The sequence below is a fragment of the Dermacentor andersoni genome, chromosome 4, assembly GCF_023375885.2.
Source record: "Dermacentor andersoni chromosome 4, qqDerAnde1_hic_scaffold, whole genome shotgun sequence".
Lineage (NCBI taxonomy): Eukaryota > Metazoa > Arthropoda > Arachnida > Ixodida > Ixodidae > Dermacentor > Dermacentor andersoni.
In genome coordinates, this window is record NC_092817.1 from 132,354,351 (window position 1) to 132,426,439 (window position 72,089).

General features: G+C 47.5%; 1 protein-coding gene across 1 annotated transcript; it reads right to left on the reverse strand.

Annotated features, from left to right (window-relative positions):
- Window positions 1-7,095: 7,095 nt before the first annotated feature.
- On the reverse strand, window positions 7,096-59,495 carry LOC129386533 (uncharacterized). Its single transcript, XM_055074605.2, has 7 exons — window positions 59,414-59,495; window positions 56,637-56,696; window positions 47,975-48,036; window positions 41,838-41,855; window positions 35,349-35,465; window positions 14,496-14,588; window positions 7,096-7,333 (listed from the first exon to the last, which is right to left on the reverse strand). Exons 2-7 carry the CDS (start codon window positions 56,683-56,685, stop codon window positions 7,232-7,234), a joined length of 441 nt encoding a protein of 146 aa, XP_054930580.1. The 5' UTR covers window positions 56,686-56,696; window positions 59,414-59,495; the 3' UTR covers window positions 7,096-7,231.
- Between the last annotated feature and the right edge of the window lie 12,594 nt (window positions 59,496-72,089).

A 72,089-nucleotide genomic window follows, 5' to 3' on the forward strand; every position in this document is an offset into this window, starting at 1 on the left:
CTCCCTTTTCTGAGGACGATCAGGAAGAGCGTGAGCATTTGCCATAGCAGTCTAGCTTTGTTCGGCAGCGATGGTAGCAGCCTACCACGCAGCCGACTGAGGTGATGCTAAAAGATGAAGATAACCTCCAGATTCCAGCTATGCATCGCCGCTATAACCTAACATAGATACCCAAAATTGGACATGATACACACGGTTAACCCTAGCAACCTGTAAATTCGGAACCGAGGCGAATAGTAGACAGAAAAGATATAAAAGTAAGAGAGATAGGAAAATGTTAGAAAGGGGAACAGGAAAAGGTCCAGGGGTGCCGTCTACGTGAAGGCCAAAGACGTGAAGGCCAAAGGCGTCTGCGTGAAGACCAAAGAGGTGTGTTGCCTCCACTGAGGTCCATAAAACTCCACACTCCATAAACGTCCAAGCACCTGACATTGCCTCAACATCAAGCATCCGCTTTTCCTCGGACACGGCTAAGCCACGCGCGGCTAAAAGCGGGAATGTACGACACTCATGTGCTCGGGTCTGTCGTGTCGCAACAGACCAAACGCCTGCTGACAAAGACGCCCCTGTGGGCATCGCCACTATTTTACGCATTTGTGCAGTGAGTTTTCGACGCCCCGCACCCGCTGAAGCGTAAACAATGTCATCGTTTTGCATAGAAGCCCCCATAGTTTTTCACCGTTCCACCTTACGTGCAGCGCGATACCAGGGCCCGCGTGTAAGTGCGCCGCTTCATTCTTGTTAACCGCGTGCCGCGAATCAGATTCTAGCTGCTGCAGCTCCTCGGTTACGTCCCAGTGACGGAGAATGGTGTGCCAAAAGTAAAGGCGTTTCAAGAATGTCGCACACAGCGGCCGACTTTTCGCTTTTTCAAAGCAGATGCAGTTGTTTTTACTTTTACTTTTCGATCAAGTATGGAATGCATCGACGAATTCGCCCCAAAACGTATTTAAAAGTTAAGCCACCACGGCATATAAATATTATATTCGGCGTACCGAGTATAATATTTCGACCTAACATATTGGTGTAGGCGTGAGGAACTCCCCAACGAAAGTACTCTGCAGCCGACACCATCTCAGAAGCATCACCATAAGAGAATCTCTTATGCTAAGTGGAGGGCATTATTGGCCCGTATACGTGCTCCCGGAGCTCTTCTTCGGTATTGGACGTTGACTTACCCGATCGTTTTCTACTAGCTGCATCTGGAAACATGTGGGTTGTCATCGCTGCTCTTTTGGTACGTGCAACGAAATAATAAATACCAGCTTTTGCAACCAGCTGCGCCCCAGATGTTGTAGACTTTTTCTTCGTCACATAATGTTAGCGCACAGCGCTGTGCGGCATTTATTGATTGACCGTGGTGGTAAATCTAATCATCCACCACATCCTGCTTCACCCGATACAGACCAACACCAACTAGATAGCACCAGGCCTTTTTACTCTGATCTATTATGTCATGCTACCTGGCGCGACTGCCATAGAATCTAATGCGGATGCTCCCGAGTAAGCAGTGGTGATTTTGACGACACCGTCCGGTAGCATAACGTCATGGATCGGAGTGCACAGGCCTTGTGCTATCTAGGTGGTCTTTTACAAGCTCACCACGTTGTACTACTCCCAGACCTACAGGCTCACCATGCGCCTAAAGCTAACCCTGGTGCACATGCTTTCAAATTATGCGTCGGTCGTTCACCTTGATTGGGACATTGTATTACCACATGTGACATTCGCCTAAAATTCTTCCCAACACGATGGTGCTATATAGTTCCACTTTTACCTTTTGTTCGGCCCCTTGCAATCTTTATCGCTGCATACCTCCCTTCCGTCCGGTGCGTCCTCAAGCAGTCACTGTGCACGTGATGCCGCTGCTCTGTTTGATCACGCGCGGAAGCTTGCTCGTAGTTGGCTGGCTGCTTCCCTAAGACAACCAAAATCACATTTACGACTGGATTTGCCGATACGCACTTTTTACCTCAGGTTTCTTTGTGCTTCCTTGTTTCCCGTCTCGTTGCGGGAGGATTTCATGAGTGCTCCTTCCTTCTTACACTTATCTATGTCCTGTAAATCCCGAGCGACTGACATCGCGTATGAGATTGTGCAGCAATGACCTACTGCAACTTTTACTCTATTGTTCCTTGACGTCGATGTCTTCAGACTAAAGGTTTGCCACCCTTCTTCTGCTGCTACACCAATATAGCGTGTTCTGAAGCAATCACTGACATTGGCATAAACGATGAAGACATTCTTAAACTCGTATAAACTTGGATACCACGAAATTCACTGGTCCAGACGGTATACACAATACATTCTTGATTCGCTATTCCTTGTGGCATCAAGATATCTAACGGTCATATACAACAAATCTTTATCATCAGCCACTATTGCCCAGTCTTTATCATCTCCCTCATGGAAGTTAGCAAAAGTGCTTCCTCTTTATAAATCTGGTGATAAGCAGTCTTTATCGAGTTACAGACCGATTTCAATAACATCAGAGTCATGCAAAGCCTAAGAACATAAAAAATTATGGGATTTTGCGTGCCCAAAACCACGATGTGGTTATGAGGCACGCATTTAGAACATACCATTCATAAACACATAGTGCTTTTCCTGGAATCACATAATCTGCTAACATACAGCATTGGTTTAGGCGCGGTTTTAGTACGATGACGCAATTGGTTGAGTTTGCGCATGACATTTTCCTTAACCTTAACGTTGGAAACCATGTTGAAGCTATATTTATAGACTTCTCTAAAGCATTGAATGCATTACCATATTCTAAATTCATTGCTAAACTTAACGCTGTACTAAATAATCATCAACTAATTAAATGAATTTCAAACTTTCTCTCACGTCATAGCCAGTTTATCCGTTACAGCTCGACCGTCTCTACTGCTATTGATGTGACATCTGGAGTGCCCCAAGGCTCCTGTTCTTGGGCTAGTGCTTCTTTAATTTACCTAAATAACATGCGTGTTAGCATCTCTTGTAACATTCGTGTTTATGCCGATGATTGTCTTTTATACGAAGGTATTAACAGTTCTAATGATCATTACCGCCTCCAAATGTCCTTTGCTAGGTTTTGCACTTGGTCCAACGCCTGGCGAATGAACATTAACTTTGATAAAACTGTCCTTATGTCATTCTGTAAAAAGTGTTCTCCTTCTCTTTTTCATTACTCCTTCAATAACCGCGCTTGTCTACGGTATCTGAGTATAAGTACTCGGTGTTATTTTTACGTGTAACATGTCATGGTCTAATGACATTGATGACAACTGTAACAAAGCCCTAATAAATCTGGTTACCTACATCGTAACACTGTCCAACTCTCTAAAATATACTAAGCTATGGTTACATAAATCGCTAATCCGTCCGGTTGTTCACTACGTATCTGTCGTTAGGAACCCTTATAAGCAGTGCGAGAATAACAAGCTAGAAGAAATTCAGAAAGAAGCTGTAAGACTCATGTCACCTTTATGATCGTAAATTTCCACCCTTTTCTGCACTTCATTCCTTGAATTTACCTTCCCTTTAATCACGCCACCGCATAGCATCGTTAGATTTCTTGTGTAGCATCGTCAATTCTTCCGTCTACAGACTTAAAAAACAACTATACTAACCTCGGGCCACGGTCATCGACGAGACGACATCACAACTTGAACTTGATGCCCTACTTTGCGCACCACTAATATGCTTAAATTCAGCTTTTTCCTACGTTGCATAGAAAACTGGAATTCCTTATCTGGGTACATTCGCTCATGCTCACCCCGAAGTTTTTTATTTGTATTCAAGATGAATGTTCCCAGCACAGCGTATCATATATTTATTTGTGTAATTTCCCTCTGTTAACCTCACTGCTGTTATAGCGCTTATTGCGCTGCAGTATGTACAAATAAATAAATGACGATGGCAAGACCAGAGTCGGGTTACGAAGCTGGAGTGATGACGATAGAATTACCGCGACGTATCATGTTGGTAGTGTGGCAACAATGCAGTACGACTGTATGGCGATGATGGCGTGACGGTGATGGTATGAGAAGTGTCTGATGACACAGTTGTAATGAGGACGATGCCGCGACCCCGATGGCGCCATGATCACCAACTAAAACATAATTGCATAAGCTGTTATACCTTTTATACCCCTGGGTCGGCTAAAGGCATGGCGACGACGCCATGACAGCAGCGAGATCACGAAGCGGGAATGACGACAATGGAACGACCGCGATGGTATTACGACTACGAGCACACACCTAGTGTCCAGAGCAGATCTAACTTGAGCCGCTGAGATAGATAGATAGATAGATAGATAGATAGATAGATAGATAGATAGATAGATAGATAGATAGATAGATAGATAGATAGATAGATAGATAGATAGATAGATAGATAGATAGATAGATAGATAGATAGATAGATAGATAGATAGATAGATAGATAGATAGATAGATAGATAGATAGATAGATAGATAGATAGATAGATAGATAGATAGATAGATAGATAGATAGATAGATAGATAGATAGATAGATAGATAGATAGATAGATAGATAGATAGATAGATAGATAGATAGATAGATAGATAGATAGATAGATAGATAGATAGATAGATAGATAGATAGATAGATAGATAGATAGATAGATAGATAGATGTTACAGTGAAAGACGAGGCATCGCTGAACAATGCAATATACACTTTAGCAACGTCTTTTCTGCTGCGACGTCAAATGCGTACTGCTTCTCCTGATGGTGATCCATATGTGAATTTTATTAGCTATCCAGAAGGGCTCTCTATGCTACGCAACCTGAAAACTCAAACTTCCTTACATAATAAAATACCAAATGTTTCCCTAGGACGATACGCCGTGGCACTTGCCAGATACCTGGTTGCCATATTTTGTGCTTCTCTTTCGTGCTCAAAATTGCCGGGTGACGAATACAACCCGTGTGGTGCCCATCTTTAAAATGGGCGATGGAAAATTAGCGTCGAATCTCACTAATCTCAACTCAGCTGTAAGCTAACTGAGCACACTATTGCAAAAAGCATGGACGAGTTTCTTGAACCGAACAAAATACTAACGAACCTACAACATGGTTTTAGAAATGAATGCTGCGTAGCTACGCAAATAGCCGCTGTACTATCGTGAGCAATATGAGCGGGAACACTGGAGCGCGCGTCAGATAGCCTTGAACCCTACTATATGGTGCGATATGCGGCGGCCGCCGTCGGAAACAAAACGGAAAGGAGGACGCTGTTCTAGTAACTGTTGGCACTCCCACCATGCGTCTTTTATACAAAGTGCAGAACTTCGCATCGTTAGTGCACATTGATAAAGCTCTTCGATATTGCGATTACCGATAGCTTTGTGCACCGAAGCGTGGCCAATAGCAGCACTGCTTTGAAGCGCAAGCATTTGAGAGCTACTTCCCTGGTGAATTTGTCCGTCTGTTTGGAAAGCGTGACAATATGCGCTCCATAATATATACAGTAAGTCCTATGGGGGTATAGATGAAAATACCTTACGCCAAACGCAGAAACGGGCGCTTAGGACCTGGGCTCTATAGAGAAAAAAAAAAAGCATGATTGGAAAAAAAATGAGTCGCTGGAAATAACTGCGCACGTAACCGTCTTATCGGCTATCGGCTGCCAGTGAAATGTCGTAAGCTGCTCTTTTCGACAAACGCAGGCGCGATGGGAGTGCCAACAGTCAGCGGAAGAGCGCCGGCCTTTCCCTTCTGTTTTCAACAGCGCCATCCGCGTATCGCTCTAACTCGGTTACGAGGCTATTTGCCACGCGTTCGCGTGTTCCCGCTCATATTGCTCACGATAGTACTTCACACTTTCGCATCTTGCAAGTCGAGTAACAGCCAAATTGATTCAACTTTTTCTACATTTAGTAAAGCTTTCCGTGAGATACCTTACCGATACACTAATACTTAGGCCCAGAAAGGGCGGCATTGCAGAATTTATTTGATTTCAGAATACTTAACCAATTTCGAAAAGTTTGCGGATGTGGGCAAGCAGCATACGGCCTGCCTTGTAATCGCATCTCAGGTACCGCAATGCACTGTATCTGGGCTTTTATTGTTTAGTGTGTATGTCATTGACATTGTCTATGTTGTCATGCCAAATGCTTAAAATACGAATATTTGCCGACGATGGCACTTTGTTTAATGAGATCACTTGTAGTAGAGACCAAAATAGCCTGAATGACAGCCTGTAAAACATTTTTGATTAGTGCAAGCAATGCAGGATGACCATAAATGTAGAAAAAATTCTTTTTCTTCGCTTTTCTCGTAAGGAAACGTCGCTCTTTTATACTTAGACGTGAGGCTCTTCTCTACCTAAATAAGTTACGAACTGCACATATTTAGGTGTCGCCTTTTCTAGCACCCTGTCCTCCAACCTTCTAGTTAACAATACAGCTGCCTTTGAGTTTCATAAACTACCCTTTTAAAATGAAAATTTAAGAAGCTTTATCATTTGTCCAACTACTACCTTATTATCGTATAATTCGGCTGAAGATCAAGGCCGCCTGTACTTCCTGCGACACCAACATTTAGTGCAGCCCAAATTGCCTTGAACGATTACAAAGGCAGCCAGTCGGGCTTGTGTACAACAAATTTTCGATTTTCGGCTGTGCCACTGAACTAACGAGACATATTGAAATTCCGTTACTTGAATTCTTTAGGAAATAATTACGGCTTGAATTTATTTCTCAACTGCTCAATAACAAACTCGCACTCAAGCATACAATGTACATAAGTCCACTAAAGACGAGAGCAACTCGCCACAATAATTGCAGTGATTGAATCCCCTATTTTCTCCGAACTAACATAGTTGAATACTAATTTTTTCTCTCGCCGTTGATGACTGCAATTACTTGGTTTTATGAAATTGTACTTACATTTTTGTACTTCTGGGTTCACATGTTTCGTTAATTGTTCCATTTTGCTTATTTTTCCCCTTCCTGCATGGATATTGTGTCATCAGCATGTATTGAATAATCAAGAAATATGCATTTATAGATAAATTTAGCTTATATTATTGTGGAAATTTTCGTCGAAATATCTTGATTGGGTGGGCTCAGTAAGGCATGAGTTCATTACGAAGTTGTATCTTTATTTCGAACAAAAGAGTCTTAATATTAAGGCTTCTAGTTAAGAACGCAAGGCGTTTACTCCCAGAAGATCTCTGCAATGGTGGTTTCCGATTGATGTAATTCTCTTCGTCATCTTCAGCAAGCCAGTGGAGGTGGGATTTCCTTGCAATGGACTTTACCACTCGGCTCTTCCTTGAAACATGTACCATCCACATATTTTCCTGGCGCGATAGCATGCTGTAAATGAAAAATATGCTGTCTTTGAAAGAAATTGCGAAGATCAGAGTGTCCCGGCCATAAAGCTTTCTTCATAATATCACCGGTGAAACTGCTAGACGAATCCCAGGTTCTCTAAGTGGTATTAGAAGTCCGTGCCATGTGTGAGCGCATCCAGCCACTGCAAATGGAACCTATTTGACAGGGTAATATTTGGTTGAGTGCGGCATTGTAACGAATTGGTTCGTGTCTTATTTAAAAGGCCGAGGTGTTGCTTCGGTTCCAGCAATGAACGAAGCCAGCTGCAACTAAAGACACGCAGAAAACACACTTTATAAAAGAGAAATCAAAGCAGTGGCAAAAAGCGTTATGGCATTGAGTCTACAAAATCTTAACATCGATTGACACAAACGGGATCACAATAAGAAAGTGCAAACAGAGGGAATGCAAGCAATTAAACAAGGTGAAAACATAGATTCGTGGCTTAACGTCGCCCTGGAAGAACGTACAGTTAACCAAAGTGTCCGAGTTCATCTCATCAAAACTGTGGAAAGAAAAAGTGCGGCGGTTGTTTCTTTATCCTGATGAGAAGTCCGGCCGGTGTAGGCAGCACAGTGACACCCTCAGACACTCGAGAACGGCCGAGCCAATCAGCTGTCTCGTCGAATTGCCGCCCGTTTCCGCAACACCGGGAGAGACGCCACCGGTCGTCAGGAAAGCATAATGCGTCTGGGCGGAGGCGCCTACGAGCCTGGGTCCAGGAGCCTGTCAAGCCCGTGCCTCCGCCCCCCAGCAGCCTTCTTCGAACGATCCCTGCTTACGTCGGGCCCAGTAGACACCAGGCCATCGAGGAAGCTTCAATGTGGCTGGGTGAAGGCCTTGTACGCTCGACTCCTCGCGGCCCAACGAGCGTAAGCCTCTTTCTCTTTCGCCTGTTTCAGCATCAATTGCAGTGATGACGGCATTTATTGGGTTGCAGAGGTTTACTCTCGTTGGGCCACAAGGACGCCAGCGTTTAAGACCTCCACCCAGCCGCATCGAAACTTCCCCGAAGGCCTAGTGTCTACCGAGCACGACGTAAGCAGGGACCGTTCGAGGAAGGGTGTTGGCGTGCGCAGGCACGCGCTTGACGAGTTCCTGAACCCAGGTTCGCAGGGGCCTCCACCCGGACGCAGTATGCTTTCCTGACGACTCGTGGCGTCTCTCCCGGTGTTGTAATGACTGGTCAGCACTGTGACGACCAAACTGCTGAAGGGCTCGGCCGTCCTCAAGCGTCTGCGAGCGGCATTGCACCTGAACTTCTCATCAGGGTAAAGAAGCAACCAGTGCCCTTTTTTTCAGCAGCTTTGATGAAATAAATTCGGGCTCTATGGTTAACTCTGTACATTTGCCAGGACGGCGTTAAACCACAAGTCTCCTTTTTTTTTTTACCTTGTGCGATTTCTTGCATATAATTCATTCTGCACTAAATAATCTTGTGTATCACATTTACATTCTATGCTCCTCATCAAAATCATTTATATTCCAAACAGAAGCGTTGGTTCAACACTATGATTGTGAGAGGCTCGACTAAAGAGCCACGTCGAGCGTTATTTTTGATTTGGTTGAGTACAATGTGAATAACTTGGTATGTAGGCTCACAATCCAACGCCCACAGTGACACGTCTTTCGCGCTCAGTTTTAATTGATGTGCATCAGAAAAAAACGTGCGTAGCTTGCACTCTTGGTGCAAGGTTGGAGTCAATGGCGGAGCTTGTGATCACTTAGCTTTCACATGGCTTGCCTGAATTATTTGTAGGTTTCGTGAGGTTGCGTTAAGTTTTCTTAAGTTTTTGGTAGGTTTGGCTAAGTGGTTTCTAGGTTCTGCGGCGTTATGGTAAGCATGCGTAAGTTGTTTCTAGGTATTGCGAGGTTATGCTAGGCTTTGCTAAGTTGTATTGGCGGGCTTGACGGTGGACGTTTTCGAGCAGTCGCAGGCCGGGATCGCTTTCTCGGCGACGTCAACCGTTCAGGCGCCGACTCTCGCCTTCTTTGGACTTAAAACTAGGGTTCCTCGACTCGGCATCGCCTTTTCTCAACCGCACCTTGGGCGCGATGTTCCAGATTAGCTCTGCGGCAACGCATCGCTTCTCGCTTGGCAGTACGGTGCTCTTCCTGATAATCCACTTATTCTTTGGGCGTCCGGACTTTCTTCAGTGTTCCCATGGCAGCAGCACGCGCGAAGTACAAGAGGCGATACGTGTGTCGCCGCGCCTGCTGTTCCGTGCTTTTACTCGCCTGTGACGTCACGACTGCGCCCTACGCGCGTCGGATGCGCGGATGTTACGTGGCTCGGTGCACTCACAGGTGGTTGTTAGGCAATGCGAGGCGGCGCACAGCTGGTCTGTATCTTCTGGTAGCCCTCCACGGCAGAACTAAAGCCTAAACAGCTCCACTGTTAAAGTATTGCAGTGCCCTTACCTATCTATATAATTTTTAAAAAATGTTATTTTTGCTTCATTTCCAGTTCCAGCTCTCCGATTCATAAATACTTTTTAAAGAAATATAACATCATGATTTTTTTAAAGAATGCAGTAACTAACAAACGACATATTGTCACGCTGTAGCGACGATGACTAAAACAGTCGCAAAACTAACTTTTAATTAGGCGAACCTGTGCCCCCAAAAGCAGCTTGCACCCAAAGCCCAATAGTGGCGAACACAATCGGCGATCGTGGAAATCTAACCTCGGGGGCAAGAGCGTCGACTTTAATAGCTGAGTCATCGAAGAAGTGCACGGGCTTTTGGACGGCTGGACGATATCGTCGCGCAGCATTTCACCGATTTGTTGAGTTAAAGCTTCATGTTCTCGCGTCGAAACTCGGTAAGGGCTCTGGCGGAGTGGTCGAGCGCACTCTTCGGTTGTTATGCGATGCTTTGGAAGTGGCATTTGTCGAATCCTGGATGCCGTCGAAATGCAGTCTTTGTACCGTCGGAGAAGACATTTGAGCTGTTGCTGCTTACTCATGGGGATACATGGATTTATTTCGAAGTCTGGTACCATGGTCGTCAAGGTATAGCGGCATATTATGGCAGGATAAACGCATTGATGGTTTCCACAATGTCCTCAATATATGCGATTGTCGGGCCCATGCCGATATGCTTGAACTCCTGGCTGAAGTTTGTCAGCATAACTTTCTCTTTTTCTTCTTGCAGTCGAACGATCCCTGTTGCGAGGCAAATTTCGCGGTCGAGCAGTAGACGTTCGTCGACCTCGATGACGCCTTCTACGTCTGCGGTTGTTTCGATGCCGACGGAAATGAGAATTCTTGCGCGAGGCAAGATACTAACTTGGTTTTTATGTACTCTCAAGACATGCTGACTGGAAGTTGTCTCGGGCGGTATCGCTTAGTTTGTGGACAGCTTGATCGACTTTGACTTTATGTCAATGACTGCGCTATGCTGATTCGGAAACTCCATGCCGAGAAAAACGTTGCGTGTGCACTCTTGAAGGATAACGAAGGTCGCAGTGTAAGTCTAATTCTGCACTATAACTCTTGCTGTTCAGGCGCCATTCGGCGTTATAAGGGGTCCTCAAGTTGTCCGAAAGTGAGGGCGGTGAAGCGTACACTGATAACATAGTTGTCGGCTCCTGTGTCTATTAGAGCGATTACTTTGTGGCCGTCGAGAAGCACATCGAGGTCAGTGGTTCTTTGTCATGCATTGAAAATGGGTTGTGGCGTCGCATCACGGCTGCATCGCGCTGTTCTCAGCTAGTACGTCTCTTCGTCAGGTCATCTTATGTCGGCGTATCCCTTGCTTCGAGACTTCGTCGGGACGGCGCCACGCCTTTACTACGTCGTCGAGATATAAATTGAAACGTTGTCGTCGGCGGCGGAGCATCTTCGGTACTTAGATGCACAGAAACCGCGCCTTCATCGGTTGCTGCTTTTAGTTTTCCGGACATGGGCTTACAGACTGGCCATGGGCTGGTTTTCTCTACGATCGGCGCTGCGGCGACAGGTAGCGTCATGGTGACGGCGAATGCGAAGAAGGTCGGAGTCCCCACTGTGTTTGCGGCGATGTAGTCGGCGATATCACGAGGCCGTTCGCCAAGCTGTGGACGCCGCGCATAACGGCGAAGCTTCGCAGACCCATGTCACTGTTTGGGCACCGGCGGTAGACGTGGCCCGCTTCTCCGTAGCGGTAGCAGAACGGGCGGTAGTCTGCAGCGTGCGGCACCTCTGTCTTCCTTGTGTAGCTGCGCTAGGCGACGGGAGGGCGATCTGGTGGCTGCGTCGGTGAACGACGGAACTGTAGCGTTACTGGGCCCTGGCACGGGCGTGGAGGGGGAGCGTGACGGCGGCATAGGTCATCGCTTCCGGCTGAGGCCGCGGTGATACGGGGACTCCAAGTGACAGCTTAATCTCCTCTCGGACAACGTCAGCAGCGGATGCTACTTCAGGCGGCGTCAAAGGGAACATCCTTCGCAGTTCTTCGCGTACGACAGTTATAATCATCTCTCGAAGCTCGTCTGAGCCTAGTGCTTGAATTTCGCTCTTTGTCGAAAGCAATTGGCGGCTGTATTGGTGGATGCGCATTTTTAACATCTGCTCAAGCGTCGTGGCCTCTGTTAAAAACTCAGCTACGTTATTCGGGAGGTTGCGGATCACTCCGGCGAAAGATTCTTGTTTTACGCCCAGGATGAGTAAGAGCACTCTTTTCTCCTCAGACATTTCTGGGTCGGCGTGTCGGAAACGGCGGGTCGTGTCTTCCGTGAAAGTGGCGGTAGTCTCTATGGGCAGTTGAAGAAATGGGGTTTTATGTGCCATAACCACGACCTGATTATGAGGCACGCCTTACTGGAGGACTCCAAAAATTTAGCCCACCTGCGGTTCATTAACGGGCACGTAAATCTAAGTACACGGGTATTTTAACATTTCGCCCTCATCGAAATACGGCCGCCGTGGCAGAGCTGTCACTCGCTCTTTGCGCTCGACGCTCGTGATCGTCCGTACGTAGTCGCGGCGAAATAGGTTTCACTTTGTTAAGTTGATTTCTCGACTGTCGAACCACGTCCCTGTGGCGTCTTTCAGTGAGAAGAAGACATGGCCCAGCTTGTCGCTGTTCTAGTTATTAAATGTGGCGGCCCTTTCATACATTTCAAGCAAGTTTTCCGGGTCTTCAAACAATGATCCGGGAAATCTCAGTAGCTCTCTGGGCTGTTGCAGCACGAAGGGCGAAGCTGGAGCTGCCATTGTGGTTGTGACTTGGCCGCTGTCCTTGCGGTCGTCTCAGTAGAAGTCCGTGCTCCGGGGGCAGATTTTGTAGCCTGCGGCTTGCTCCGTGGTTCGAGTCAACGCTGGGGTTGTCTTCGTTGTGTGGGGTTTATGGGGGCGTCTGGTACATAAACGCAAACGCACCTCCACCAAATGTCACCTTGTAGGGACGATGAAGAAAAGAGTCTCAAAACTCTGAACGACGAAACTAACTATTTATTGGACGAACCTGAGTCCGCAATAGCAAGTTACACTCAAAGTACAACGAAAGCGGCGAACGCAGTCGGCTATCTTCGAAATCTGATCTGCGGGGCAAGCGCGTCGGGCTTTATACCTGAGCCATCGAAGGTTCCAGAATAATCTTTAGTGCCTATGTGTCTTCCAGAACGTTCTACACTATTCGCGTCGTGTATACATCCAACCATATTACACAAGTTTCGGTGACAGCAGACAGCGGATAGAACCATCGATAACATTCCAGAAACTTCCGATACACGCAGGTGCGTTCTGCCCTAAGCGATAACATTTGTTAGACGAGGAAACGTGGTCCCGAGAAAGATAAACAGGTACACGTGCCAATATTCATAAAGGCTAGTTACTTAATGAAAAAAAATTTGCCTATAGATGCGTGGTACTTAATCCGCTTTGAGGGTAGCTCACCAAATGCATTTTACCGATTTAGCAGAATTTTTTAGTTTTCATGGCTTTAGTCGTGACAACCTCTAGGGAACACGATGCTGCCGGCGACAATAGAATTTATTTGCCTTATTTTGCCTACAAGGTACTGCTGCCCCTCCTTAAAGCACTACTCGTCAGATTTTCCGGCAAATGGTTTCCATAGGGTTGGATGGCATAGTAGCAGCCAAGCAGAAATTTTAAATTGTATGGGTTGGTATTCCTCACTTTAAAAGCACATTGTCGTTTCTTCTGGCTGGAACTTTAAATGCAGGCAAATCTAGGAATGGTACGTCATATAAGCAATTTCGCAAGCTGACAAGCGGTCCGTGAATTTTTATGCGGAAGAGCAGGCCCGAACATAAACGTTTTAGCAATGCTTAAGAAGGAACGACCGCTCACGGTAACTGCATAAAACCAAGCAGTCCGCAAAGTATGTACAAACGCCAAGTTTTTACTGCAAGTTAAAGCAATTTTGGTGTTTCCATCTGAATAATATTAACGTGAAGAAAAGAAGATGAGTGCTGCACTCCGGCTAGAAGGCAAGGATACTTGCTTACTGCAGACGTAGTGGCAACTGGTTTCGTTGTTTTCATAAATTTATGCAAGAAAAAACTGCTCAGCGATCAAGCGCCATGAACCTCTGCTAAATATGACACATCGCGAGTATATTGACCAACAAGAGCCATGAAACTTTAACCTAGCATCTAGCTGTTATGTACATAGCATAAAAACAAATAGGTTCCAGTCAACATTGAAAGCCTGTGCTACATGGGCCGGGGTGCGCATCCCCCTGACTCTTCGGTCCAAGACAAATCAGCGGAAAGAAACCACTGTTTTATTTGATGTACGAGCTGCATTTCGGGCTCACTTTCAAACGGATAAACAGAGTCTAAGTTTCTAGCGCGACATTGCGCCGGGAACATCGCGAGTTCAATTGTATAAATTATAAAAGCTATCGCTATAAGTTCCAAGCGCAAGGTAGAAATTTCACATGTAACAGCAGAGCGACAATCGAGACAAGAGAGAGGACACAGACGTTGGGACGTCCGTGTTCCTCTCAACTTACAGAAGTTAAATCGCAACAGAAATAGTGCTGTTCTCTAGGAAATCGCTTAGGTGGCGCTTTATTGCGCTGGCTACGCTAAAACAAACTTCTGAAGGGACTGTATGTACTATACGTCAATGCTTAAAACAGTCTACGACATAGTGTGCTAGTATTTGTCTAACAAAGTGGCAAGATATCTTACCCGACACTTTGTGCCTGGGGGAAAATAATTAAACTTCGTCTGTCCATCTTCGTAACATGTAAACGCACAACCAACTTGTTTACCGGAGGGACTCTGAAAGAAGAAAATTGATGATTGTCAATATTGGCTTTCCGAATCTCATTTTCCATAGACATGTAATTGACGCGACGGTTTCGCCTAACGCAGCAATATTATGAATGTATATTTTGTTTCTTTTGTGCAAGCTTTTTGATTCAAGAATACAATTTTAATTAATTATTCACGGATGCAGCAGAAATGCTTGGACACACAAGCTAGCATGTTTTGTCGCGAGAAAGGTAAACGAAACGTGTGCGTGCGTTTGTGTGCGTGCGTGTGTGTGTGTGCGTGTGCGTGTGTGTGTGTGTGTGCGTGTGTGCGTGTGGGTGTGCGTGTGTGTGTGTGCGTGTGCGTGTGTGCGTGTTTGTGTGCGTGTGTGTGTGCGTGTGTGTGCGTGTGCGTGCGTGTGCGTGTGTGCGTGTGCGTGTGCGTGTGTGTGTGTGTGTGTGTGTGTGTGTGTGTGTGTGTGTGTGTGTGTGTGTGTGTGTGTGTGTGTGTGTGTGTGTGCGTGCGTGTGTGTGTGTGTGTGTGAAAATTTCAACCACGAAATGTCACTCCTTAAAAATTGTCGTAGCCTTTACACTCAAACCTTAAAAACGAAAAGAATAAATGCGCAGCTGCATGAAAATTATGAAATATAATTCGTTGAAGAAATTAAAATATGAAGATTTACGCGCCAGAACCACGATCTCATTACGAAGCACGCCGTAGTGGGGGACTCCGGATTCATTTTGACTACCTGTGGTTCTTTAACATGTATCTGAATCTAAAACACAGGTGTTCTTTTTTTTTTTATTTCCGCCCCATCAAAATCCGGCGCCGGGATTTGATCCCGTGACCTCGTGCTTAGCAGGCGCATCATCAAAGCCACTAAGCAAATACGGCGGGTTTTCGTCGTTCATTAAACGTAGCCAAACTGCATAAGGTAATTCGCTCACTTTCCGGAAGTGATTTTGGCTCGGTTTTTCTTCGATAGAAATATCCTCAATTTTTTGCAAACGGTTGACTGTATTCAATGACATGCCTTTTCTATACGTACTTTCATGCCGTTCATTATAATATCCATGCTTAGTACCCACATATACATATTAGTTTGGGCACTAGAGTAAAAAAGCTTACGTAACTCAATACACAAGTTACAATTTCTTCCGCATCGCAAACTTAAATGCCAAACTTATATTGCAGCTTGTAGGGTAACTAACCGAGTAACTGAGCCATAAGAGAGCAGCCACCAAATTTCTGGAAAAAAATGCAGACTTATAAGCGTTACAACTCTCGATAATCTTTATGAATTATACCTACTGTGAGTGGGCGGGCTCTCTCAAACGCGGCCACTCCCGCACAGATCGACAAAAGTAATGCCGAGCTACGCCTCTCATAATGTCAAGCAAGAAGCTAAACCTACTTGGCTGCGTATTCGGAGCGCGACAACAGCACCATCTGAGCATGCGACGCAAGCATGGTACAATACTTCCTTCCCCTCCACGAATAACCCAGTGTAACACGCATGGGTATTATGGTTCACAAGATTAAGCGATATTACTATTACAAGTTTTGAGTACATTTTGTTGCTTACAGGTAACGCAACATGCGGTTTTGGCAAACGACCCTCTATGATGATTGCAATTAAACACCTCGCGTCAAATATTCACGTCAAATAAATCATTGTCTAAATCACGGATCAATCTTAGTATCGTATGCCCTGATTTATGCAGTTATAAGAATTACAATTTCATGCTTTGATTGAAGCAGTTCTCCTTTTTAAGGCATCACATTGCAATTATTGCAAAGCAGTTCTCTTTTCGTTCTTCTTCTTTTTCTTATAAAAAAAAAGAAGAGTCGATTCGGTCACCCTACCACATCGCCTGTTAGTTTTAAAGGAACCGTACGTTGCGAACAGTTCCTGCACTCTTCCGGCCGTAGCTGCTGGGTGTTGCTGCTGTCTTGGCGAATACCTCGCACTTAAAAAATAAATTGCATCCCTGATGGTTCGATGTAATCCCGTCTTCACAGCACCACAGTCCGACGGTGCCATCATTAGGTAAGAATTGCAGGTATATATGGTGCCAGCGCCAACTACGGATCTTTGAGGTGATCGCGACGTTTTTCACGTTGCGTAGCACTGGTGCGCGAGAAAGCATGGGCGGACGCCAGTTTCATTTACGCCAAAGATGCAGGAATGAAAAAGGGCAAGCTTGTTGAATTTCTTTTAACCGCGTCATGAAAGCTTCGCCTCACATAGATTCCAAGACGTACATTTGATCTGCAGAATTTTCTTTTATCGCATCTTTCTACGTTTTGATAGCTGTTATCATCCGAGGCTTCCGACGACTCTCGAAGAGGACTTGTATGTCGGAGGTCGGCGTGGGCTTTCGCCACCCACCACTTCGAAGAAACCAGGCTAAAGCATGTTGTGAACAATGTTTCCGCACGGGCACCGAAACGTAAATTTGGTCATCTTATCGGTGAGTGATAAAACCTACAATTGCTGTATTATGAGTTTACTTAGCCACACGGTTTTCTGTAAAACCGTTGGCTGCGCAGTCGAAGATATTACTCTTATGGCAGAGGAAGCCGATTGCAACTCTAAGAGAGGGGTTGAACATTGTAGGAATTTTTCCCAGCAAGAGCTGTACGAGGTAGTCGTCTAAAGAAAGTGGAAGTGAAGGAAGAGTTGCAGAATTCTAGGTGATGAACCCACCTCACGGTTAATCCAATACAAGCTTTGAACACTGAGTAAGGCTCTACCTGAACAAAAAATAGCTTGATAGTTCTTTTACGGAAATTGGTCGCAACATGAAACTGACACGTGTAATATAAGACGCAATGGCAGCTTGCTTGCACATTCACAATTAGCGAGTCCATTAATGTGCACAGTCTTTTATTAGTTACCCTTTCGCCCGAATCATAGCGATAGCAAGCATGCGGGCTTGGTCTGCGGTGGAACACGGTGGCTACCAGGCATGACAGATATATATATCTGACGCGACAGGGAGTGCACAGGATGCGAAATTTATTTGTTAGAGTTGAAGCGGCAATACGCCTAAATAGCAGAAGTTTTGTAGCCTCGTAGCACGAGTGTAAGCCGCGTCTGGTGACAGCTGCAGGGACTGCATAAAACGGGAGAAAATGGGCTCACTTCGGTTGCGTATTTGCATGTTGAGTTTTTAGGCAGCTCCTGCCGCCTATGATGAGCTGTTTGCATTAGAAGTGTTCATACTGCATATTTTCAGTGCGATGTACAAATGTTAATTGCCTAGGCAGCACTGTTACGTCGGTGGCTGCACCAACAACCAGCGAATGAGGAAGCTGTTCATGCAAGAACCCTGTAATTGACGTTCACGGAGATGCAAGTTTGTGCTTGTGTGGAGTGCACTGGCTGCCCACAGAAGGTTCCTGCAGCACCTAAGAAACGTTACATCATCACGGTGGCTTTAAACAGAAAGGACTTCGTGACCGGAAATCTTGCTCGGGTTGGTATTCGTTTTCTATCGTGAACTACGCGATAGTATATGTCTTGCCTTCCCACGCTGCGGGCCTCCGATAACGGCATAACATTGCTGTTTACGAGGTTTCAACATCTTTACTTTGAGCCTGCTCGTTTTACTTTGCGGATAGAAAGCGCATGGAGATAAACCAGTACCCAGAACTGCATTTGTATATGAAAGAAATGTAAGCAGTAAGCGCTCCAAGTTCACGTGTCGACTTCGTAGTTTGCGAAGCGACTGAATAAAGGGAAAATCAGACGTCCACCCGTTCGTAGCACTTGCTACAAGAGAAACCCATACTTTCTTTGCATATCTTTGCTTCGTGTTGTCGACAAATTCGACTTCGCCCTGCCATCTGCTAGCCGCCTGGTTAGCTCAGATGGTAGAGCGGCTGCCCCGGAAAGGCGGTGGTCCCGGGTTCGAGTCCCGGACCAGGACGAATTTTTCTTCAACTATGAAGCTTTTCTTCCGAGGAACCCGTATGGGTTTCCCTTGTAGCAATTGCTACGAACGGGTGATTTTCCCTTTATTCATTACTTCTCTCCTCCTTGCGGGTTTCCGCAGAACTACTATGTCAAACTTTTGCGAAGCGACTGTTCCGTTACGGCAAGCAAAGGAGACTGCACGGAACTTGATGGTTTTCGTGTCCCGGGTTTTTTATGCACATCAATGAGCCGCATTGAAGTACTCGTGGCCGCGAAGAAAGAAAGCAGCATATGACTAGCGTGCACAGAAACAGGACTACGCACACGTCAATACCTCACTCAATGTGTTATTGCGATTAGCAATTTTTCGCTACTTCAGCTGTTCTGAATCTATCTATCTATCTATCTATCTATCTATCTATCTGTCTGTCTATATCTATCTGTCTGTCTGTCTGTCTATATCTATCTATCTATCACCCATTGGCGTAGCCAGGGAGGGGGTCAAACGCCCCCCCCCCAAAAAAATTTTCTGACGGCACCCCCCTCCTTCCCCACGGAACAGAAAGTTTCAGGAGGCGGGCTCCAAAAGAGCGACATGGGTGAAAGGGAAAGCTTGAATCTGAAAGCGAGGTGAAGGCTAATGGCAACACCCTCTATGCTTGAAGGCCGAAGCGCTCCTGATGATCACGTGACGCGCGTCATCATCTAAAGAAGGCCACGGGAGGCCGGGAGGTTAGGGGCCAAGGGAGTGGTAGCTGACATGTCTAGCAGGTTTTGCAGTAGGGAAGGCAAGTGAAACGAGACTCGGGCTACCGAGAAAGCCGCGTTCGCAGGATATTCATCTGCGCCCGAGCCACATGGCGATCTAGAGCTCTCATTTCGAAAATAATATTAGCTAAATGCCAGGATAGTTCAAGACAGCGATTTTTTTACTAAATGAAAACTGGCAGTTGCAAATAAAACTTTTTCGTGCGTTCTGGTCACTACTTTGTCACGCGGATGAGTTCTGCGTGGCTTCGTCCACCGAACTTTTTTTGTCGTCATTTTTCGGTTTTTCATGTCATAACAAGGTACTGTATGCCCGCGTGCTGCTCTTGTGCTTCACCTGTTGCGGTGTTTTGTGCGCTTGCGGTGACAATGAGTCCTTAAAACGGGTCGGTGCAGTCGTGGAATGCTTGGGACGGCGTTATGCCAAACAAGTGTTGTGTGCGACACTGCCGCAGAAACTACACGACACAGTGCAAAGCCCACGTGTTCAGGTTCCTGCAAGGTGACGAATTGCGCAAGAAATGGATTCGCGCTAAACCGGGACAGAAGTTCTTCCCTACGCAGAACTCTAGGGTAAGTAATCTCCATATTCCTCAGTAATATGCCATTGTGGGAAGTAAGCGTCGTGGTTAACTGTTTACTTAATAATATAAATCCGCTAATTTCTTGACGTGTGGAGCAGGCTTTTATTTTGGAAAATGGCATCGGTGCCATCGTGTCTAGCATGGTGTCTTCGTTCCGCGCCGGCTCCATATGCATTTGAAGAACGGCGGTTAACTCGTGATTCTGTTTTGTCTAGGGATCACGACTATCCATTAAGTAACGTCCTGGCATCCTTCTTTTGTGCGCCAAGTAGATGTGTACATTAATGAGCTCTAATAAACAAACATTGTATTTCATTTATTGTTAAATTTCAAGTTATATTTTATATTGTATTTACTCTTATGCCCATAATCAAGCTCTTGTGTGTGATAAGGAAAGGTAAAGGAAAGGGGCTCTTTTGTGGAAACCTCCGCTTAACAAATTTGCATTTATGGTGCATCAGAGAGAGCAATTACAGATGAGAGGTGATATTCTCTCTTAGGTATGCGATGCACATTTCTGCTCACATGATATCCTGAAGGAAACTTTATACCTGGATGATGCCTCAGGGAGAACAGTTACGGCTTCTTTTCCATATCCGCGTCTTCGTCAAGTCGCAGTTCCATCGAAATTACTGGATTGTCCGACGTATTTGTCGACTGAGAACGCCAGAAAGGAGTGCCAAGAAGCCAAGTGGATTTGTCTGGACGCTTCAGCAAAACAGAAGGCTCTTGCAGAATCTATTGAGATATTTCGTCAAGAGAAAGATGCAGACAGAATTTTAAGAATTGAGGAATAGTTGCCCGCATATGACTAAAGAAATACCCATGCTGCCATACTGTTGAGAGCATTGAGCGGATCGTTGAAGATGAGGCCCTATGAATGAAGTATTCTGTGACCATCAAACCAGGCTCGGCAATTACGTTCCACTTCATGAAGTGCTTGACCGCAAAGCTTGGATCTTGCTTACTCGTTCCATCGACCGCAAAGAGCAAGAGGGAAGTAGAATTCCTCAATAGCGTCCAAGCATGGGACATCAAACTGGGCTCAACTTCCGAGAAATCCGCAGGAAAAATCTTCCCAGCCATCCTTTTCCTGCTCGATAAGCTGAGCGAAACAGAAACAGTGGACAGAGTGTTGTGTCGGCAGCGGCAGGCAAGCGGGGGGCCCCGACCGGCGAACGCGCGGCTAGCGCCGGCGCAGTAAAGGAGACTCGGAGCTAACTGCTCCCGATGAAAACCGGAACGAAGACCCAGCCGACCCGCGGCCGTTTACTATTAAAAAGGACTCACACGCCAGATGACACCTCCCGATTGGTCCAAGCTCGTCACATGACAGAAGGGGGGTGCGCCATCTAGCTAAACAACTACAAAACATACATGTACGATGACACAGAGATCTGACAGGGGGCGACACTATACTACATCATCCCCCCCCTGGAAACAAAGCAAGCATACAGTGAAACGCGCACACAAGACGCGCACTTAAGTCCAAAGGCAATTTCAGTTCGTTCCCCCCCACGTTCACACACGCGCACCAGTCGCACACAAAGCACGCACTTAAGTCCACAACAAATTCAATCCATCCCCGCCCAAGTTCACATACACGCGCACCAGTCTTGGGCACCAAAATACGGGCAGTCACTCAAACAAAGTCTGACAAGGAACACAGCACAAAACTCACTGCACCGCAACAAGGAGCACATTTTATACCTGTGTTAATGAAACAAGTGGACTGTCTGCTAAATGTCACAACGAGGCCCTTAGCCGTGGCATTTCGAAGACGGAAATACACTCTACACTAGAGAAACAAAATCATCGAGCCACGGAGGCCGTTTTCTGTCACGATGAGGACGCGTGCGTACCTCCGAAGAACTTTGGGGGTTGCGACGCGTATCGGTCGACTTTAAAGACCCAGTCATCCCACTATTATTTACCTCCCCCTGGTTGGAAAACTGAATCTGGTTGTCGCTCAAAGCTGGAGAGGGTTGCCCAGGAAGCTCCTCTCGACGTCCCAACAAGTCCTGGGAGGCTACCAATTCCCCAACGGAATCAGACTACTGCTGACTGTGTAGACTCTGAAGTGATACAGTCAGACGCACAACTTAACTGAAGCTTATGACTATGAGAAGACGCTGTCACTACAGACAAGTCATCGGAATGACTATCCAAGTTTGAATACGAGTACGAAAAGTCTCAATCACTTGTACACAGTGTACTACCTGCTGGATCCTTCATCACTACGATTAACTTAGACACATGCCACGTTTGCCCATCACCGAGTAGAAAAGTAGATGGTCCTATCTGGGCCTTGACTTTACAAGGTTTACTGTACTTAAAGAATCCTTTCCTGTTAAATCTTATTCTGACGGTGTCTCCCACCTTGACACGAGTTGCCTGAGCACCTCTACGTTTGTCTACGTACTGTTTAGTCTGCGACTGTTTCTGCAAGACCCTTTCTTGCACTTGAGAGACAAGACTGTCCTGTTCCCGTAGATCTACACAGAGCCGCATGGTTCCATCCTTCTTGCGCACCACCACGAGTGGAGACACCCACTCAGTAGCCTCGACGCGCTCGATGACGTCGCAGTCCTCGAGACGTCGCAATTCATGCGTGACCTGGTCACGGAGGGCCAGGGGTAGTCGGCGCAACATTGAAGATACTGGTTTCGCATCTTGCTGCCGATTAATTCGGTGCACAAAGTTGTTGACGAGGCCCAACTCGTCACTGGAAAGGTGATCAAAATCCGGAGGCACACCTGTGGGGCTCTGTACTGAAGGAAGCGATGGTAGACGACATGTCAGCGACGTACCGTCGATCTGTATGCCCAAGCGTTGGATGGCGTCTAAACCCAGCAGTGATGTTCCTGTAGTCGTTACGTGGAACGTGACGGAGCATGACCTTTGGAAAAATGGACAGTGGCTTGAAACAGGCCTTGAATGTCGATGCGTTGCTTGGAGAAATTTTTCAAGTCCACTGTTTGTGACAGTCTGTGCGGTCGACCAAAGTGCTTTCCAAAATCTTCGGCCGTCATCAATGAGACAGACGCTCCCGTATCCACCGGTAGTCGCATGGAGACGCCGGTCACTATGACTGGAACTTCCAAATCTTTTTTAGTTTCAAAAGCGCTTACCGTCAAGACAGACGCGGACGGCTGCCCTGCGGAAGTTGAAGACAGCGTCTCTGCGGAAGAGACGTGTTGAACAGTACGGGTTTTTCGGCATACTGATGCAAAATGGCCCAACGTGTGGCAGGCGTTGCACCGCCGATTCCTTGCTGGACAATTCCTGTACGTTGCAATATGCTTCGTGCTGCCACACCGATCGCATGCACCACGGTTCCCGGAGGAGCCCTGTGCGAAATGTCGGCCCTCTCGGCGGCTTCTCGGAAGAAGTCGGTCGTCTCGGCGGCTTCTCGGAAGTCGGCCATCTTCATGGCCTCCCGGACTACGTCGGCCATCTTGGCGGCTCCCCGGAAGAAGTCGGCCATCTTGGCCCGTCGATGGAACGCCAAGTTGAGATGCCTCGATTCTTCGAACATTTTCGGAGCCGAACGCGCGGTTCGCTCGATGCAAGGCTTCTAACGAGCGTCCAATTTCTTCTGCCTTGTCCAGGGACAGGGTTTCGCCATGAGCCAGCAACTTTTCGCGAACGCTGACGTTCGCTACCCCATGTATAATTTGGTCTCGGACGCGCTCGTTGTAGGCTGTGCCGAAGTTGCACTGTACCGCCTTCTCCTTCAATGCGGTCACGAATTCCAGGAATCCTTCTCCCTCGAACTGCTTTCGACTGGTGAATTCGTGCCTTTCCGCCAGGACATTTGTTGACTCGGCGAACAGCCGGTCAAGCCGCTGCAAAAGTTTCTGGAACTCTGACGCTGGCGGGACCGCATCACTTGACGATGACGCTGCGCCGGTCGACTGCCTTGCTGCTTCGCTTGAAGCTGACGCTGCGCTGGTTAACTGCCTTGCTGCTTCCTGCTCCTCGTCTGCAAAGTACTTCCGTTGTCCCTCACGCCCGAGAGCGCTGACGAGCGCGGACGCTCGTCGCGCGTCCGTCCAGTCGCCACCGCCGGCCGCTTCGAGGTGGGCCTGAAAAATTTTTTTCCATCGATGCCATGGAATTAACGGTGGCCCGGGCAATTCCAGAAAAACGGGAAGGTTCGCCGTGAAAGACGCCATGCCCGGTAGCGTGCAGGAGACAGTGCAGAGAACAAGCCAGAGCTCGCAGCAGGAATGGGGCAAGGAAGAACAAAGGGGCGAGTAGGCCTAGGCTCGGAAGCCTCGCGACGCCAAGTGCGTCGGCGGCGTTTGCCTGCCGTGCGGACACGGGAAGGGTCGCTTCACTTACGAAGCTCGTTGGTTTCCCGGGGCATCGGTCGGAACCGCTGCGGGAATCCCATCCTCGTCGCCAAAGATGTTGTGTGGGCAGCGGCAGGCAAGCGGGGGGCCCCGACGGGCGAACGCGCGGCTAGCGCCGGCGCAGTGAAGGAGACACGAAGCTAACTGCTCCCGATGAAAACCGGAACGAAGACCCAGCCGACCCGCGGCCGTTTACTATTAAAAAGGACTCACACGCCAGATGACACCTCCCGATTGGTCCAAGCTCGTCACATGACAGAAGGGGGGTGCGCCATCTAGCTAAACAACTACAAAACATACATGTACGATGACACAGAGATCTGACAGGGGGCGACACTATACTACACAGAGCTCGTGGCATCCTTTTCAGTCGTGAGCAGCTGAAGTTGCTATAACTGTACAGAATTCGGAGGCGCTTTTCAGCTGAATTTATGGTGTTCAGTTGCCTTTTATTCACAATTTCACCCCCCGCCTACAAGTACATGCGCAGCTACGGGAACGTCATCTTGCCACACCCCCTGACGATTACATCTATATGCTCATCATACGGCATGAACTTTTATTTAGAGCACGAGGATTCTGCATTCTTGAAGTACACGGCTATAAGGATTTCTGGCCTGGATTACTACCAACACACTGCCATACTGATGGTGGATGAAATCCACATTAAACCTGTCTTTGATCATGAAGATGGCGGTATATCTCGCGTTGCCCACAATTCAGCTGAAGCTGCTAACAATACCATGATTTTAATTATGCAGAGACTAACCTGTAAGCTCAAAGAAGTGGCTCACATAGTGCCCGAACGAGGCGCCAATGGTAACTTCTTGCACGGGTTACTGGAGCGCATCATATCTTGACTTGAGAAGATCGGTTTCAAACTGATATGTGTCGTAACCGACAGCAAAGTTAACGGACAGGCAACGGAAAAGTTCAAGAACTCTGCACCTTGCCTAGGCCGTGATCACCCAACATTTCTTTACCCGCATCCATGTTTAGCTGAGAGGCCACTGTTCTTCATTATAGACGCTCTGCATTTAGTAAAATGCATCCGGAATAACTGGATTCGGCAGCGAAAAGGCCAACACTGTTGTTCATTCCCTGAATTCGGCGAAGGAATGACCCAAGAACAGCACACGCTCTCGGCGCCTTTCGACACCCTGAGGGATGACAAGAATATTGAGGCCTGTCAGCTCCTCAGGCATGTCTATACATTGTCCAGAAAAGGCCTTTTTCCATCTGATATTTAAAAGCAAAATGTAAAACTTGTTTTGCAAGTATTTAATGACACCCTGCCCCGGCCCTTCGAGCAATATGAGACAAACATACTTTTAGTCATGATGAAGGGACCGCCAGTTTCACAGAGATAATTGTGAAATGGTGGAAAATTGTGAATGTGAAAACACCATGCAAACGCACTAGACAAAGGGATCTATTTCAAGAGCCAGTGTTTTCTAAGGACGATCCAAAGATAATTTTTCTTTCCAACCTCCTCAACTGCCTGAATAAAATGGAAAGAAAAAAACAAAGATTATGACACCCACAAGCTTACTAAAGAAACTCACCTTGCCCTTCATCATACAAACTACTGCCTCATTGAACTTGCCAGGTACTGCCTAGATGAGCTGGAGTTGTCTTACGTACTGTTCGAAAAAATTCAACCGGATGGCCTGGAGGACCACTTTGGGAAGCACAGACAGCTTGCAGGAGCTCAATATCATGTATCCATTCGGTAAGCGCACGCATGTAAAAACAAGCTTTGCCGTTGGTGGCCACAAGATCTGTAGACTGTGCCGACGAGGATCAGCAGGGGGATGGGCTTCAAGAGGAAAATAAGAGGTCGCGACCCAACTGCAGTGTGGTAGTCTCTGAGCAGACACTGACCAAAATCAAAGACCTCATTCCAGTTTTAATATACGTAGCAGGATATCTCGTTTATGCTTAGCTCAAGTGTGAGAGTTGCCGGGCAGCCTTGACTCTGAGCAAGGAAATAACAGTCAGCCTGGAGGAGAACCACTATGAACTTATAAAAGCGATGGATCGAGTAGGTCTGGTACATCCAGCGATGTTCGTGGTCAGTCCTTTGCCCGCAACTACGCAGTAGTTGAGCAGCTATCGAAGAGCAGTGACTTCCTCAGCATGACATTCCAGCGCAGAATTGTGACGGACATAATGGTGGAGCTTCTCACGAGTGAAGGCAGCCGACATTTCGACACCTGTGACCGCGGACACACAAGTGAACTGGTGCTGAAGTACGTGCTGTAGTGCAGCACGAATATCCTACCAACAAATTTTTGTTCTAGGTTGAACAATAATTTGGCTGATGGCAGCGCAAAATCAAAAGAGAGAAAACTGAAAACATTACGTAGCAAGTAGGTATGCCAGCCCTATAGAGAAATAAAATTTCATTTTTGGATTGCTCTACATGTGTCTTTTGTGCCATAAATTAGGGCCAGCATATAAACATTGCCGCTTAAACAGCAACGAAAACCTGCCTGAAGAAGACACGCTTCTGATCAGGCACATCAACCTAAAAAGTGTCCAGGGAGCCCACAAAACAAGCGTTTGAAGTGACTGACTCCTAGTGGCATTATTGGCAGTACGTATTGTGGAAGGCAATAATATACTCAAATTGCTTGCGCGAATATATGTGTGCAAATTCGTGCGCACTTTCCCTTCCTGCTCGCGCACCTACAACGCACGCCAGCCTCCACACCGTGACGTCACGGAACGAGCACTACGGCCTTGAAAGTCTATGGGGTGTTGCTAGTGGTCGTCTGAAGAGGGAGAAGGGGATTGTCATGTCACCGTACCTAGAACTTAAATTTATTCCGTTTCCCCTCAACCGCTGTCGTGTCCAGAGTAGTAGCATTTCCTTACCCCTCAAGTCACCTTTTCCGTATCCCCTCCCTTGTATTGAAACTACGTGCGAAGAGTGGCAAGGCTGTTATTCACTCGTTTCGCGACTGTGTTAGTTCTACCGATTCTGTGCCTCCTCTCCCCCTCCTCTCTACTATTCCATCTAGGTTCTCTCTATACCTGGGTATAGTAGAAAGGTAAGCGCTGCAATTCCTGCAGTGGTTTTACGAGGGGTCACGGATAATGACAGCTGCCAACGTACAGCTAATTACAGTAATTACAGCGTAGTAGCACAAGCACAGAAGCTTGTAGCTGTGGCAGTCCTGCCACAGAAAGTTGTCATCCAGTATAAGTTCAGTCTCCGCAAAAATTATGTAGGATTTGATTAAGGATGCGATGAGCAGTGTTTGGTGCTTTATTGCGATAGCAGTTACATGGACACTCCAGACACATTTCTGCCGTCGGCGTTGGTTGCCTCGGGGCGGCGCGGCTGCGACCGCGCCAGCCCGAGGGGAATCCTCTGTTTTGTACAATCAGACCAATTTTATTGTCGCTTTCTATTTTGAGTAAACCACAGAAAGCATTTACTTCAGTTTCCAGGAATAAAATAGTTTGATCAAAGCATGAAATATCGCGCTTTATGACTGTGCTCTGTGCTCTGTGAAGAAAAGACCTTTGGCAAGCACTCATTATCGCGTCATACTCATTATATTAGGATAACTGCATCATGATAATTGCGTTAATTGCATAACTGTCACTTAGCGGTTACGCGGTGGCCTCAGGTGTTTTTGAATGTGCGGTTCCGATGCTACGAGTGTGAGTTTGTCTTGCCTCGCAAGTAAACATTGGGCTTTTGTGTTTCGATTAGCGGTTACTGAATGTAAGCTAAAATAGGTTATCACTGAGGATCATGTTTGACAGCAGACGCAGGACGTCATAACACTGAGTTGGATGGTTGTTACTGAAATTTCATTTCACTCTTCAGTGTGGAGCTTTCGCTGGACGGTAAACAGCGGGAATTATTGGTTAAAATAATACAACTTGATTATTTTACCCTCTCAATTAGTTAAAATTTTGCACGTAATCGTGCAAGGTCAGAGCGAATTACGCATTTTGAGTGTCACTACGATTAAAATATCGTCGTCTGAAGCAACCTGGCGATCCTGCTACCGTGCATTCGCTCGTAATGGCCTAGCTTGTTAAACTCAACTCATCTTTATTTTGATTTTGCTGCGATTTAAAAAGATGTAAATGTATGCCTAAAACTCGTACTGCCGAGTGCGCATTACCTTGCTATTATGACATCGTTGTACAGGGATGCGGACTTTTGCATAACTAGTGCACTGTTCGCAAAGAATGCGGTAATAGTTTGGTTCCACAACAATTTTAGCCGAGAAGGCTTGCCAAACATGCACGAGCCCCAAGGGAGTACCGAAACAGGCATTGTTTAGTTAAGTTCTAGTCCCCCGTTGAATGTCAATTCGCGCTTCTTTCAATAAGGAGAAGCCTTCGCCGCACGTCACACAAGAATGCGCAGTTATAGGTAAATAAAAAAATCAGTTTGCTGCAGTCCGCTCGTTTTATTACCATAAAATCAAACCAAATCGTTTACAGCGAAGTGCCGCCGTGCACACTTCTATGCGTACCTCGACCACCTATACGTACTAACGCGGCGACGATGCTACAACCTGTAGCTCACGCTCGCGGCGAATGGACCATATTGCTATAGACCGTTTTTTCGTAGGCGCCGCCATATTGTGAACGCAGTGGCGCCGCCTATGAGCAGCGCCATACTGGCTTGGGTGAAAGCGGTCTTTTACATGGCAGGTATACGCTTGGCGGTAGGTTCTGGCGTTTGTTTTCGCGGTCGTGCGGTCTGTTTAGTATGACGTGCGTCTTCTACGTGGTAAACGGTTCTGTGAGACGTGCTGGAGTGGTTTAAGGCGTCATGGCCGGAATTTCTGCTGGCGTTGAGGTGTACAGAACACGCAGCGCGATGTGTGCTCGCATATTTGAGCCTACAATCAGCCTCGGAGATCAATTGCGTACTTCTATATGTTCCAATCACTAATGTGACCTTATTGCAGTATTATCCTCTATTTCTAAGCTGCGGTTTAGGAGCCTTAAAACATACGCGACGATCGTAACAGCATGGGTACTGTTCTGCTACCAAAGGAGCTGTGCTGTTTGACAAGCGTTCAAACTATTCACTGCAGGTTACATTGCGTGACTACTTGGTTGGATGGGTGAGGTTTCCACCCGTGAATAAAATAGTTTTGGCTAGTAATAGCAGCATACCTTACAGTCTGAATTAGGCTTGTCCAACAAAGCGACCGTTTCCGAACTGCGCGAGCGTCCTAAGCAGTAGTAGGTGCTGGATTACAGATATCTCTGTTCTATATAGCGCATGGTCCAAGCATACGGCATCAGCGGGTATATATTTACAAACGTTGTGCGGCGTTAGCCCGTTTTCTCGTGCTTTTTAGAGAAAGAGGATGATAACCGAATTTTTTTTTCGGTTGTGTTCGTTCAGTTCTCGCCCTCACACGTATTACGGAAATTTTGCGCTCAAAAATAGCCATCGCATTCTTTTTATGAGAACCGTCTCATATATTATGGCTGTATACAGGCCAAAAAGGCAATGCCAAAGCACACAGCTTCTATGTGTATCGTGCTGGCTCACCAACCGCAGTGGTCGCTGTGTTGAGAAGCGCCATGGGCCTCATGCAGCAAGGCTAGCGTAGACATATGGTAATTTCAAGCATACTAGACTTGAAATGCGTGAGAACGATGCCAGTGTATCACAAATATTTGATAGCGCCTGCCGCTCAGATGTTTCGTGGTTGCCTTAGGTTGGCCGTGTACGAGCATGCGCTCTTATGTTTTATGTTTTACTGCCTACGCCAATCGATCAGACAGTGAGCTGATTTACCATTTAATGTTGGTAATGCAGAGACGCCGGTTTTCTTTGTTGAATTAAAATCGATGTAAGCAAAATAGTAAACAACACATACGCGCACCGCGACTGATAATGCTCGTACACCGCGGCTGATTATGCGTGTCACATTTTTGCGCCCCCAAGACATATTTCTGCCTACAGTAGTTACCGATGCATCGAAAGGCTTCCCTGACGACCTTATATCAACAAACATGGCGTAAATTTCCCAAAGTAAGATCTAAAACACCTCGAAATCGTTCCGCAACACGCGAAGCAATACTTTCAAGCAGCGCCGCGCCGGATCGCCCAAGCCAGAGAGGAGGAAAGGCTCTCCGCGCGCCCTTTCCTCCTCGCCCGATGAAACGGTCTATACGGCGACAGCCGCCTGCCACAGCTTCGCAGCGATTGCGCCAGAGGCACAACAGGCCCGCCACTATCAGGAGACCCGCAAAACAAATACTTTCCTAACCCTTAGGTGAACACAAAATGGCAATGCATGAGCGTAAGACACTTCCAAGCATTTCCATTTCTACTGAACTTAGTGGTGTCCAAGCTGTCGATCATCTTTTGTACAGAATTACTCAGCAATAAAAGCAATAATACATAGAAACACTTAGCAACAAATGAACGTCATCAAGAGCAAAAGTCCGATATTAGGGCAAAACTTTACAATCTCTCTATGCCTATGTGCCAACCAATAAATAGGCACGCAATGGCAAAGTGTCGCCATCTCGTGACGTCCTCACCTTGAACAGATTTGCGGTGGAGCGCGGTACAAAACACTTTCGTGTTAAAATAGTTATTGGTAATTTTGCGCAAAAGGCGAAGCACTGACAGCCATAGCAATGTTTAGCGGTGCGCTTCAGCTCTTATGACGGTGTTCTAACAGTGGTTCTAGCCGTATGCGGTGACGACGTGTTGACGCGACACAGCTCGCAAGCAAGACAACGCTTGCTGCGCGTAGTGTTCCTGTATATGCTCCTGCGGGAGCATATACAGGAACACTAGCTGCGCGGAAGGAACAGAGCCCCCTGGTGACCAAACGTCCCAGAACGGTGTCGCCCTGGGCGCCGCCAAGGGCATTGCAGGCGTCGCCCTCGACGCTGCGGGATAAGCGACGGGCGGGAAACCATGAACACTAGTCATCGTCCAGTAAAACATGACATAACGATAGCTTGGAATTTAATGCTCAGTCCAGGACATACACGCCGCCGTTTGGCTGAAACGTTATCGTGTGCTCATATTGTGCATGCGCTCATGCCTGCAGCAGAAGGCACGATACAGCCCTTGCACCGCCACCGAGGCGATTTAGCACATGTATGCGTTGACGATGCATCGGCTTCGCTTAGTAGTTTTCGCAGTGAAACGCACTACTTGTATCAGAAGACACTGAAACCCTGCGCGCGTAATCCGTGCATCCGCCGTCAGCGGTACAGCGCTGTACGGTGTGAAGGCGCTTGCGGCGTCTGTATATTGCTATTGCGTTTACTCAGGTAACGACGTCAGGCTTATTCAGGGAATTCTGATTTGTCAATTTCCGTCGGCATAAAGACTGACACGCAAAAATTTGTGGAACCACTGAAAACTTTAGCAACCAGTGTAAGCCGTTTAATGGTATCGCGCAAGCTTTTCTGAGCTGTCGCTGACGAGCAATGGCACTGGAGCTGGGGAAATTACATCACTTTGGCATTGTTAGTTGTAATGTTGTTCTCTGATTTTTGCCTCGGAAGATATTAAGCACACAGCATAGAGAAAGAAATTCAACAAGAGCGGACACTCGGGGAAAGCTTGAAACAAGAAATACGCCAGTGTTATTACCATCCGTTATCTGCCGCGAGCATCGGCAAAAAAAAGAATGGTAAATGAAGTTAACAGAATTGCTTTAGTTTTTTATATTCTTTCCCGCTAAAACTAAAATGTTTTGCATATAAATAAATATGCACAATGCGGCTTATTTTCCTTGTGTTATCTAGCGGCACGACAGTGACACGACAGAAGCGCCAGATGCATGCGTCATGCACCATACACGCCACAGAAGCGAGTAATCGAGGCCGGCTGCGCATGTGTGCGCAAGCCCATTGGGCGACTCGTCGGTCTTTTTTTTTGGACGTAGCCTGGTTTCTTAGGCTCTCGGCGTATTCTTGCATTTTTTCTGTACTTCGACACCGCACCACTTCGCTATTGGACAACGCCAAGGTGAGAAATATTGTTCGACAGTCTGCGCAGAATATCAAGCAATTTAGGCTTACCGCTTGGCACCTTGCGTTGTAACGCAGTTAGGAAGAAACAACTTGGCCGTTGTGGCCATTTAGTTTGGCGTGTACTGAATCGCACTGGGACATCTTTGCGACGCTTTCTTTGGGTTCGAACATTATTGTCACTTATTTAGGCACTTTTTGGGCACGCTCCCCGTACTTGGCTTTGTGACGCAGTTAGCGAAAAAGCAGCTCGGTCGTGGTGCCGCAGTTAGTTTCGCGCGTACTGAATCTTAGAGGACAAAGTATGTGACGCTTTTTATGGCCCCCTAACAACATATATTTTCTTCCGGTATTCACACTTATCAAAACGCGAGGAGTGATTGCCAAGATTGATAACAAGGGAGTGCGTTGCTTGCGCCGGCAAACGGCGCAAAAGATAACGCCGAGAAGCCGTAAATCCAGGAAGTTGTAAATCGAAAAGTACGTCTTCAGAACGAGTGAAATTATTCTCTTCACCCACGCATTCATCTTGAGTGCGAGTAGAAGGCATTATGCGAGCATCTAGCGTGGTCTGGTTGGAAGCCTTTAGGTCTGCGCTCTGCACGTAACGTACCTTCGCGTCGGCAGAGGTGAGGTCTGCAGAACTTGCAGTCGGCCGTGTATTTGTGCTCTTAAAGTTCAGAAAATTATGCCCAGGAATGGGGAAATGCTTGAAAATCAGATGTTTTCTTCAGACTATAGGGCATTGTTTGGGATGAGTCGGGTATTTTCTACGCCGTGTATGTAAAAGCGCGTTGCTTTTGTATGTAATGCCACCCATACACCGCTTTCGCACGTTTCGCCTCTGCACACAGTATTCCTATAATGCCTAAACACCAAAAGTAGCACATGCTTGTAATTTAGTTATTTCAGCTGGAGCCTTCCTGTGGAGCCCCTTACGGGAGCTCCGCTGCTTACCTGGTGCCACAACTTTAATGAATGCACAAGAAGCCCGGAGGAGCATTTATGTCGAGCAGAATAAACATTTGCTCATTTACAAGGCGTCTTACGTCTACTTTATGAAATTGCGCGTGGCACAAATTCGGTGTAGATTTGTAAGGATCGGTCGCAATCATTCTAACTAAATAATGAAACTATTCTGCACCAAAACCGCGCGGGGTTGAGCAGTAGAAGCAAAAACTAATGCCGCGCAGATCAGCGCAGCGAGCGTAACGCGTAGCAGTTAGCGTTCAAAACGCGTGCGTCCAGAACCGAAGTGTGGTTCAAGTTTTAATAGCGGCCGCGTGGTGCGCTGAAGTCGATTCGGCCGCTGGGCTTTATGGGAGTTTCCGGCTCTTGCTGAATATCTTTCTCCATGCAAACGCTGCAATGAAATGTTTCAGGACTTCTTTGCCGGCTGCACTTGCCAAACGTTCTGAGGAATCATTCAGTCGAAACCATAAAACATAGTTTGAGCGACTTCTGCATTTCAGTAATGCAGCTTCTATCCTATCATACCGAAGCATCCATATGGGCCACCACGCCGACCCTGATGTCGATGTCGAGGGTGACAACAACGGCGGAAATTTTATTGGAGTATCCACATAACTGGTATCCCCAATAACTGCATCGCACGTAGCTTGCAGTTTTTCATCGGATTGTAGTGCAGGGTAGCCAACGGGGCTCAGTCCTGGTTAACCTCCCTACCTTTCATTTATCATTTGCCCTCTCTCTTTCTTTCATCGGATATGAGCATGACCGCATTTCACCCGCCGCATGCGTCTTAAGATTCCTAACTAATCATTGGCGTCGTCTTGCTGTGCAAGTATTATACAAACAGAAGCATGTAAATTAAAAAAATTTTGACGAATTATCTTTCTAGGGGTCACATTCACCTCCCTTTTCATTATTTTTTGTCTGCCCTTCAATTAAACAAAAAATATCCGCCATAATTTTTAGCTTCGTTGCAAATTCGCGTGCTTATGACCAGGAAAAAAATATCGAGGCCCTCAGATCCCTCCGTCGTACTCCTCAAGGCGCTCAGCCAAAACAGAAAAAGTGACACGCTGCGAGAGATCCTACTACGATACAAGGGAAAAGGACTTTGAAAAGTGGAATCATCGTAAAAGATGCTAACTTATTTAACATTAGTACCCACCAAATTCCAGTTATCCCTGCTGTGAATAAAGTTTGCTCGATATACGAGTTGTTTTCATGCGACAACGGTTTGTATATAAGAAGCAAATGTATAGCAATAATCGAGATCTGGTGGCATTTTTCCCGGAGAAAAGATTTATTTTATATAATCTGAATCAGGCTAAGAAAAACCATTTCTAACGCTAACACTTCATTCTATTATTGCTTAGGGTACAGCTGTGCCTGCACTGTGAGAACAAATAGTGACTTTCACTCAGGTATTCTTACATGATTTTAAAGCGAGAGCATGACAACTTCTTTAAGTTATCACCTTAAATGAAAACTGTACGTTAAGCCACCTTAGTTCACTTCAATCTTCAATTCACTTCAATTCGTTTTGATCCACCTTAATCCTCTTTAATCACTTTGACTTACTTTTACCCACCTTAATCCACTTCTGTACCCTTCAATCCACCTAATATATTTTTTGGGAGTGGGCCAGGTCGGTTTTTTGGGTGTGGGCCACGACGTCTGTCCAACGCTGCGGCTGTTCAGCGCGGCATTTCGCAAGGCCAGCCGCAGCAGGTCCAGTGTCGGGAACGTGACGTCCTCACTTAGACACGCAGGTTTTGGTACCATACCCGCCGTGGTTGCTCAGTGGCTATGGTGTTGGGCTGCTGAGCACGAAGTCGCGGGATCGAATCCCGGCCACGGCGGCCGCATTTTGAGGGGGGCGAATTGCGAAAACACCCGTGTACTTTGATTTAGGTGCACGTTAAAGAACCGCAGGTGGTCGAACTTTCCGGAGTCCTCCACTACGGCGTGCCTCATAATATGAAAGTGGTTTTGGCACGTAAAACCCCATAATTTTTTTTTAGGTTTTGGTACCATAGGATGCTAACGCCGGACGCACGCCGTATTTTTCGCTTCATGGGGCACATGAGGCTTTCGCCATAATAAGTGTCTAGTTACCTCATGGGAACATGCACACGAGTTTGTCTCATCACAATCACAACACTAAGTGATACCTAGAGATTCTTACCGGGAGATGCTTGAGCTTGCTTTCACACCCTTTCGGAATTTCGCTGTATTGACATTTTCCATCTTTGCATGTGCCTCGCTTGTAGTCTATTTCTTCATTATACCCATAGGTTAGAACCTGGAATTAGTAAATCATCTATGAAAATAATTTCCCTTCAAACAAAAAGTATTAACGAGTGCTAGATTCCTTTTAATAACGCAACAATTTACTGTGCGACGATATTTCTGTTAAAATGTGACCGAGTTCGACGGAGTGGACTATAGATGAAAGACCAATTACACATTTTTGTAAAGCATTTTAGCATTTGACGAGCGTTTCAATGAAGAACCCGCGATATATAGTGGCTCAAAAAAGAATGAAAGTGTTTCCGACGTGCATAGTTTCCTTCTTTTCAAGGTTGTTAAACAGGATATTCGTAGATCACCACTGCAAAAAAAGGGGGCCAAATTCACAAATAATTTCGTTCGTAAGAGATGTGCGCCATTGGCCTGCCGCCTTCGATAATTAAATACCTGGTAAGCATAAGGATTGGATGGCATCTCTCCTTTTGAAGAGTTTCAGAGTGCGATTTCTTTTAGCAATGGGCCTCTGATTCTTTTGCTTCTCTGTGCATTGCAAAACATATCAGTGCACCATCGCCTCACCACGAGGTCAAGCTATGTTTTACAGCGAAGGTGTAAGCCTCTAGTTGGTCAGAATTTTTCGTGGGCTCGTGCTCAGCCAACAACAGTACGGCCACTCAGCGGTCGGGGCCACTCAGACAGACCTCAAAGGGCAGCCTGGAGAAGGGCCAGTCTTTCAGTTTCCACGTAAAAGAATTATGCCTTCTCCTGAACCGCAATTACAAGCCGAAGTTGTCATGTATGCAGCTTGCGTGCAAGTCGTCCTTTACCAATTTTCGGACGCAATTTACTTTGCGAACTTCAATTACTTATATAAGGCACTTACACTTAGCGTAGGGCCTAGTGGAATAAGGACGTACTCTGCACTTTCGCACACGTGCGCGCGCGCGTGACGTACGTCGGCGCACACTGTATCTGTCCTGGATGAGTGGCCGCTCTGCCCGTTGTATCTATCACATGGCGTGTGCTGTGACTGGAATCTACATTATGGCAAACATTCTCCAATAACAGTGCCGCCAGCTAGCAGCCGCGGCCACTCAGACTTCAAATGGCAGCTGGAAAAGGGCAAGTCGTTGAGTTACCGTGTAACAGAGTTCATGTTTTCTCCTCTGTTCGAATTGCAATACGAAGCTATCATGCGTGCAGCTTGTGTGCAACTCGTACCTTAAAAATTTTCGAACGCAATTTACTTGGAAAAATTGAATTAGTTCATTAATCCACTTGCGCTTGGCGGAGCACCGAGAAGAATGAAGATGTATGCCGCACACGTGCGTGCGCACGCGATTTACTTCGCTCATGATGATGGTGCTTGTCTAATGTCGTGTAACGTGAGCTGGGGTGTCATAAGAAGCCAACAAACATTGACACCAAGCACAACATACGGGAAATTACTTGTACTTACTAAATGAATTAACGAAATGATAAATTATTGCAAATGAAACTGGATGAAAAAACAACTTGCCGCAGGTGGCGAATGATCCCACGTCTTCGCATTACGCGTGCGATGATCTAACCAATTGCGCTACTTAGGCGCCGTTTCCCCATCCACTTTCTTTGGTATTCATGTTTCCTACTAGAACCCTGGGAGTGTTAGCCAGCGCCACCACACACAAACCTTGGCGGCTGATTTCGAACATCCTTTCCGCCACAGGAGTCAGGAGTACGTGATCTTTTTGGGGCGAAGGAAACTGGTCAATAAACCCACACATTCTACCTGAAGGCATCAATGTTGCCGGGTTCGAGACCCTCGTTGTGTAATAAACCAGAAGAAATGGGGTTAACCGAGGGCCCCACTCCTATTAATCATATCATAGGAAGCCAACAAACATTCACACCAAGGACGGCATAGGGGAAATTGTACTTAGTAAATGAACTACAGAAATGAGAAATTATTAGAAATGAAACTGGATGGAAAAACAACTTGCCGCAGGTGGGCAAGTTGTTTGGGCAAGATCCCATGTCTTCGCATTACGCGTTCAGTGCTCTACTAATTGAGCTACCACGGTGCCGTTTGGTAGACCATCACACGCGTAATGCGACAAGGTGGGATCATTCCCTAACTGCGGCAAGTTGTTTTTCCATCTAGTTTCACTTCCAATAATTTATAATTACCTTAATTCATTTAGTAAATACAAGTAATTGCCCCTATGTTGTCCTTGATGTCAATGTTTGTTCGCTTCTTAGGATAAGATTAATAAAAATCGGTACCCTTCGTTAACCCCCTTTCTTCTCGTTTGTCCGCTAGGAGTTGGTACTTGTCTAACATCGCTTGTTCTAGTCTAACGTTTGCAGTAGCTTTGCTGTACATCCCCTTTTACAGAGTGGAATGGAGGCGAATATTTAGAGCCCAGCTCAGGGACCCGTTACTGCGTTGAGCGTTAGCGTGCCTCGTCATCCCTCGGCGTCGCTTGCAACCGAGAGAACGAGCGCAGAGAATGATGAGAGAGCAAACGCCGAGCTCAGCGGAAGAGCACGAGGAGGAAAGCGGAGGAGTAGAGTATGGCGAAAGGGTAAGGAGGAAAGCGGAGCGCCGCACGAGACATGCTCAACGGCGGCAACCAGGCATACGGCGAGCGCTACAGAAACAAAGCGCTGGCGTGGGCTTCAGAGCAACCGCGCCGCCGCTAGAAAATGCACTCCGTGCCATCCGCGCGTCCCGTGTTCATGTCTTCTTTCTTAGCAATAGGCAACGCAACCGGTGAAAACGCTTCGTCTGCTGCTGCTGCTAAAACAAAGTGCCCAAGCAGAGGCTTGGCGCCGCCACCGAGCCACCGCCGCCAACACTGTCGTTCAGAATCAAATTATTTGCCAGCGGTATATCGCGAATTCAATACACCCAAACTGCTGCGCTCAAAATTTGCATTAGGGCGTATAGTAATTGTCGGTGAACTTTTTTTATTACTTGTACAACCTTGTTGCTAACAATAGAGTTTCTTATCAGCTAACTGTGCCCTGTTGTAATTATTTCTGAAAATATTTAATGCTTCACGTCTCGAAACAACCTTCTGATTATGACGCAAGCCATGTGGGATGACTGGGCGTTAACTTTCAACATCTGGATTTCTTCAACGTGCATCTAAAGCTAAGTACACCAGCTTTTCTTTTTTTTCTGCATCGACCCTATTGGAATGTAACGCCCGCCGGCAGGATCGCACCAGCGAACTGTAGCTTAGGAGAGCAACGCCATAGCCACTGTGCTACCGCGGCGCATGGTCAACTGTTTCACTTATAGGTCCCAGAGAAAGCCAAAACCACCCAAGCACCTTTAGATACAGTACAATTCATTATTCTCTAAACATTAAAGACATAATTAAGTAGGTGTTTGAATGGCACGAACAGGGCACGTTTTTGTTTCTAATGTGCACAAGGAAGTCACAGCTGACGAATCTGCGATGCAGTGGTAGAAGTATGTTTGTCGCAGTTGTTTTATTATTTCTGCGTTCGAATAAAAAAGGAGGGGTGGGCGGGCTTCCTCCATTCTTCCTGCTTACAACTAATTTACTGCGACAGCAGCAGGCTCAGAAAACGGTTGCTGCCATATTCTCAAGTGCAAAGTAGCTGCTTCTTTGCGATGTGAATGACATGATTTTCGTGCGCTATAATATTGTCTTCTACGGATTGCAGAACACTTCTCCACTCTCGGAGTCTTTGGCGATATAGAAACTTGAAGAAATTACAGAGCGCCAAATTTCTGCGACAGTACAGGAGTTAGGCCCTGAAGCAGTCAACAATACCTTGCCACAGGGACACGAGCTCCGCTCGCGCTACTGTAGACAAATCTCTTTTTAAAGAGAATAGTTTTCTCCAGATCTTTTGCTCCCTTTAGTGATGACCGGTGGTAGTCGGACTTTCACCACTGATAGAAAGGCGCCGACTGAATGGGCTCAATCTCCTGCGCAACCAAGTAGCGGAGCGCCTCAGTCACCGAACGTCAACTAGTGTAGCTCGTTCAGATTCACGTTCTGTCGCGTCACAGCTTGTGCGCGTCTAAGGTCTGTACGCAGCCGCGGAGCGTCCTACATATCTCTATCTCATCTTTCTATCCCTTCGTTCCTGTCCCCTTGAGTAGGGTAGCCTAACCAGACGCATTCCTTGTTAACATCCCTGCCTTCTCTCCTTATTTCCTCCTCCTCCTCCTTTGTAATAGCACTCCACATTTACTGCTGCTTTCTTCGGTAGCGATACGCAGCAAACTTAAGACTAATCGGTTTATATACACAGTCACCTATACTATCCATACAGGTGTGCAGGGTAACGGCTTCTTTTTCTCTACAGAAGAAAGGGAGTCACGTAACGCAGCAACAAACATTGTCTAAATATCCTCGCTGCAACAAATATACGCCATCATGGGCGCATTTCCTTTAATAAATAGAATGGTTTCCCAAGAGCATACGGCTATATTCTTACTCTGACAATCACTGCTGATAGCTTAAATTGTGCACATTCAAGGTGAAACTGAGGATAAAGAGGTAGTCTGATGACGACCAGGCCGTAACACAAAGAGTGAATAAATGCAACCAACCAAAGATAATGATTTTCACTGCTGTAGAAGAAAAGTTGTGAGCGAGTTGCCCGGAAAATGACTACGCCTGTTTCAAATCATCGAAACCACAGCAAAAACCATTATGCATCTCAAGAGTGTAGATCGCTGTGCCATAAGTTCAGTTGCGACACGTCGGCGCCTACGGAGGGTTTCCGCTTTTTCTCCGTTCGCCACTAGAGGAGCTGTTTGTTCGTTACGCATTATAAAACAACACGCTAGTCTATCACGCATGGCAAGAATTATCGCAAGAAAAATATTTTTGCAGGACAGACTACACTTGCACAGTCTGTATAGCGCAAAATTCAAGATCGTAAAAAGATCAATTGACTTTTCTGGCTAAAGGAAACAAAATTCAACGTCATTCCACCCAGCAAAGGTGGATGACCACTTTGCTGAGCTGTAAAAATGGTGCTAAGAAAACTTGTGGTAGAGACTTGACTGCATCACTCACTGTCACGTAGTAATGGCGGTCGCAATGGTTTGTCGTCGCTACGATGTACATTGATCGGCATACTCGAAACTGCAAACACATTCTTTGATAATGTCAAATCGATGCGCTTACGCCAGTGGGTCGTCGGTTGGGCCGGATCGGTGTGCCATCGCAAGTGAAACGTCTCCAACATGAAACGTGTAAACCACCTTCTTTTCGATCACGACACATCCATATCGAAATCACCGACAACGACGAGAGCGGTAGTGCCATCGCAACTAACCCCCACAAAGGACGTGGCCATGAAGCTTTCGACAACGCATTTCGACATCGAATATACTTTTGCGTCTCTTCGCCGGATTCTCCGATACGCGACACGCGTCGTCCCGACCTTAAGCTGCCGCTTAAGGTCGGCCTCTCGGGCACCGCAATCTTCCGCACGCCGTCGTCGCACTCTGCTCTAAGCTCGCGCCGTTGCGCTTCGTAAGCAAGCTGCTGTTCGCTAATCTCAACCACGCTTGACCTCCGCATCGCAACTTATACTCAACAATGCCCAACTAGGTTTCACCGAGGCATCCGATGACAGTTTTCGATGTGCCGTTATCTATGCTGTATGCCTAATTCCAAAAGATGTAAGCACAGTTCGCTTCATTTTAATGAGTGCTTGTAGCCTTTGACTTACGGGGCTATGCGCTATTGCACTCTTTGCTTGCTTACGCGGCATCCATTGATTACGCGAGTATGAGTCATTGATAATGATAGTTTTTGTGTACGGACACGAAAATTCTATGGTACGCTAACCACACACACCTCCCCTGTAAGAAATAGGTAACAGGATAATACGCAGTTCAATGATTATAACTTGCCACTGAGTTTAGCATAAAATAATTGAGAAATGAGTTGCCTGCAATTTTATGCTATTTTTCCGAAGATAGCACAGAAAACTGGGATGAAAGCAGCATTTATGCTGTGATCACTTATTTCCGAAGCACTTCAAGAAGCCAAGCACAGAATACTAATGCGCAGAAGAGGAACGAATATTTCTTGAAAAACAACATAAATAAACACTTTTTCAACGCATGTAGATGCGCTGTGGTACTGACATGAGTATTTTCGAATACAGTACCCCGTAAAACAACAATAATAGTAATGATACACGCATTTCTATTTCACCCAGCACGCATTACTATTTATATAGGTGCTTAATTTTGTGGACCTATTAATTAGATTTTGGACGCACAATTTAAACAAAAAAGATGTCAGTTCCTATGGAACATTACGTCCTGCGTAAAAATCAATATAGCCCACATGTATCCAAGTTTCTGTTACCTTGACAACAGAAGGCATTGTTGACCAATGCGAACTATGATATAGAAATTTGGAGGTATACTTACGTAACAAGAACTTCCTTCCTGCGCAGTTCCAGATGTGTGAGAGGCGTAGAAATCAAAGGAATCCGGAAAGGAAGTAGAATGTTTTATAAATGGTGTATACAAGCAGGGCAATACCGTATAAAAGCGCAAATATTCAAGAATAGTCTGTGAGCACATACATATTCAATGCTTAGCGCAAGTTTCTTTACAAAAACGCACTAAAATATATTGTGACACGCTGACGAAGATGTTTTAATTATCGTCGGAAGAAGACGATGTTCTGGTCTTCACGCGCTGTCTACCATCTTGTCAGCTGCTATAATTATTGCAAACATTCTGTAAATACACGTCTGACTGTTTTTAACCCCATAACATTTTTGGTGGAGGTTGTGGGATCATTATCAAGACGGATTTACGCAGCGGGCGCTCCTTGGCTGCATCTACAATGCCAGCTCAAGGCGAGGATGCTTCGGGCCCGTCGCACCCACGCCCATCGTCATTTTAGCACAACGGCCGCGACCCAGGAATCTTTTCTTGCACCGACGACACTGATGTTGAAGACTGGCTTCAACTATATAAGCGGGTGAGTGCCAGCAACCACTGGGACCAGACCACCATGCTCGTTAATTTGATATTTTACCTCATGGGCACGGCACCCGTCTGGTTTCAAACCCACGAGGAGAAACTTACCAGCTGGGACATTTCCATACAGAAACTCAAAGATTTGTTTGGCAAGCCTGTTGGACGTTAGCGCGCCGCCCAAGAAGACCTCGCTTCGCGTGTCCAGATGTACACTGAATCCTATCTCACGTACATCCAGGACGTGCTCGCCCTGTGCCGCAAAGTGGATCCGAAGATGTCCGAACCTGATAAGGTTGAACATGTCATTAAGGGCACAGCAGATTATGCCTTCCATCTCCTTGTCTTCAAGAATTCTTCCACTGTGCAAGCCATCATTACTGAATGCCGGCGGTTTGAAGAAGCCAAGAGTCGCCGCATTGCTCAGTCATTTCCCTGCCTTCCCAATACGGCTGCTACGTCCACCTGCGAAGACCTCCGCAGTCCGCCCGCACCCATTTGCTCTGATGACATCCTCCATGACATCGGACGTGAAATAGAAGCCGCAGCTCCTGTCACAACCCCAACCTATGGCCCTGACAATTGCCAGGCGACCGTCTCATTCATACAGTCCGTCGTGCGCCAAGAATTGGCGAACGTTGGCTTGACCAACGTCTGCTTAGTTAATCGGCCTGACTACACTCCGTCCAGCACTGTCATACGCACCCGCCACCTGAATGCCCCAACGCGGTATCGAAATCCCGGCTGAATGGCGTACTTCAGACGACAGGCCTATATGCTTCACTTGTGGCCGTATCGGCCATATTTCACGTCACTGCCGGTCTTCGTGGAATTCGCCCCGCTGGTCCTACCACCCATCCCACGGCCCTCATGCTGCTCCTCGGTTCGCCCCGCAAACGCAGCCAGCAAATTCTGGCGACACTTCTCTTCCTACCCGCTCTTGCCGCTCTCCTTTGCCACGTCACCGCTTCTCCCGATCGCCCCCATCTCGCCGATCACCGTCCCCTAGCTCCTTCCAGCGCACCCTTCCGGAAAACTAACGGGTGCAGCACCTGGAAGTGATGCTGCCAAACCGACCCGACTCAAAAATCCTCTTTTGACCATGCCCACACATCGGTACCTCATTAACGTGAACGTGGATGGCGTACCTGTTGCGGCTCTGATTGACACTGGCGCGCACATATCTGTGATTAATGCTAAGCTTCGGAATCGTCTCAAGAAAGTCCTAACTCCTGCCCCTTCGCGTGTGGTTCAAGTCGCCGACGGTGGGACACCAGCCGTTATTGGCATGTGTCCGGCTCGCGTGAGTGTCGCCGGACATCATACTTTTGTTTTATTTTATGTACTAGAGCACTGCCCTCACGACCTGATCCTGGGCCTTGACTTTTTGTCTACACATTCTGCTTTGATAGACTGTTCTGCTAGTGTTGTGCAACTCGCTCTACCTGCTGCTATTGACCCTCCCGATAGTGCTCCGATACGGCTATGTTCCGCAGAGTATATTCGCCTCCCTCACCGTGCCGTTACCCACATAGGTGTCTCCCTCGTTCCACCTGTACCAGACAGTGACCACATCGTATCTCCTAATCCGGATGTCCTGCTCTCGCATAACGTCGCTTTTCCTCACACCGTCGTTACCATTGCGGACAAGTCCTGCCTTCCGCTTGTGAACTTTGGACTTTGTACACAAGTACTCCCGCGCGGAATATCCCTGGCGCAAATAACGCCAGACAGAGACTACCACATTTCGACTTTAACTTGTGACAGCTCCTCGTTTTCAACTCTTGTTTCGCCCCCTACGCCTTCAGACTTGAAGCGCCTAACAAAAATGATTGCTCCCGACCTTCCTCCCCAGCGTGCTCAAGAACTACGTTGCCTCCTTGCCTCATACTGGGACATATTCGACCTTGGAGACCGCCCTCTAGGACAAACATCTGTCGTAAAACATCAAATAAACACCGGTGATGCGAGCCCGATCCATCGGCTACGCTACCGTGTATCGCCTACTGAGCGACATATCATCCAACACGAAGTTGACAAGACGCTTTCCCGAGACATCATCGAACCTTCTTGCTGCCCATGGGCATCCTCTGTTGTATTAGTTAAAAAGGACAACAGCTGGCGATTTTGCGTCGATTATCGACACCTCAACAAGGTGACAAAGAAAGACGTCTATCCGCTACCACGCATTGACGATTCCTGGATTGCCTGCATGTGCACAATGTTTTTCGTCCATCGACCTTCGCTCCGGCTACTGGCAAATTGCCGTCGATGACATGGACCACGAGAAGACAGCTTTTATTACTCCCGATGGCCTGTATCAGTTCAAAGTGACGCCTTTCGGTTTATGTAATGCTCCGGCCACATTTGAACGAATGATGGACGCCCTCCTACACGGTTTCAAGTGGTCCATCTGCCTCTGTTACCTGGACGATGTGATCGTTATTTCTCCGACTTTTGCGACACACCTCGAACGCCTCTCGACGATCCAATCTGTTTTCCGTCAGGCGGGGCTACAACTAAATTCGTCAAAGTGCCACTTGGGTCATCGTGAAATTTCTGTGCTCGGGCATCTCGTCGATTCTTCTGGTGTGCGCCCTGATCACGATAAAATGCGGGTAGTCAAAGACTTTCCCGTGCCAAAATGTGCAAAGGATGTTCGCAGCTTCTTGGGCCTTTGCTCCTACTTCCATCGGTTTGTCCGAAATTTCGCGAGCGTTACGCGCCCTCTCAATGAGCTCCTCAAGAAAAACGCTGCATTCATTTGGGGCCCTGAGCAAGCTGGTGCTTTCACCGAGCTGATTGGGCTGCTTACGCCCCCGCCCATTCTCGCTCACTTTGATGTGTCAGCTCCAACAGAAGTCCGTACCAATGCCAGTGGCCACGGTATTGGAGCTGTCTTCGCACAGAAACAACAAGGGCGAGAACGTGTTATTGCCTACGCCAGCCGCCTTCTTTCCTCTGCAGAGAGCCATTATTCTATCACCGAACGCGAGTGTCTGGCTCTCGTTTGGGCAGTGGGTAAATTCCCCCCTATCTGTACGACCGCTAATTCACAGTCATCACTGATCACCACGCTCTGTGTTGGCTTTCATCCCTCAAAGATCCTTCAGGGCACCTTGGCCGCTGGGCTCTGCGCCTCCAACAATACAACTATTCAGTTGTATACAAGACCGGCCGGTTACATCAAGATGCGGACTGCTTGTCGCGCCATCACATCGACCCTCCTGACGTTTCGGCGGCTGGCATCCCTGTCACCGTTCTCTCTCTGGGTGCTTTTCGCGAAATTGGAGCCGAACAACGTCGGGATGCCTCCTTGCAACACCTTATTCAACGGCTTACTTCAACGACGCCCGATCCTTCCCTTCGCATGTTTGAACTTCAAGATGGTATATTGTACCGCTCTAACATGCCCCCGGACGGCCCTGCCCGACTCTTCGTTGTGCCCTAGCATCTGCGTCAGACTGTTCTCGCCCAGCTTCATGATGTACCGACTGCAGGTCACCTTGGCGTGTCACGGACTTATGACCACCTTAGTCAGTGCTTCTTTTGGCCTGGTCTATACCGTGATGTCTGCCGTTATGTCGCTGCGTGTGATCTTTGTCAACGACGCAAAAAGCCGACCGCACTCCCTACTGGTAGCCTTTAAACACTTGACGTACCATCAGAACCATTCTTCCGTGTAGGTGTTGATCTTTTAGGCCCTTTTCCTACGTCTGCTTCGGGAAACAAGTGTATTGCTGTAGCAACAGACTACGGCACCCGATATGCAATCACACGGGCTCTTCCGACAAGCTGTGCAACCGATGTCGCCGACTTCCTCCTAGAAAACGTCATCCTTCACCACGGCGCCCCTCGACAGCTCCTCACCGACCGAGGCCACTACTTTCTAAAGTTGTCAATGACATTCTACACTTGTGCGCGACTAAACACAAACTTGCTACTGCTTACCATCCACAAACGAACGGTCTAACCTAGCGCCTTAACCGCACCCTTACTGACATGTTGTCCATGTATTTCTCTGATGACCATCGCGACTGGGACGTTGCGCTGCCGTTCGTTACTTTCGCCTATAATTCGTCTCGCCATAATACCGCAGACTTCTCTCCATTCTTCTTCTTGTTTGGCCGCGACCCTACGTTACCTTTCGACAACGTTCTGCCTGCTAGTCTGAATTTTACATCCGAGTACACCCGTGAAGCCATCCTCAAAGCACAAGAAGCACGCCATATTGCCCGACGTCGACTTGTGGAGTCGCAGGACAATCAGCGGCGCTTATATGACGCCCGCCATCATGATGTCCATTACACACCGGGCGCCTTGTTTCTCCTTTGGTCGCCGTCGCGACGCGTTGGCCTCTCATAGAAGTTACTTTCACGCTACTCCGGCCCTTACCGTGTCTTGCGTCAAGTAACTGACGTCATGTACGAAATCGCCCCTCTTGAGCCAACCGTGGCTCAGCATCGCTCCGACACGGTCCACGTCGCGCGTCTTAAGTTGTATCACTCGCCCACCTCGTAACCAGCCCCGCGCAGGTGCTTCAGCCGCCGGGGGTCATGTGACACGCTGACGAAGAAGGTGTTTTAATCATCGTCGGAAGAAGACGATGTTCTCGTCTTCACGCACTGTCTACCATCTTGTCAGTTGTTATAATTATTGTAAATATTCTGTCAATACACGTCTGACTGCTTTTAACCCCGTAACAATATATTATAATTTAGAAGCCGTGATTTAGTTCATTCTAGAAAGATCTATGTAGTTTTCCTGACATTCAACTTAGCGGAGAAATTAAACATAACCGACAGCTTTACCGCAATGGTTATACAGAGTGTCCCACATAACTTGAGCCAAGAATTAAAAAATGAAAGACGCGTCGGAAGCGAATTGAACCGAACGCATACTATTGGCAATAGCTTATAGTAAGTCAGACAGGCTTTTTGTTTCCCCATAACTCACTAATTAATTATGTTTAATTACCCAACTTTTTAATTATTGGGCGAGTACCCCAATCATTATACGCAGATTTGTAGAGCACCTTCAGAAACCACTGATCGAGCTGTTTCCTTTATGATACGTCTGACGTAGTAAATTCTTCCGAGTTTCAAAGAACGCCCACGAAATATGAAAAAATTCACGTGACGGAGCGTTTGCGCAGTGTTATTGTGCTGCTTTGCTCTCAAGCGTGCGTTCGGCGAACAAGGTCGGCTGCATTGTGACTGGCGACAGGAAGTGGCAGGGCGTTCTTTATCTCATCGGAAGCGCTCGGCCAGCAGCATGCATTTTCCCCGTCATGCGACGCGAGCTGACCGTGTTCACCGAACGCCCGCTTCTGAGCAGCACGATACCACTGCGCAAGCGCAAGCACTCCGTCACATGGCTTTTTTATTTATATTTTTATTTATATTTGAGATAGTTGGAATATATGCACACGTAAACTAAATGTAGCCATCAGAAAAATGTGACCACCGCGTGTAAGTTTTCAGATTGCCCCGGCGTATCCCACTGCAATTCCTTTCATAGAAAAGTTGCTCTAAAACCCGTGCATTGGCATCTACTCTTGTGTTCATAAGTGAGCTCACCTTTCCAAAGCACTGGGCGTCTTCTCGTTGCTCGATTAGACCCCACTGCGGTAATGGTGAACCTGTATGCAAAAAATAAAGGATGACTTCTCAAAGCACAGATACAAAAGCATCAAACCTGCGTATGACTCTCACATAATTATGCCGACTACACAAAAGATGTGCTAAAGTTCAACCAATATTCTATTTTGTTTTTATGAAGAAATTGTGAGGTGCTCTCAGTTATTCAAGCAAAACTGTCAGCGTACAAAAGATGTACAAGGTTCATAGGAGGAATTTCTTTCTAAAAGAAGCGCAGATTTACTCTATGCAAACGAAAGAGAATACAAGTTTTTTGCAGTTACTTGATGAATTAATTCTTGGGCTATTAGCAGAAGACAATAAAAAACGTGTCAATCGTGTTGGTTCATTCATGAAACCATGATTTATGTCTGGCGTGCATGGTGTAAAAAAAAGTACGCTCGATCAAGGAGTGCAGAAGCCCAGAATTCTCACAGCTGTACATGCCTCGGCCCCTTTGCGAATCGAACGGACAATATTCCCAACATGCACTCGTAAAGACTATGCTGTATTGTCAATTTCATCACGTGCAGGGTTTCACAGCCTTGAGCCATGAACGGATTGCACTGAAACGCAGTGCAGGCGAAATATTTATTCTTTTTTGAAGGCTCTTCTTTCTCTCCTTTGCCATTCTCGTTTTCCTGCAGGTGTTTCCTTCATGATTTATGTGTTGGTGAAGAACGTACATAAAATTCCGTCAGCCAGAAGTAATTGCAAACGTAGTAAAAGCCCACCGACGAAATGATCGCTAACTGGACGAATCTCCGGATACCCTGCTTAAAGAAAACGGAGGACATGACTGAGGCTAGCTACGGGCCCATCTAGCCTTCCACAGGCTTGATCCTGCTTCGATACAGATGGCCCAGTGGAGAGCCCAGGTCTGCTGCTGCATGCAAGCTTCACGCTTTTTTTTACGGATTATGGTATACCCTCTTATGGGTGTTCAGAAATTTCCATGTTTTATGCCGGTGGCACTGAAATTCTCTAAATGTTTACCAAGAGTCCTGGTGGGTTCTGCAGGTTCTCTAGGGCTCTCTAAACGTACAATGTAGTCAAAGTCCTATAACTGCTATTCGCAGTAATGCAGTTTTCGATCATTGAGTCCCGTGATTTTAGATGAATTATGACATGCAATTTATGACATGCTTCATTGCGAATACAACTATTTGGATGCAGTTCTGAAAGCGCACTGCGACTAGGTATGTTGTCGTTCACAACGTTGTGGAACGCTAGGTAAAGGCCCTGCAAGGGCTGTCCGTAGCACGGGGCTCGCTCGCGATCACGGCACGGTCCTTCGTCTTCCCCTTCATTCGGCACATACACAGGGGCGCGTCTGCTTTATTACAATGCCCCGGGAGCGAAGTGTAGCCATTCTGGCGACTCAGGGCGCGGAGAAGATGAGTGGGCCGTAATACGGTTTCAGGCGGTTGACATGTACTGTCTCGCGCCCACGACGACGCAGGTCTGGTGACACTGTGAGCGGCTCAACGATGTATTTGACCGGTGAAGTGGCCTCGATAATACGGTACGGACCGTGATAACGCGCCAGGAGTTTAAAAGAAATGTCAGGAATGTGGGCTGGTATCCAAAGCCACACAAGCGAAGCAGGAGCAAAGTTGCGCGGTGGTTGATGAGCACAGTCATGTCTTGTCTTTTGACGTTCTTGTGTCTCACTAGACAGGGCACGTGCCAGCTGGCGGCAATCTTCAGAATATTTGGCAACTTCGGAAAGCAGAGTGTACTCTGTAGCGTCAGGTTGTTACGGCAGTATGGTGTCCAAAGGGCATGAAGGCTCACGGCCATACACAAGGCAAAAAGGGGGAAAGCCGCTGGTCGCTTGCGTCGCGGTGTTGTATGCGAACGTAACAAAAGGGACTACGGTGTCCCAGTTGGAGTGATCAGATGAAATGTACAACTACATCCGCAACATGTCGCGAAGTGTTCGATTGAACCGCTCGGTCAGACCGTTTGTTTGGGGATGGTACGCAGTCGATTTGCGGTGAATAATCCTGCACACAGCGAGGAGGCCCTCCGACAGGAAGACACGGCCTCTATCACTCAGTAGTTCTCGGGGAGCACCGTGGCGAAGAACAAAATTTCGAAGGATGAAGAAACCAACGTCACGGGCGGTCGCTGCTGGCAGAGCTGCAGTCTCAGCGTAGCGAGTAAGGTGGTCTGAGCCGACAATAATCCACCGATTTCCACACCCGCTACATGGAAGCGAGCCGTAGAGGTCGATGCTGACGCGGTCGAACGGACGAGATGGGCACGGTAGCGGCTGCAACGGTTCTTTTAAACGCTGGGTAGGTGTCTTGCCTTGTTGGTATGTAGTACAAGACTGTACTTTTAAACAAAGTTGTACATGCCTCGCCCATAATAGCGCTAACGTAACCTTGTGTTAGTTTTGAGGACGCCGGCATGAGCGCTTAGGGGATCAACGTGAAAAGACGCGCAGATGTTAGAGCGCATATGACGAGGTATAACAAGGAGCCATTTCCGACCGTCGGGCATGTAGTTGCGGCGATATAGAATGTTGTCCCGCACGGAAAAGTGGGTTGCTTGGCAACGCAGTGCTCGTGTCGAACGAACATCATACGGAGCGGCAAGGTAGTCAAGTAACATTACAAGTGTAGGGTCCTTGTGCTGCTCTGTGAGCATGTCAGTGATGGTCAACGGTGACAGGAAACTGACAAAGACGCCAAATCAGGCGTCAGTTGGGAGCGAGAGAGCGCATCAATGTCGGAGTGCTTGCGACCGGAGTGGTACATGACGCTGATGTCGCACTCTTACAAGCGAAGCGCCCAGCTTCCCAAGCGTCCCGACGAATCTTTCAAGGAAGAAAGCCAACAAAGGCGATGGTGGTCAGTAACTACGGCAAAAGAACGGCCGTAAAGGTATGGGCGAAACTTGCTTAGTGCCCAGATGATCGCTAGGCACTCCTTTTCTGTGACGGAGTAATTTAATTCTGCTTTCTTTAGAGTACGGCTAGCATAAGCGACGACGTATTCATCATAGCCAGCTTTCCGTTGTGCCAAGACCGCGCTAAGGCCAACTCCGCTGGCGTCAGTATGAACTTCCGTAGGAGCATCAGGATCGTAGTGGCGAAGAATCGGGGGTGAGGTCAAAAAGTGGCGCAACTGCTGAAATGCTGTATCAGATTCAGGTGACCACGCTGCTATGCCGTTACTGGCGGAAAGTAAACTTGTCAAGGGCACCATGATGGATGCGAAATTGCGTACGAAGCGACGAAAATAGGAACATAAGCCAATAAAACTTCTGATGGTTTTGATAGACGTGGGCTTTGAGAAGTCGGCAATGGCGCCGAGCTTGTCTGGGTCCGGGAGGACGCCGTCTTTTGAGATAACGTGACCTAAAATGATTAGTTTGCTCGCAGCAAAACGGCACTTTTTGAGGTTAAGCTATAGGCTGGCAGATGCGATGCAGGCCAGAATCTCATGCAGGCGAGCGAGGTGTGTCAGAAAACCGGTTGAAAAGACGACGATGTCGTCAAGGTAACATAAACAGGTCTTCCATTTGTGGCCGCGAAGTGGAGTCGATCATACGCTCAAGAGTAGCAGGCGCGTTGCAAAGCCCGAAGGGCATGACATTAAACTAGTAGAGGCCATCGGGTGTAACAAATGCGGTTTTGGACTGTCAGGTTCGGCCATTGGAACTTCACAGTACCCGGAGCGCAGATCCAAGGAACTGAAATATTCTGCGCCTTGTAAACAGTCAAGACTGTCATCGATCCGAGGCAGTGGTTAAGCGTCTTTTCTCGTTATCTTGTTTAGGCGTCTGTAGTAGACACAAAAGCGAATGGAGCCATCTTTTTTTCTTACCAATACGACAGGTGAACACCAAGGACTTTGAGAGGGACGGATGACTACGTTTCAGCATATCGTCCACTTGCTCTGTGATGATTCGGCGCTCTTCGGCGGAGACACGATACGGGCGCGGCCGCAAGGGGGAGTGGGACCGGTGTCGATGGTGTGAGAAACACCAGTGGCACGGCCCAATGACGTCTGATGACAGTCGAAAGAAGAGAGAAACTTGTGAAGGAGAGCGAGAAGTTGGCGGCCATGAGATAGGGAATAGCAGGGTCGATGGCGTTGTCAAAACCCACTGAAGGTTATGAGTCTGAGACCGAAGCGATGGCGTCAACGTGACGGAGGGAGTCGATAGGAACATCGAGATCGTCAACGTAGTCGACCGCCTGGAAGTGTTGTACGGTCTCTCCACGCAGTAGGCTGATCGGGTACTGGTAGTGGTTGGTGACCAGAATCACAGCTGACGCAGATGTTATAATAAGCATGGCAAACGGAAGAACAATGCCTTTGCACTGAGCAAACAAATCGGATGGCGTGAACACTACAGTGGCGTCAGATGGGGCATCAGACGACAGAACAACAGCTATCGACGACTCAGGGGGTATGGTTGTGTCGGCATCAACAGTGAGTTTGCCGGCAAAGTGAGGAGAGCTGGTCGGCAGTGATTCACAGAGTGGTAAAAGCGACACTTCTGCACGCGAACAGTCAATAACAGCATGATGACGTGACAGGAAATCCCAACCAAGGATGAGGCCGTGAGAGCATGATGGTAGCACTAAACACTCGATTATGTACAGAACGTCGTTGATGACGACACGGGCCGTGCATACAGCTGAATGGTGAACTCGCTGCGCGCTGGCAATGGCGAGCACCAGGCCAGAGCGAGCTGTAGTCACTTTTCGTAGCTTGCGGCAAGAGCTCTCGTAAATGACAGAAACGGCTGCTCCGGTATCGACCATTGCCACTGCGGGAACTCCCTCTACGAAAACGGTAATAACATTTTGCGGCGAAGAATGAGGTCTTGAAAACGTCGTATTTGCAGTTCTTGCCTCGGGAACTGCACCAGTCAGTTTCCCTGTTCAGTGGGAGCTTGACGGCGCAGGGGCGAAGTGGAACACCGACGAGGGTAAGGGGAACGCCGAGTTTCCGACCGGCGATCAGTGTCATGACGTCGCCGTGAAAATGGAGGCGTGGCGGCGTATTGTTGCACGTAGCTGGGCATGTCAAAGGTGGTACGCGTAGTTGGGGCGCGGCGGTGACAAAAGCGCGCCACATGGCCAGCAATGCGCCAGTGCGCCAAGTCTCGGTGGGACGAAAAAACTGTCAGTCTTCAACGTCGTGTTCGACGGTCCCACAGTAGATGCGTGGGTCGCGTTGACGAGGGACGCCGGCGCAGATGACAGTGGCAGCCGGTGGTGCAGGCAAGCAGGTGGCGGGATCAGGCATAGGGCAGGGCGGAGCTTGTAGGCAGGGTTCGAGTGCGCAGCTCCAAGACGAGGCGGAGGATCTAAGTAACCTCCACCAAATGCGACGAGGTTGTGGAACGCTAAGTAAATGCACTGCAAGGGCTGTCCGTAGCACCAGGCTCGCTCGCGATCGCGGCATGGTCCTTCGTTTTCCTCGTCAGTCGGCACATACACAGGGGCGCGTCTGCTTCATTACAGCACAGCACAATTAATTTTGGGGGGTTACTTCATTTTGTGCTTATTTTGAAAAGCATGATTCATCTTCAAACAACGCACCGAAATTCTGCCTGCGCGCCTCTGCATGCTCCATTCAAGTACACTGCAGGTTAACCAATCTGTCCGCCATGCTTCGTAATTTTCGCAAACTGGAAGTGTGGCCTGCTCATGTGCGTGCCTCCGCTGGTCTTGACTGTGCGAGTGCTTTTGCAGTGTCGACTGTTTAGGCGACCTGCAATCTTAATCATGCTTCATTGTTCCTGTGGCGCATGCACAAAACGGTGCTAAGTCTAAGAGAGAGTAGCAACTCAGAGCTAGCGCAGGGGAACATGGAAGTACTCTGACAGAACACAGCGTTTGAGATGTCCTGCCGTTTTGTGGGTTGTCGATGCGTCGTTGTCGTGATCCGGCATTGCCATTGTGAGCCTATGACATCGACAAAGCGTTTATGTCCTCATGCCCTTGTCGCCATCGTCATAGCGTCGTCATCGGCGTATCGTTGACGTTATCCTCTAGCTGTCATGGTTGTTCTGGTGTCGTTCAGCCGCCATCGTACTTGTGCCCTCGTGCTCGCTGCCATGCTCGATGTGGCGTTTTTCTTTTTTATTACTAGAAAATTTATCGCATTTCATTTATTTCTTTTTATTTATATTATAAGGCTCATTTTTCACAGACTGCTAACAATTTAGAGCCCCTTACTCTAGACTGTGGTAAAATTATTATCGGCCAGTACTCATTTATTATGCAAGAAATATTGCCCTCTAACTCAAATAAGTACAATTTCCTAGCTATTTCAGCCAGCTCAGCTCATTATAGAGTGGGTATCGTTTTTCCGGTAAAGCCTATAAATTAAACCTCGTAGTTGAAACCTTACAGGCCTACAAATAACACTTCATAAGGTTCATATTCCTTTGCCGCTAGAGTATCTCAATTAAATTAAATTATGTAGTTTTAAGTGCCAAAACCACGTGATTAGAGGCACGCCGTAATGAGGGACTCTGGAATAATTTTGACATCTGGGGTTATTTAACGTGCACCTAAACCTAAATACACGGGTGTCTGCGTTTCGCCCCATCGAAATGCGGTCACCGTGGCCGGCGTTTGATCCCGCGACCTCGTGGTTAGCAGCGCAACACCATAGCCACTAAGCAACCAGGGCGAGTAGCTCAATGCATCAGCTCCAGCGGTCCGGCTCTAGGATTCATTACGGACAATCTTGCAGATCTTTTTTTGGGCAGGAATATTTGTCTAATTATATGACTGATGCTGCGTACGTACGGCACAGTTGGTGAACATACAAAATAATTATAACTTTATTAATAACCAGCGCACCGTATGTCTCAGACTAGGAACCACTAATGTTTAGTAAATGTAGTAAATATTGACTTTACTATTTCACTTTTACATTTTGCCGTATGTTTGCATACATGCATTTGGTGTCGCGCTGTGGAAACTACGCCGTCAGTGTCCATTTCCTAAGAATAAATGTGTGTATGAGTAAATCGACAAAATTCAGGCGTTTGTAAACAGAGATATGCTCTTTTTTACCCTTACATACACGTTATAATCATTTTGTCACATATACTAGGCCTATCTAGCATGATAGTCCTCGTTACAATTGTTCAAATTTTGATCAATATCTTTTAAAAGCGTAAATAAAACGGCCCAAATTTGGGCTATTCTGTAGTCTGGAATATTGCTGTTTAGTATGTGACAAAGTGTCTTCGTGGTGTTTGTGAATACTTATTTGCATTAAGAGGAGCTAGCGTGTTAGTTAAAACTAATTTTTAAATGTTTAGGCGCATCCTTATTATGAAGTTAGCACTACAAATTCAGGTTCCGCATCATTCTTTAGGTGCGACATCTAAAGCATTGTTCTGTGTAAAGTTACGTTCTCATTAGCCTTCGGATGAAGGCTACATGGCGCAGACGTGCACAGCCTAATGGGTGAACGTCATTTATATTGATTTTAAATCCAAAATGTTGGAGGTGGTATGTGTAACGATTTATTTTCTACAACATTTAATGTGAAAATGCGGAGGCATTACCCTTGGGCAACGTCACAATATTTGTAGTTTCTCGTGTTTACCGAAAGCTTGGGAGTATAAGTGGCGCCATTTACATGCCCCATTATTCCTTCAGAACCTCGGGGACTGTAAATCTAAATGTAGCCAAATGTTGTTGTTTTCGGGAGGGGGGGGGGGGGGTGAAGGAGCCTTGAAACGCGCCTCGATGTCTGTTTAATCAATTGACAGTCTCTTTTGCCTGTATTATATCTTTCATGTGCATCTTTTCAAGGTGAGCACTTTCTTGTTTATTGCAATGGCAGTTAAGTGGGCACTCCAGGCGCATTTCCGCCGCCGATGTCACCGTGACATTCCGTATAGAGTCGAGAGGAGTTTATACGGCCGATAAAAACGACTGTCCTTGCTTCGTACAGCTGTCTACAAATTGGCTATCGCAATCGGTGCTTCGACTTTCGGGCGAAACTGTGAGTTTTTGTGTTCGTTTTGAAGACCAGGAAAAGGCCGATCTATAAAAAATAAATATACATGTACAGTTGCTAGGCAGGAGCCATGATGCTGGTACTCACCGCTTTCCTATAGATGCACTATAGCCAGCCGGAAGCCTACTGCTCGAGGCATGCTATTTCTTACAGCGTTTGTCCTTTTTTCACCGTGACAATTACATATGTTGTTTCTTTTCATGCGTTCGATAATTTTAGACATTTCTGCATAAGGCCTCCCATTCAGTCTCGGTATTTATTTTCTCTCGCGACGTTATTTTTTGATGACATGTTGATCTTTTGCCTCTATTTAGGGCTTGTCATGCTTCGGTTTCTGCGCCATATCTTTGTATCCTGTCCAGAATTCAGCCCCTCTCTTGGCCTAATTAATACTCGCTGTTGGCATGTTATTTAGGTTTCTCACCTTTTTGTTTTGAATGAATGTTAGTGACCTCATACAATTTTGCGTATGTCTGTGGCAAGCACTCTTACAAAACACATGCGCGCGCACGCAATAATGTCCTCCGCAGAAGAGTACATTTACACATAATGAATCTCTCCACACCCATTCAAAGGGACCTACTTACCGAATGGAAGCATCAGACTTAGCAGCGTTAAGCAGCTTAAGATCACCATCTGGACAAAACCTGCAAAATAATTTTCGCATTATAACCAGCTCAGGTAAATATATATAGTAGGCGTGAGCAAGTATTCGAAACTGTTGTGTAAAGAGTGTTCACCTCCTATGCCGTAGTACATAAAAGCTCCCTACACCTGTTTCTTTGTGTTTTAATTCTTTTGTGTGCCGTTGGTGGCCAAAATACTAATTAAATATTATTCCTCATATCACCCAGTTAAGCGTATCGTTCTTTGTATTTCGTGTCTCCTGAAAGGGCGCAAAAGTATGCTATTTTAGGTACGCACACCAATTGTTCCACATTTTAGTCATTCCTTCAGTTTTCTGTTACTCCTTCACTGCTTTTGGAATCACCTCGTATATATTCCCCATTCTCCTGGCGCACATAACGTCTGCTTTGCTTTATTCGCTCGTTACAACAGTACCTCGTACCCGAAAATATTACACCTGTGCGGAACGAACGAATTACATCCTCTTTCGTGCTTGCAATGACTTTCTCTGCAACAAGCCTACATCTTACAGCGTAAGCTGTTAGGGGTTCATTCTAGTAGTTGCTTCCGCTGGCAATGGTGTCCGCCGCCACCGCCGCCGCCGCCGGTGTCCGGTGTCCGGCGCAGCTATCGCCTAGCGCACGAGAAGTCACGCGATGTCTCAGGCGCGCCGCTTAGCTTAGATAGGTGCTGACTTTGCATTGCAGTTCCCTACTGTGGTCCGTATAAATCCATACCTATCCAAGTGATTCGCGTTTTATTGTTTCGTGCCAGCACGCGCTTAACTTTCACGGTGGGACGATGCGTCATTTGAAAGGTAGGAATATGCCCCATCTGTAGTGCGCTAAGGACAATGATAAAAAGAAGACATACCACCATTTAGAAAAAAAAAACGCACAAGGAGTGACTGGCCCGCGGTATCAAACAATCTGTTCTTGTTACTGTTCCTGCTGGCTGAGTTATTTAGACCCTCCAGTTTCCAGTTGCATCATATCGCGACACGTATCAAGAGATGTGGCATATGTGTGCCACATAGTCTCCCTGCCAGTGTTACCTCTTCGCAACGAGGGAGCTCCTCGCAAGGTACCAACCGCTTCTGAAAGAAGCGGCTCTTAGAGCTACGCGCGCAGCTGCAAACAGGTAACATCAGGCTCAGCAGACCACTGAGCAGAGAGTAGCAGAAGCTGTAGGTCGTCGTCGATGCCGCGCGGACAGTTTATTTAGTTCTCGAGAAATCGGCGCAGGAAAACGTCTCCGCAAAGAGCCTCTAGTGCGTCCCGCTGAAGATGCCGCCCTACAGGTTCGCCGCCCAGACCCTCAAGTGTGGGCTGGCAAAAATGCGGCCCGGCTGCTTTACCGCGAAGCCCCTCAAGTGCGTGTGGTCGAAAATCAGGCACATCTACGCGAGCAACCTCAGGTGCGCTCAGCCGAAAATGCAGTCCGACAGCTTCGCCGCTCAGACTCTCACGTGCGAACAGGCGAAAATGAGGCCCGGGAGCTTCGCCGTGTATGATAACTGTCAACATAAACCTAATGAGCGGGATGGTCAATGGTGCAGTTGGGAATTTCTCCCACACTGAGGTAGACGAGTTGGAACTCGCAAAAAGCTTGTCGCTCAGGTTCGGCTCTAGTGCCACGGGAAGACTTGCACGGTTAAAGGCGGCACCCTTGCGCACTGTACTCGGGAGCGCAGTCCATCCCGAGTGGGTACCAATTGAACAACGCATGGTGACCACAACGATGGAGCGTAAGGTTGACATCACATACCGGTGCACGGTTGTCCGTTCTGCAGGCTGCTGCAATAACGATTCATAAGTCTCAGGTTGGCACATATACTAGCGTCATTTACGAATACAACAAACGTCATCCCCTGTAACTTGTGCACGTGGCACTGAGTCGAACAACTTCACTTGATCGCCTTTACATCACGAACGCTGACGACGACGTCACGTGTTGCGACACCACCGAAAACCTAGATGGAGCACTGTGCGACAGATTCCATAGACTTCAACAACGTCGTCTTGACACCATCACGCAGCGCTGTTTAGCACTGCTTCATCAGCTCGACCAATTTGCCATCTGCTCTCTCACCGCACGTTTTCTGGCTGCGCACAGGCTTGACGTCATGCACGACTACATCTTAATTCGAGTGCCCCGACTATGTTTCTCCGAGACCTGGGGTCGTCCACATGACATCACCGGCTACAGGTGTGGCGTTTCAGCGAATAGAACTGCTCACAGGCCCTTGGCTGAGCAAATATACGAACGAAGAAATGAGTGTGTGCCATTCAAACTCGTAGGAGCACCGGAAGTAGACGTAGTAGACGCAGTGCGTAACTGAGAGGGTATTGTGATTGCCTCAGTGCATATGTTTCGCCAAGTGCCCAACATGGGAAGATTGCGGTCTTTGTTGGAATGTACCTCCGTACCTCACCACAATGCGCCCCTAATTTTTACGGATGATTTCAACGTAAACGCGAGGTATCGCCACAATCACTAGTTCGTGCACTGTGTGCAAGAAGACTTCCGCATGGAATTTGTGTCAAATGCACAATGCAGCTCTTCGCTCACTGGTTTTTGGTATTTACTATTTTATACATTTTGTATTTCCAAACAGCAAAGCACCCTTATTACCGCACGGCACGTCGTTCTCGACCGACTTTTCGGACCATAAAGCACACCTGAGTGTGGTTCAATAAACGTACGCAAACAAAAACATGGTTTTCATTATACTTACTGCTTGCAATTACCCTGTCGAATCAGTTCACGATGTTCTCCTATGGAGATGCTCCCCCAGCTAACGCTCTGACTGTGCTGCGTGTGCCGCACAGGGCTGTGGCTTTTCTAATAAATAAATGGCGACATGAAAAGAAGCATGAAAGGCAATGCCTTTTGAACTATAGTTGAGGGAGTGGGATGAAGTAGAATGGACCTTCAACTCTCGTTATGGCAGAGCGTGTTCTTTGCCTACTAGGTTCATACTTGTAGCAATAATCGCAGCATTTACACGACGAGCACAAGAAAGGTTCTCGCTTTGGCTTTATGATTCTCTGCTGTGCATCCCAAATACACGAACTCGAGCCAAGAATCTGGGGGATAGTTTTGCGGCGATCTTTTTCGGCACCACTACCACGTGCCAGAGCTCCTGCCGCGTCACGCCTTCGCCCAGTGAGAAGCTACTTCCTAAGGCTGCAGGCTGCACATCTTGGCTTCGACATGAGCAGCCGATAAGAACACTATCATATTGACTTGGGGCGTCTTCCTGGCAGCGACAAAGATATAAGCATGCCTCCGCAAGACAGAGGTTTCCAGTTATTCTGTACCTACAGGTGTACTGCAGGGTTTTTTGTTGGGCCGATTGTGCTTTTTTATATATACTGACTTCAGTGACGTCGTACTCACGGGAACCAACTACTTCTTTAAGTGAATGGCCCAATTTTCTTTTCTTTTACTGGAGCACAATAAAAGACAAATAGGTGCTAAAACAATTGTCAAATTAGCTCGTTGTAAACTAGCTTCAAATGAATGCTAGCAAACTAGGTACGTAATTTTTAGGCCTCGAAACTCGAAAGTAATTAGTCTTCATTTCCGTAACAACAAATAAAGCGCACAAGAAGTGCAAGATTTTGCGTATTATTTCTTAGGAAAATTTATATTTTAATTTGGAAATAGAATTTATTAAGAAAGCTTAGTTTGAGATCCTTGAAACCATACACTATCACGCATAATTAGGGGTGTGTGAAAATAACAGTTTTGAGACGAAATCACATACGAACTAGTGAGTGGTTAAATCGAATCGAATACGAATCGGAAAATTTCATAAGCAAATCCAATTTATTGTAGAATCTTTTTCAAGTAGTTTGAGAATAATGTAAAGCCGTGTCACAATTAATATTAAACAATTTTAACGTCCTGATATTCCCAACACTTGAACGTTCCTGTTACTACGCTGTACATTATGAAGCATGCTTGATTATAAGATGAAAGATACATTACGAAAAACTAAGAAGATTGTTCAAAAAGTCAGGGCTCTTAGAAGAACATGGGGCCGTGCATTATTATATAAAGATCATGAAGTTATATCGTGCGGCGCATGCAAACTAAAGATCATGAGTCAATTATTACCTTATATGTCGCGACGAAAGCACATTCTAAGTCGTTCGAACTGTCGTAGCAGATGGTGCCTCTAGTAGATGCAAAGTCGTTCTTTTGTAGGACGCATCTTCCAACGAAATCTATACAGCATCTATAAATAGTACCAAGCAATACCCAGTGCCGAATGCCGTGTCTAAATAACGTTTTAGTTCGAGTGATCGTGTTTAGCCGTGTTACGTTTCGCCTACGACGCGCGGTATAGCCGGCGCGGATGCAACGGACGCCGGGGCTTCGTTCAAAGCGGCGGACATTTTGGCCCGTTCAGCGCCGCCGATACGCCTCCCCGCCAAGCGCGTCCAGGCATGTTTCAATGCCACGTGTCTTCAAGTGTGCGTGTGTGTGTGTGCATGTTGGTGCCCACGCTTGTCAAAGCGCGGCAGCCGGGGAGAGGAGCTCCCCAAGTGTGAAGCGAGGAGGTCTGACCGGCGCCGGCCCGGCGGATGCGTCACTGCACTCGTCTCAACCTGTCTCTCAGCGTGTCCGTGCCCCATCACGTGCGCCTCTATCGAGGCGTTCCTTCTTGCCCTCAACTCCGAGAGTATAAGAGCAGCTGCCCCCGGACGCCAAGAGAGAGGCTCCGATTTCTTCTGTTGAGTAACGTGCTCTCCCATCTCTCCACTTCGGTCGACCTGACCGGCCGCTCTTTTGCGATGCTAGAATAAACAAGTTGTTCTGTTAGCAGTCGGCTCATGCTTTGCCAGGACCTTCGGATGCTTCCAGTTGTGCCCCAGGCCGCCAGGCCAACGCTACCCTTGGGGCTTGTGACCCATTTGCCACAACGGGTGTCAGCGCTGAGATTCCAACAGCCGGAAACGTCTAGATGACGTAGGTACGCCTTGGGCACTAGTACGTTTTCTTGACTGTGAATAGGGTGATAAAAGGTATCGCATTTTCGCTTCAATATTTTGTCTTACTTTGTGCCGTCTGTGACATGAAATACAAAGAGCATCAAAAAGAAGTCCCAAAATGGGAAGCGATATGGATAGTAATAGCGAAGTGTTACACAACTACACGAAGTAAGCTTCGTAGTTTTATAGGCCATATAAACTACAGAAAAACATACGCTAAACATGCGTAGCCGTAATAAAAGGTGTTCATGCCAAGGAACAGTGTTTATTTCAGATAGACTTGCGCGCAACGTGGTCCGGAGTCGTCTCCGTTCGCTCTCTGTCACTCGGGTGCCGCGGCGGGGACATAGTCAGGAGAAGGGAAGACAGTGCGTCGTTGGCGGCTGGTGCGAGCGGAAACAAGGGGAATTCGTAGATCTCGTAGAGGAGTGGGGGTGTGGGGATATTCAAAACGTTCCAATTACGAAGCGAATAGTGTCCTATTCGATTCGGTCTTCGAATCAAATAGTCACTATTCGTAACTGCAAATATTTTTTTAGTACTTTTAGAATATTTCAAAACGTCAACTTCACCCATATAACCATAAATTTCAACCAAAAGTAGGGTAAATTTTCACCTCCGCGGGGATAAAACATGAGAATTGTGTATTGGGGCAGGCTACATCTCTTAGTAAGCGATACGTTAAATGCTATTGAGCGATCATTCACACTCTCTGAAAAGTCATGCGCATGCAAAGAAACTACTTCATTACTCCTAATTCTCCATTTGTGTTTTAATGCATAAGCATCTTTTGGCGAGAACCCCAGCAAAATCTCTGTCACCCGAAAAGTGTAATGGCTCGTATCTGCACAAAGAATGCATAATTTGCGAAGTTAGGACATTTAATCGTTATACTCGTGTAATTTTAGATTGGTAGCTTCATAAGCCGTAAGACACAATTGAAACAAGCAAAAAACTCTGAACAGAGAGAACTTTGTTAACAAAACCACATCCCTAATGAGAGACTTTACCATCGGGATGCATAGAGCTCAATAAAAATGCATGGGGAAGCCTATGGTAGAGACGGGCCAGCTTAAAATTTGGAGGTCGGCCAACCTAAATGTGGGGGTGGGCCAACTTACATTTGGGGATGGGCCAACTAAAAGTTGGGGGTGGGCCCACTTGAAATTTGGGAGTCGGCCAATTTGAAATTTAGGAGTGGCCAAACTAAAATTTGGGGGTGGGCCACCTTGAAATTTGGAGTTGGGCCAACTCAAATTTCTGGATTGACCAATCTAAATAAGATGATGGGCCAACTCAAATTTGGGGGTGGACCAACTTTTCTGGGGGAGGCCCAACTTTGGGGGAGTTCCCAAATTGAAATTCGGGGTTGGGCCAACTCAAATGTTGGGTTAGCCCGACTTGAATTTTCGGGGTGGGCCAACTTGTCTTTGAAGTTGGCGAACTAATATTTGGGGTTGGGTAAACCTGAAATTCAGGGGTGGCCCAATGGCAATTAGGGGGTAGGCCACCTTGAAATTTTGGGTTGGCCAACTTACATTTGGGGATGGGCCACCGTGAAATCTGGGGTTCGCCAACTGAAATTTCGGGGTGGGTCAGCTTAAGTTTGCGGATGAGCCAACTTAAATTTAGGTCGACGAAAACTGCGGGCCATTGTCGAAAACCACTGTCTCAGGAATTCCATGGCGTGCAAAACATGGCTTGCAGTGGTGACTACAGCTGCGGACGGGAGTTTTTCCAGCCGAACCAGTTCAGGGTACCTTGAATAATAATCTGCCGCTGTCGACCACCACTGGCTCTTAAAGCGAAACAAGTCTATTGCAATGCGCTGTCACGGTCATTCTTGAAGTTACGAGCTTATTAGCGGCATTCTCCTGTTAAATCTTGTTTCGGCACATTGCTGACATTGCTTCACCAAGGGATGTGACGCCAGCTCCAACATATAAAGGGCTAACAGCAAGTGTCTTTCTTATGCCAAAGTGTCACTCATGTAAGAGTGACAGGACTTGCCTTTGACAAGAAGCAGGGACGACAACTCGAGCAGCATATAGGACTAATTCGTTCTCCAGAGTGAGCAGGTGTCGATTCTCGTAGAAGGGCTTTAGGTCCACTGGTAAATCTCGCCTGGAGGGCCATTCTTACTTGCTCAACCGGCAAAGTTATGCACAAACAGGGTCTGTTTGCTGAGATCCCTTTACCCATTAAACGCAGTGTTCCTTTATGGTAATAAATATTTTCAAACAGCATACGAAAGCTTCCACGTTTCCTTTGAGCTCCATGTCTTCTTTTTTCGTAGAGGCTCTCTGGAAAGAGTGTCTGCGGCTACAAGGTCCTTGCCTGGAACGTACGCTATCGTACGGCATCAAACATTCCAGGCAAAGTACTGGTATCACACTTGGTAGTAGTATCGCATTATTCTTTAGCCTCTGCAATCTAGGCGTCAGGTCGTCAAGGCTCTTAGAAGTGAAGATGGGAATCAAGGGCTTATGATCCCTCTCCAGCTTGAACAGCTTGTCGACAAGGTAATCGCTGAACTTTCTACGTGCCCACACTGAATCATCAAGAGCCTCTTCCTCGATTTGAGCGTAACGCTTCTCGGTCTCTGAGAATAATCTTCACGAGTTAGCGATTACAGAAAACTTGCCATTCGTTTGCTTTTGCCTGATTAATGCCCCAAGTACGAAGGACTAGGCACCTGCCGTGACGATTGTTTCTCTCAATGGATCGTAAGCTCGAAGGACAGGGCGAGAGGAGAGCACCGACTTTCATCCGTTGAACGCCTGCTGTTGTGGAGCATCCCAGCGAACTCTTGCTTCTTTCACTTTTCACGCAAGAGAATAAGTGATTGTAGAAATTGGAGAGATTTGCAACAACTCTGGCGAGGTATGTTGCCATGCCGAGAATTCTCTGCAGCTCGGTCCTGTTTCTTGAGCTCCCCATTTTCAAAAAGGCTTCAACCTTCCTTTCGTCTGGTCGTATTTCGTGTTGGTCTAGCTAGTGTCGAAGTAATCCAAGGCGCTGGACATTAAACAAGCATTTGCTTTCGTTCAATGTCAGTCCAGCGTTGACGAGTGGCTGGAGCGCATTTCTCTGCAGCTCGGTCCTGTTTCTTGAGCTCCCCATTTTCAAAAAGGCTTCAACCTTCCTTTCGTCTGGTCGTATTTCGTGTTGGTCTAGCTAGTGTCGAAGTAATCCAAGGCGCTGGACATTAAACAAGCATTTGCTTTCGTTCAATGTCAGTCCAGCGTTGACGAGTGGCTGGAGCGCATTTCTCAGTGTCTCATTGTGCTCATGCTCGTTTGAACCCCAGATAAGGATGTCGTCCATGTGACAGACAACTCTGTTGATGTGTTCTAAAATGGATGATATCTGTTTCTGGAAGTATTCAGGAGCAGACGCAATTCAAGACGATTACCGGTTGAAGTGAATTAGAAGCGCCCAGAAGGTGAGATGAATATGTTCAGCTTTTTAGAATCTCTGCAAAACGGAATTTGAATTTCCCAAATCCAGAGTTAGCATCCAGTTTGGAGAACACTTTGGCCCCGTGAAGAATTCCGAGAATCTGCTCCACAAATGCAATAGGATGCCATTCTCTCAGAGCGTGTTGGTTCAGTTGTGTAAGGTCCACGCAGATTCTTACGTCTCCGGAGGGCGTTGGGGGCGACTACTTTAGGTGTACACCACTCATTGGACTCATGAATAGACCATATGACGCCGATTTCCTGCATTCCTTGTAGTTCCAACTTTGTCTTTTCGTATAAAAGAATCGGGATGCACCTGCGAGAGATGAGCGGGAAAGGTTTTGCTCCTGCTTGCTAATGAATCCGGTTTTCTCTGTGCAGCTTGCCGAGTACCAGGAGCAACGCAGGAAATTCTTCTTTTGGTTAACTTTCTCAGCAATGGCGCTTACAAATATCAACGTCCGGAGTTCTTTGATTGCTGGCTTGCCTAGCAACGGAGTGCGGACCTCATCTAGGGCGTAGACACCCTGAGTAGTCGCATGATCGCGGTAGATGAGCTCAAGTTGTGCCACTCCTGCAGCTGGAAGAAGCTTTCCATCTGGACCATGTAGCTGGCGAGGAGGAGCTGAGATAAAAAGCATGTTCTTGAGCGTCTGGAATATTTGCTTATTAAGGACGGTTTCATAGGCGCCAGTGTCAGTTTTAAAATCCACTGGCTGGCCATGAACCAAAATTGTTGCCTCCAACGTCACCGCATCCGACGTCTTGATTGCCCCGAGGAATCCTGCTGCTAAGGTTACTTGTTGGGCTTCAACACAATAGAGGCTCCTCGACATGCATACAGAGCCGTAATAACCCTTTCTTCGGCAGTACCTGCAGACTTCTGAGCATGCCGGGCAGCGAGTGCGAGGGTGACGCACCAACGGCATGTTTTCTGCAAGCATTTTTTACCGGAGGATGAAGATGGCTTGTTTGCGCCCCGTGAATAGCTGCCACTTTTGTCTTGTTTCGAAGGATGCCTTCTGGCTCGGGGACCAGACACAAATTTGTTCACAGATGGCACTTCTTTGCGGAGCTCGACTTGTTGCTGGTGGACGCTCTCGATCTGGAGGACAGACTCAAGGGACTCTTGAAGAGTGAGGTCTGCGTCAAGCGGGAACCTCGCGCATAACTGCTTATCTTTTATCCCAACTTCCAGGCGGTCGCGCACGAACTCGTCTCGAAAAGAACCAAACTCGCAATATTTCAAAGATGTGTGAAGCGCACTAACGAAATCTTCGGCCTACTCACCGTCTAGCTGCCCTTTGCTGTTGAATCTGGCTCGTTCAAAGATGACGTTGTGTCGCAGGATAAAGTGTCTGTCGAACGGCTAAAACCGCGTCGAATTTCTTGGACTTCTCTTCAAAGAGAGCAAATGTTGCGTAGATTTCCTCGGCTTGCTCGCCCATGATGTAGAGTAGCGCGTCTACTTGATGTTCCTGAGGCTTCGCGCACCACCCTAAAGAGTTTCGGAAACGTTCGAATCTTTGTCTACACTTCGGCCACTCGTTCAGCGACGAAAAGTTGAAAGTGTCTGGCATTAATCATGACGCCATGGCCTCGAACGTTAGGCGGTCACGTTGCTTTTCTGAGGTGTTCGTATAGGGATCAGCTCGCGGCGTTTCCTTGCTGTCGTTGTCCTTCGCACGGAGGATGACTAGGAGCCGATGTCCGCTGGTAGCACCTGTTCTACTGACACCATGTTGTAGCCAGGAGGGAAGAGCAAGACGACCAGAAGAGGAGTCACATAACCACACTTTTAATATTCCCTCAGACGTGTTCTATCTAAAGAATAAAGAGCACGTGCTGCCAGGTCACCGTCCACGCACCGTCACGGGGAACTATCGCGCCCCGCTTTCACTAAATGGCAGCTAGCATATACAAAAGGGTTGGAAACTGAAATTTGGAGGTGGGTCAGCTTAGACTTGTGGGTGGGCCAACTTAAATTTAGGGGTGGACAAACTTGTAATTTGTGGGTGGGCCAACTTACTTTTGTGGGTCGGCCAACAGAGATTTGGGGAATAAAATAAAAAACTAAAAGCTGAGCCAGAGAATGTGTTCGCATTTGTAGTCAATTCTCAGAATTTCTGTATATTTTCTTTAATAAACAACGCTTCATAACGTACCATGTAACGACCGAAACTTCCTAACATTTAGAATACTAGGATGTGAATAACGTTTAATAATTACTGTGGTAACAGCTGTTCATTATTCGAAAACTTTTCGCTTCGATTTGTTTCTAACACTATGCAAGTCGTATTCTATTCGGTCTCAAACATCACTATTCGCACACCGCTACATAGCAATCGCTTGAACATAGCAATTTTTCTCCCCTTAGTTTTGCGCAGGGTAGCTGTCCGGGGAAGGGGGGGGGCGGGGCGGAGGCCCCTTTACTTTGTCGACTCTCGCCGTGCGGGTACCGTGTTGTTTGAAGCGCACCTGTGTCTGGTTTGCTCCACCGGATCCGCTGGCTGTGGCTGGAGTTTCGCTTCAGGAACGTCATGTTCCTTTGATAATAGCCATTCAATGTTAAAAGAACCCTGACGGCGGCTGCTTTTGGCGACGTCAGACGGCGGGGAATGTTCTCTTAAGTGGCATAGCTGAATGGGTTGGTGAATAACCGTCCCGTTGACATCAAGTAGCCAAGATCTCAGGCCCATGCGTTACTTCACGATGGCGGACACCCACTCGGGCTATCGTTGATACAGGCAGGAAAGCACGTGATGTTTATTTTGGAGTTTCCGACAGTGCGGAGAGTCTTGGGTTTCTCGTACAGCCTTTGAAGGCGGTTCTAGCAGAATAACCCAGATGTGTATTTCCAGCTCGCACAAAAACATATCCTTTGCGGGGGTCTGGCCCGTTGTATTCGGGATGGTTGCGTTCTGCTTGAACAAAAAGTGCGCAATGCGCCGTTGTATTGGCCCTGTAGAGTCTCTTGCGAGAGCGCGTTTAACTCTCCAACGTAGCATTCATGCTGTTCGTTTATGGCTGGGTGGTACGGAGCAGATGTTGCCGCCATGATGCCATTGTCACTGTAAACTTTCTTGATTTCTGTCGGCACAAGTCGGTTTCGTTGTCTGATACCACATTGTGGGCTGTCCAAACGCTGCAAACAATGAACGCAGGGCTTCGACAACAGCTGTCGACATGATTTTGTTCATACGGCGAACTTCAACCCATTTACTCTAGGCGTCCACATCTACCAGAAACTTGAACCCGTCAATTGGGCCTGCAAAAATTGAGGTGCAGGGCATGCCAAGGTGTGCTCCGTCTGTCGAAATCCGGAACTGGGCATCGTGGCGGAGCACGTTAATTGGTCTGGCAAACTGTGCACTCTACCGCAAGTGTCTCGATATCCTTGTCTATTCCCGGCCACCACATGTAGCTGCGGGCGCACTTCATTGCGACCACACCTCTGTCTCCGGCGTGGATCAGAACCGTGGCTTGTGAGCCAAGTTCGCCTGAAATGACAACTCGTGATCCTAGCGTCATGCAACCATAATGGCAGCTCAACTCCATAACTTTCTAGCAAAAAAGCGTTGAAGTTGTCTTCATTTAAGTTTTTAACGCTGCCTTCCTGTAGAGCTTTGTACAGCTTGGACAATAAACGGTCATCTTGTGTTGCCATTGCGACCGGTCGGCTGTTAGCAGAAGCCCTGGTAGCGTTTCGAATATCAACACGCAGGCAACTTGAGGCGGGTCCCCGATGGTATCGCTGAGGGGTAAGTGGCTCAGCGCATCGGCTTTTTGGTGCTTGTTGCTGGGCGGTACAAGAAGTCGTAGTCACCCGCCGACATCGTAATACACCATCGAGTCATAAGGGGCAACAGTGTCTGCGGAATATGCTTCTGAGGCCCCAAGATGCCCAAAAGCGGCATGTGATCAGTTAGAATGGTCACATGTCTGCCCGCGATATATTCATGAAAATGGGTGGCACTTTAGGTGATGGCCGGTCCTTCATAATCAAGCTGATAATAATTGCGCTCTCCAGGCGACAGCATGCGGGAAGCTACGGCGATTGCTGCTTCTCTGCCTTTATCGTCTCTTTGAGAGAGAACTTCACCCACGCCGCAGGGCGGCGCGTCACATGCCAAGAGTAACGCAACGTCTTGTCGTAGTACTTCAGCACTACGGTGTCTCGGAGCAGCTCCTTCAAGGCGTCAAATGCTTTCCGTTGGCGTGGCGACTAATTCCAGGGAACGTAGTTTTTCAGTAGGTTGTAAAGGTCGTTAGCCACCGTTGCTCGGTGTTCTAGGAACCGCTCATAGAACGTTAGGAGTCCAAGAAAGGATTGCAGCTCCTGCTTGTTGGTTGGAGCGCGTGCCTCCGTGATGGCCCGCACCTTGTCGCTAGTGGGGTGAATTCTGTGATGTTATTGGGGCCGGATCACTCCAGAAAAAGGGAGAAGCAGCACGCGGAAGAACAAACACACATCACACTTGTATTGACGCACACAACACAGATAACGGTACACACACGTGACAGTTCCCCAAATGCCTCATAGACGACATGCACTATATCTATGGATCGGTGGATTATGATTGGCTTATTGTTCCGGCGGAAGCGTGTGTCGCCGTGTCTGAGACCTCGAGGAACCGATGTCGGCCAGCGGGGTCGGACAGCAATATCGGCCGGCCGGGTCGGACAGCCGTGTATGACGGCCGGGTCGGACAGCCGGGTCAGATGGCCGGGTCGGACGGCCGGGTCGGTCGGCCGGGTCGGACAGCCGGGTCGGACCACCTCGCGGGGCTCAGGTGGCCCTGCTCAACCGTCGATAGACGGGAGCCTCCGCGTGCCCGGTTTCCCTCCGGCGGGGTATGTGCTCGGGAGCCCATGGCCGCAGTCACCCGGTCGCGTCCACAGCTGGCGGGGCAGCTCTGTGGCCGCTCACTCGAACGCTCGATCGCCCCGGTTCAGGACCGCCAGCCCTCCTGGACCAGTTTCCCAGCGGAAGGGCGGGGCGAGGTAACCTCCCAGCGGGCGGCAGCGTTGACTCGGGTGTGGCGTATTGGCGCGGGCGGCGATAGCTCCTATGGGCCAGACGCCCAGCGAGGAAGCTCTTTGCCGTCGAACGCCGAACCTCGCGCACTGCTCACGCGACCGGGCCACGGGCCACACACTCTCGCCACGCTTTTTGAGGCGCCACTGCCGACGCTCTAAATCGGTGTCGATGATGATGATGGCTCTCTTCGCCACCGCACGGCGCACTGTCTTCATATGTTTATGCTTCCAACTCCCGCGTACCATATATTATCACAAATTCATTTGGCATCGTTCAGGTGACCTAAAAAATTCACTTGGGGCAGAGCGAAGCAACACTTATTCATGCTCAAGCGGAGGTTCGGGCTAGCAAGCCTTTCCAGAACAAGCTCTAGGCGACTTGCATGTTCCTCACTGGTTCTGCCCCTGATGATTACGTCGTCCAAGTAGGCGTACATGCCAGGGATTCCTTGAAACTGGGATTCCATGTACTTTTGGAAGATTTCAGGGCCTGCTGCTAGTCACAATGGCAGTCATTTAACCCTGCACATTACTCTGATGGTGAGCACTTGTTTTCTCGCTCAACTTCAGCTGCTGGACTGCTTGGGTTAGGTCCAGGATGCTGTAAATCTTTCCACGGTATAGTGTATTGAAGACTTTCTGCGGTGCTGGCAGCGGGTGCGAGGACGATGTTGTCGACAAGTTTAAGGTAAACCGCTGGGCCCCGCAAACAGGAAGGCTTCCATTTTCTCACTGCGACCAATGGTGGTGACGTTGTGTAGACTCAACGATACCCTGTTCCAGTTTGTCGAGCTCCGTTTCGCAGACAGGTTGTAGAACAAACGGGATAGGTCTGGCGTGCCGAAATGTCGGACTGGTGTCCGGATGAAGCTCGTGGTGAACCGGTGGCCCGTTGTGTCCTCAAATTTCCCCAGAGAAGACCACCTCGTACTTCTTCTGCAGCCGCTTGACCAGGTTTTGTCGCTCAATCCGGCTTTCTGTTGCTGCCTGGTTGGTGCCGTAGATCACGATCGTGGGAGGGTTCAACGAGTTTGTGCCCAAGGGTTTGGATCTAGTGCCCTTCACAATCACGACACGCAGTTTTCGAATAGTTCCGTTGTACGCAACTTCTACCGTGGCATTGCCTAGAGGTAGCAGATCTTGTCATGACCATGTTCTCACTCATCTAAAGGTTCCGGTTCGTTCTGTGGCTATGTGTTGCGGTACGTATCCTCGCTGATGAGCGTCCACGCTGCTCCCGAATCAACTTCAAATTCTATGGCCTCGTGGTGGACAGTAAGGTTGACCATGATCTTTGGTCGCGTGCCTGGCGTTATGTAAGTCATACAGCACTTTTGAAGGTGGATTGTGCAGCATTTCATCTTGCATTATCGTCTTTGGGGCATTCGCGTTTTTGTGTTGCTGAGTGTCCCCTTCGCCTGTTTCTTCTTCGCGATGAAGGCCGGTAGCTGCTGGTCTAATTTCTTTGTGCATAGCGTCCCGATATCGCAGTCGGCGATCAGGGTCTTTAGCGCCGCGACGAAGCACCATCTCTCCCTCCGACTGGTCACGTGGTTGGCAGCGTTCTCGGCTGAAGGCCTCGGATGGCCTCAATTCGCAGTGTTTCTGAAGTGCGGCAGCAATGTCTTCGTAGGCCACTTTAGCAAGGCTGCACAAAGGCGCCCACGATGCCGTACGTCTGCTCACCGCACAGCGTCAGCAGATGTCCTTTTTCTTGTTAGGGTTGGTGATGCTGCTAGCCTCGAAGTAAAACTAGAGGCGTCCAAACCACGATATCCGCGATGCGCCATTAAACTGCAGTAGTCGGCCCGAAGCATGCGTTGCCACTGCGTGGCACAGGTGCACATCCACTTCAGCTTTAAATCCAGTGCCTCGTCACCACTCATGTCCAAGCTAGCCGTAATAAAAG

Coding starts and splice junctions, on each gene's coding strand:
- LOC129386533 (XM_055074605.2), bottom strand. CDS start 56,685: ATGGTGATCTTAAGCTGCTTAACGCTGCTAAGTCTGATGCTTCCATTC. Junction 14,589..35,348: donor GCAAGCTCAAGCATCTCCCG/GTAAGAATCTCT, acceptor TTCTTCTTTCAG/AGTCCCTCCGGTAAACAAGT. Junction 7,334..14,495: donor CCCCAGGCACAAAGTGTCGG/GTAAGATATCTT, acceptor TTTCATTTACAG/CATGCTATCGCGCCAGGAAA.